Source organism: Anopheles arabiensis, chromosome 3, assembly GCF_016920715.1.
Source record: "Anopheles arabiensis isolate DONGOLA chromosome 3, AaraD3, whole genome shotgun sequence".
NCBI classification, from domain to species: Eukaryota; Metazoa; Arthropoda; class Insecta; order Diptera; family Culicidae; genus Anopheles; species Anopheles arabiensis.
In genome coordinates, this window is record NC_053518.1 from 29,177,499 (window position 1) to 29,249,587 (window position 72,089).

At 39.6% G+C, this 72,089-nt stretch overlaps 1 protein-coding gene across 6 annotated transcripts; it reads right to left on the minus strand.

Annotated features, from left to right (window-relative positions):
• Positions 1-507: 507 nt before the first annotated feature.
• LOC120901290 (zwei Ig domain protein zig-8-like) lies at positions 508-39,531 on the minus strand. Of its 6 annotated transcripts, none has more exons than XM_040309080.1 (9): positions 39,344-39,531; positions 37,597-37,937; positions 12,091-12,159; positions 3,959-4,296; positions 3,588-3,704; positions 3,094-3,187; positions 2,771-2,898; positions 857-1,136; positions 508-769 (listed from the first exon to the last, which is right to left on the minus strand). In XM_040309080.1, the coding sequence occupies exons 3-9, from the start codon at positions 12,155-12,157 to the stop codon at positions 639-641; spliced, it is 1,155 nt and encodes a 384-aa protein (XP_040165014.1). In that variant the 5' UTR covers positions 12,158-12,159; positions 37,597-37,937; positions 39,344-39,531; the 3' UTR covers positions 508-638. The 6 variants fall into 6 exon arrangements, with proteins under 6 accessions (XP_040165014.1, XP_040165011.1, XP_040165012.1 ...); XM_040309077.1 differs by having other exon boundaries at positions 39,255-39,531; XM_040309078.1 differs by having other exon boundaries at positions 39,247-39,531.
• Positions 39,532-72,089: the final 32,558 nt, after the last annotated feature.

Consider the following 72,089-nt stretch of genomic DNA (forward strand, 5'->3'; position numbering starts at 1 on the left):
AGTTGGTTAATGTTTTAATAGTTTTCTGATTTATCGCCCATTTGCCACACTTCTCATTCGCTCATTTCTTTTACACTCTGCTTGATAATCCGATTAAGTAGAATGGTGTGAAAGCGTTAAACAGTAGTAAAAAAACTACAATGCACTCATTCCGTCTAATAGCAATGAAGGGTTTCATCGAGCAGGATAGGAAGTAAAAAGAGATGTTAAAATAATGTCCATACAGTTGATTAAGCATCTTTTCATTTGCCAAGCAGAAGAAAAAGCTGCTTACGATTTAGTATTAAAATGAATGAATGGGCACGGGAAAATCTCACTAAAAAGAAAACCATTTGAAGGGGAAATGGACACAGTTTTGTAATGAAACTTTTATCTAAAGATCATTGAGGGGGGGGGGAACATTCGAATACGTTTGATTTTTTCCAGCTTATACTCAAGTCATTTACCTACCTTACGCTCGTATTCGTTCCTTTCTTGTGATAGGTAAATTATTAAAATACAATTGACTTTACTTCGAAATTATTTTATTTCAACGTCTTCGATGCACAAGAATTTTAACGTTCTTTTCTCCGCTCATTTCTTTTCTGTCTTATCTTATTGGTCAGGGATGAGTTCTACGATGAATTTCTTCACCGTCATCACCGACAGTAGTTGGTCCACGCGTAGATTTTCAGGAAAAATGCTGTCGATGCAATACTGGGCACCATTAAACTCAGCGGCAAACTCCACTGGCTGGGCGGCAATGCTAACCGCTTGAGCGGGGAGCCCACTGTGAAAAGGAAAGTTAAAATATCCATGAAACTTTTTACATATTTAACACATTACACAAACATCATTTAAGTACAAAAACACTCACACAACGGTAGCCCTGACAAATACTGTCTGAAATGTTTCCAGTATCGGGCGAACACTGTCGTATTTGTCATTGCCCTTGACGCGGTTAGCGAGTAGGGCGGTCGAACAGTTCCATTCAGGATGTGCACGTTGATCGTGGAAGGATCGGCATTCGATGGGGAGCAGACGTACTTCCCGCTGTCGGTGGTACGGGCGCGCTGTATTAGCAGGTACGATGTCGTCGTTTCACCCTTCTCCGTTATGACCGACACACCGCCCCGGGGTGAATCGTAGTTGATCTCCTGCATACAAACAAAAAATGTGAAGTGAGAAGTGGAGAAGAATCAAATGGAATAAATAGAATATGCTCTCGAACCAAGAAAAAAGCTCCCAATCAATTGACATTGACACTTTTCATTCGTTTTATTCATTTTTATCGATTTTGAAGAACGAAGCAGCGAAAACGCAGTTTTGACGCGAACGTGACTGACCGGCAATTTTCATTTTGAATGCAGTTAGGGGAACACATCGTCAAAGCAAGCAAGATCATATTCCATGATAATTTATTTGTACCGAAGTATGATCCCACGTTTTTTCATTTGGCTTCGGTACGTTATTGAAGACTTCTTTTTCTTTTCTTTTAATTCTTATTCTTTTCCATTTATTTGTCAGTTCGTTTTTTAAATTATGCTATTAATACTAAATTTATAAGGAGAACGAGGAAAGCTGAAGGATGGTTTCAAAAGATTCAGTTAAAACTTTTTGCAGATACACTCGAAACGTCCTTTAACAGTGATTGGAGGTTTTTTTTATTAGTGTCAGTAATTAGCATTTAGATATGAGTTAATATTTTGGTTTGTTTCAGTTATAAACAAGTGTAAAATCGAACCCTCGGACACAGGCGAATGACGGCTCATTGCACTTTCTTATATAAGCTCATTAGTGGATGCATTGACGCGCCGTCCATTCTCGAAAAAAAAATCATTTCTAGACCCCTAACAGGAGTTTAAGGCCACGAGCTCTATTTAAAACTGATTTCAGGACGACGATTTCGCTCCAAAGACTCTTTACTTCTAATGCATATATCTCTTTATACAATACTTTTTCTCGAAACGTTAGTATAAATAATCTTTAAATGATTCTGCGAGGCACATATTGACGATCAGAAGCATTTAGTTATTTATTTATATATTTATTTACCGTTTTCACGTTCATCATAGCTACCTGATTCTAATTCGTGATCATTAGGTCTCGTATGATGTTAATTTCAATTGAGTCCATTATAAGCCAGTATATCGAAACTTTGAGAATAGGTATGTAGGCCAGTCTAAGCTGATGACGTTATTAAATAAATAAATAAATTAATAAATATACTAATTTCAACGAGTCAAACCAAGTGAATGTTTTATAACTTAGTAATTAAAAATGATTCAAAAACATGTTATGTTTTAAAAGTGTATTAAATGTTATCATCGTTCCCTCAATTTGTTTCAATTGTTTGCTTTTGACGAATAATAAAAGGCATAATAATAACTCAATTTTATAGACAATAACATTAAACCCACAGCAAATTGGAATATTTATCGATTTGAGCATAATGTTTTATAATTCAGGATGTACATTATTGAATATAACCAAAACACTGAATGTTATTTTGACTATCATCGAATCCTCTATTATTTAACAAAAAGAGCTCAACCGTTGTTAGATTTATTCTTTACCTTGCCTATAAAATGTTTCAGTTAGGGCATAAAACACATCACCTCTTAACCTATTTCCAAATACATCCCTCTTTCTAACGTGACATCAAAATGGATAACGTTTGAGCCCCAAGCTTTTTATCATGATCCCACATTCATCCAAGCTATAATCCAACGCACCATAAAGAAGGAAAACCTCACCCTCAGAAACACTAACACACCCGTTCTCCGCTTACCTGATTGTTGTGGGTCCAAAAAATGGTTGAAGGAGGCTCGGGCGAGTTCCGCACTATGCAGGTTAAATTTACAGTTGAGCCCGTGTTGATGTACAGATCCGGCACACCAACGATCGTGGTGATTGGCTCTGCAGATGGAGATGGAGTTATAGGGAAACGTGGAAAGAAGAAAACAAGTGTCTGTTAAAATGGAAATGAACCAATACCCCAGAAAAACGAAACACTCAAAAATCTTTCAGAGAGAGAGTGAACGAGCAATACGTATCCTAAACGGGTATTAAACCAGTATCAGCCCCGTGCATTTAGTGCGGCTGAACACTTACCTACGACGGCGAGGAACATTGAGTGCCCGACCGGTGGCGTAGTGGAGATCTGGCACTCGTACACGCCCGTGTCCCGCTTCTGGGGGTATCTAATCTGAAAGAACAACGAACCAACGGGTATCAGCTGCCAGTGGGAGACAGACAGACGCAAAAGAGGCGAAAAAATAAAGTGGACAAAAATAGAGTTCAACACTCCACGGACGGAATCTCCTGAGAGCTTGCGTGTTCGTGCGTGTGCACAAGGATCTACTGCCAACGCCCACCGGCACATGATCGATGGCCTGAAAAGGCCATATAGAGTGTCAATAGAGGCAGAGTAGGTTCATTTTTTCTAATTTCATTTAGTTTGCTGACTCATCGTTTGTGCTTTTCCCCAAGCTCTCAAAAGGCTCATCGAGAAGGAGGGGAAGAGTGATAGAGGTTGCACTAAATAACAAAAAAAAACACACACATCGTGTGACGCAATCGAGCAACAGAGGAAAAAAGGGGCTTACTTGTAGCGACCAGTCGTCTGTCTGGGGATTATGTACAGCCTGGAAACGTTGGTCAGACGTATAAGTGAATCTACCTACGGTTAACAGATGAATGTCACGATGCCGCACCCAGGACACCTGCCGAGGACGAACGAACCACACAGGGGGACGTTGCACGTTGTGTTGTGATATATGAACAGGTGAAGCACACATACAAACACACACACAGGAAAAAGAGAAACAAATAAAAACACATGGTTAGAATTTATCGGTACGGAAGCAACTCGATCCCGAAAGCAAAAAAGGACACAAAATCGGGCAAAACGCGTTCTTGTGGGTAGGAAAAAACAAGTACAGAAGCAATACACAGCACCATTGAAATTGAAATTTACCGTTTTGTTGCCGATGTTCTTCACCCGGCAGTTGAGATAGGCCGTCTTCCCGACCAGCGCTGTAATGTTCTTCGAGGCGGACAAATCAAAGTGTGGCCCACGGTCTAGCGGCGTCCGCCGTAGATTACTCTCGTCCGAGTCGTAAATTTCGTTCTCGCTCGTCTCTGAGTGCTGATGGTGGTGCTGCTGGTGCTGGTGAAAGCCAAGGTGCAGATTGTCAAGGTACGGCGGTGTCCGGTTGCGTATCGGAGGACGCGTTACCGGTGAACTGCTGCGATCATCACTCAGCTCCAGCAGGAACTGTTCCTCCGAAAAGGTCTGCAGTGACTTTGTAATGCCTTCCGAGTCGGTGTTGTGGGATGGGAGTTTTCAATAGATGACCACAGATCCGGTGGCAATGGGAGAAAGTAGAGAAAAGATACAAATTAGAGGTGGCAGTTGGAAGCTGTCGAACACAGGAAATCGAAACGTCAGAAGGTCGGGATGATAAATGAAAAACACTGTTTCCTGCACGATTTTGGGATGAATATAATTGAAATTTGTATACTTTGTTGCTTTCATTAATAAAGTTTTTAAACACTTTCTTATGAAAGAAGACATATTACAGATTTGCAGAGCGCATAAAATGTAAAAAGCTCACAAGAAATTGAAGTAAGTTCAAGTATTGAAGGAAAATTATAATTTTTTACAAACCAACTACCGTTCAATGTCAATATTGTAGTGAAAAAAACATTAACTTATGAAAAAAAAGAAAAATATTATAGCAAGCTTCATTTATCAACAGATTTTATAATTTTCATCTTTGCAGGAGTTCAGTTAATATGTTTTCCAAGTAATAACAAAACGGTTTAAATCATTTGGATTTGATGTAATTTATTATTGGGATTTCAAGTTCAAAGCCAGTTGTCACAACAATATCAATATTTGCTAGAATGACCATTATATCAAACAATCACAACCATCAACATGCATCATTTTCGGTGAGACTCATAAAGTCATCGTACTCATACGTACTACATGAACTTACTGCATGTTGTATTTACCTCAAGTAAACATGCTTAGGTATACATAATTTACGCTAAAGTATCTCTCTCTTCACAAGATGGACTATGATTGTCCTTCCCTTGAGGGATAACATTAAAGTTCTAAGATCTCCACACACAAGAAACTAACTTCAATTGACCATGACAGTCATAGGAAAAGCCTTTCCGCTCCCTTGGATTGAGCTGCATCCAACCACTGTGAAGCTTTGGGTTCATCGCCCTGGAGCGTAAATTAATTTATTTATTTATTTATATTTATTATTATCAATATTGCTCTCACACTCGTAGCCGTTGCGGTTGAATGCGGGTCTATTGCTTCTAGCTCGAAAAGCTTCCTTAGGCACACAAGTACAGCAAAAAAGCAAACACCAGCAAAGCCAATCAAAAGTGACAGCTCTGCTAGGCAGGTGTGAGATGTTAACACATGGATAAAGATACATAAATCAACTGTCGCCACATAATTTTTCGTTGAGGTTGGCGATTGTGATGTGATTGCGTTGAAGTGCAACTGGATGCCGTTGGTAGAGGAGAGTGGGTTTGTGTGAATGTTTAAATGTTTAACGAAACGCTACTAGCAGTCGTGTGATTGTGCTTTTGTGGACTTTTGATGTACAATTATGACTCCTGGGCAAGCTATGGCATTGGTTCGAACGTCACACGGAATTATAGTTAGAGTTACTGCAAAGCAGATTCCGATGATTAAGGGAAGCTGTTTACGAGCAAAGAAAAAGAAAGAAAAAGAGACTTCAAAGTCATAACTCATGACAATCAATGTGATATGCCACACCGTTCAAGCCCTCGGGAGAATCGAGCTAATATTATGCTTGAAAGAAAACATCTCCATTATCAAGTAAAACATTAAAATTCACCTCATTCTCATTCTGATTAGCAAAGGTTTATGGGCATTTTGTTTTTACCTTGTAACAAACTCGTTCCGTCCATTTCATAATCCCAGCCCATTACGTTAATTCCGATGGACTGCCACAATTATCGGAATTCGGTTGTTAATTGTGTGGACGCTAAATGAACTCCAAATTGCATCATTCCTGCAGGGCACCTGCAATGCTCCTAACGGTATAATCCCCACCTGAGCTAGTGAGGAAGGGCTCGGTCGGAACGCCATCGGAATGCCAAACTTTCCAAATTGTTTGGTAACGATTATAAGCGTATAATTAAGCCCTTTTTGCCTGTGATTTGGCTGTGTGATTGTGTCCTGTGGCTGGGTACAAACACTCATACAGGCACACAGACATATTTTCCTATCGATTATCAATTCCGGAAATAGCCGATTCCCACCCGGTTTTGTGAAATCGGTCCGAAACGAAAAACAGTAAATTCGGCTATCGCCACTCCATGCTGCTGAGAGGTGCAAAGGGTATGGTAGTGGGGATTGTTGATCTTAAATCTGGCACACCTCCCCAGTGGATACGCAGCTGGTACACACAGAGACTGGAAGCTTCACAGAATAGCAACTGAGCAACGTGATTGGAATCTGTCAAGGGAACGCACACAGTTAATTAACGGAAAACACTCTCACCGCAAGGCACGTCAGGAGAACGGGAGTGACGGAGTATCATACAGCTGTGACACATAGCAATCGACCGCTGGGTGGATTTATTGATGCGGTTTGAGTGCTGATTATGGTTAAAGAGGAAACAGAACAAGTCGTGGATTGAAGTAGATCGATGTTTTCGAAATGCGACGTGCGGCAGTGGGCTATTTTCAGTAAGTAACAGTCATTTAAACGGGAATCAGACTCAGCTGCAGGATTGATGTATTTTTGGGTTTTTTGATTGAAACTAATGAAAGGTTATACGATTAAACAAGAGGTGCGGCTGAAGGTTCCTGTCATTTTATGCCATTAACTTGCAGACATAAATAGTTGAAAATGCTTAGAATTCGATGAGATTGCTATAAGTAATGAAATTCTAAAAAGAGATTGCTTACATACAGGCTCTTCCCGAATTACTGATAAGGGTTAGCAAAATAAAACACATCATTTTAGTTTGTCCATAGGCTTTGAAAGCTTCTTTATCTTCTTGGGTAGCATTTTGCCGTGTTTACAGATTGCAAATGTGAACCAGATGTTGTTCTGTTATGCCATTGTGCTGGCATGCATACCAAACCATTGTTCAACCAAACCGACCCCACCATGAGGTACAAAACCCAAGATTAATATTCATACATTTTCAGTTCCACAAAAAAGGGTTCGCCCATACTGACACTATTGGAGAGAATAGGCATTTTTTGGGCACTTTTACGCGAAACATCTTGTACTGCCGTGCATGCTTACGAGCCATTAAAAGCCGCCCTCTACCTCTACTGGAACTGTTGAGCTTTATCATAACCATACCCTCCTTGTCGCACTAAAAAACGAACAAAGCAGATAACAGATAAAAGGATTACAATTGGGACCCCATAAAGTACTGTCTCGACCTTAAATAACCTCCTCAGAACCCGCGAAGGCCGTTTATTCTGACTTTCCAGCCAAAGGGACTCCGGTTCCGGCTAACGTGTCGGTATTCCATCTCCGGTGATCCTTTCTGCTTGGAGGTTTCTTTCTTTTTTTCGTTGCTTTGACTTCCTACACTCGCCTAATCTTACCGCAATATTTCGAGCCTGGGACCATCAAACCAGAAACCCACGATGCACCCCGCATTCGACTCCGGAAAGGTCACTGCGAGGCGAAATATGTACGCACCAACCTTCCTAGAGCGGCTCTACGGCAGGATTCTGCTCGGTGTATAAAAAGGGTCACAATTTCTTAGATGTTCTGACTGCTGCCGAGTTCATGAATATTCCTTGTGCCATTGTTGTCCTGGTTAGGGTATTTGTCTGTTCTCAAATACACCGAATCGGATATCTCTGCACAATGTTCGTTAAAAACAAGACAAATGGTTTCACGATGGTATACTGCACCGAAAAAAGGAATACAATAAGTAAGCTTCCTTTTTTTTTTGCTATTCGTTATTACCATCGGCATTCTCGCTTATACAGCATCTCATTCGCATGCATTAAATGTGCGTGTAATGTGTTTTATCTCATTCATTCACAATTTATAAGCTCTACAACAATGGGATTTATCCGCTAGCATGAAGCCAAAACCCCCAGTTACATTTTCTAATTTGATTGGAAAGGATGGGATACAGCCATTTACAAAAATCTGTCGATTAATTCAACACTTTCCAATGCTATTGCTGGAACTGCAAGAATACAAGCACGCTCTCTTTCCGTTACCATTATTACTTTCAATCGGGAAACAATATAACACATTTAACACAACCGTAAACACTTTACAAAAACGGGCCGAAAATCGGAACGATGCAGAGAACAAAACAGAACCGCTCGGCTCTTCACAGAATCCATACCAAGCTCTTGTTCTCCCAAACGTGCTTCTATGAAGTATGTTAATGTTCGTGTGTCTGAGCTTTGCTTCCTGCTGCAGGCATCAACTCTAGGCTTAAGCGTAATGAACCATATTTATTTAAATTACATCATTTCGGATTGCTGCGTGTGTTCGACGATTGATATGATGGGCGTTCGCGAATGTGATGTGTGTCGCTGGAAAGCGAAACGAGTCAATCGACTGGTGCGAATTACTGTATCCTCCTGTCCTTAACTCCCTCTGTATTCAAACTGCTGTTGCCAAAAAATGCAAATCAATTCCGGCACCAACGAAACCAGCTCGGGCTGTCGTTAAGCGTAAATGGCTATTAATAAATCATTCCGAGGCGTTTCGCACGGAATGATAACGTCTTTTTTTGTTTTTGCTTGCATGTGTGAGAATTTTCGCCTGATCGCTTCATGTAGTCGTTTGGGTAATTTTAAGTTTTCGCTTTATGTGTTTTTTTGTTTCCTTTTGCTTTTGCCGCCTGCTCTAGTGGATGTGGAACCAACAGAAATAAAGTAATCCCCGAGCTCAGCGTAAAACCACCGTTCTGCTCGAGAGCTTTAAGACATTTGATGATATTTTGACGTGTTTTCAATTTGTTTTTATGCTGCTTTTTTGCGTTCATTTCACTTCCTTCAAAACTTGGACACATTTAGTTAAATGAAAAAATGATTTCAGTTTGTGCGAAACGCAGATTACAGTGAGCGTTGAACAATCTTGTCCCGCTTTCTTGTGCATGAGCAGAGTAGACAGAAAAACGGAGCTTCAACACACACAAAAAATCACTCAACACTCGTCCACGCTAACGGTTGGCAGTAAAAGCCTTACCATGGTGCTGCTGTTATGTGTGTATGTTTGCGATCAAATTCAATTTCGACGCCAGGCAGGACGGATGGAAAACGCAAGCCTGTTCTGGTGGCCACCGGCACCGGCATGATGGGATTTCGCTGGCCGTTGCGGTATTCTGACAGCGGCAAACGCATGACAAGTGAGCGATCGATGATAGTGAAGGAAGAACAAGGGAGTTTTTTTGCGTTTTTTTTGTACAAATACCTTTTTGCTTTCTGATATCAGAACGAGAATAAAAGGAAAACATGCTATGGAATTTGTAAAAGGTACATTGAAGCCATATGCTTGGAGGGAAAACTCTGAATGTAGTATTTGTGATTTTTCATGAAAGGGTATGTTTCTTCATTCCTGATAAATGATTACATTGCTCTAACAAGTTGTAAACTTTGATAAACAACCAAACCAGTTTTTTATGATTCGTCGATGGAACAAGATTAATGGAAATACATTTATAAATCTATTATCTCCAAAGAAATTTCATCTTGCTTGCCACACTAAGCTTTCAACAAATAATCGATACCGTACCGAGAAACCCTGCACTGCTGAAACAAACGACACTGTTCTATAACTTTTCTCCCGGCCAAATTTCAACGAGAATCAAGGAAACAGGCATGACGAAAAGCCAACCGAGCCGTTCTTGTGCTAGATGCTGCTCCTAGAACATCAAAATCTGATTCCAAATATCGGGCGTTATCACTTCCTGTCAGTTCTGTGCATGCCAGTAGAAATAGCACAAAAAGCTCGGCCCTTCAATATGATAGCCATTTACCATTCTAGCTCTCGGCATGGAGCTTCTGCTTGTGTGTTTAAGAGATTCATTTCCCAAACCCTTTCGATGGCAAGTTGATGTATAAAGCTTGTGCTTGTGTATTTAAGAGATTCAGTTCCCAAACCCTTTCGATGGCAAGTTGATGTATGAGGAAGGGGTTCCGTGGAATTTTGTTAATTTGTTCATCCATTGTTTGAAATGATCGATGCGAAGAGGTATATCTGGACGAAGATTCAGTTTTAGTTTACTTGTTGCGTTAAAAATTTCCGTTGAGTTCCATTTTTTTAGCATTCTTTTGTAAATAAAGTCTATAGTAAAAGTCTATTGAAATCCTTCGGGTTTTAAAGATCGGAATATGAATGCATAAAAAGCCAACAGCAAATGCTACAGTGGCGATGGCACAGCATGATAACCAACAATATATCATTAAACACATTCGAAAGTTCCTTACATTGACTGACTCTGATGCAAAGCAAACAAGGGTCCTGCGAGACAGAAACCAATCTCAATTTATATAATTATACTTCTTGTTATCTGCACATTACTTTCTAACGATCTATGCATTCTGAGATCTTTCTCTCGGTCACTTTGGGTAATTTTACTTGCAGACTTGGGAAATGAATAATCGACAACATAAATAAAATGTATTCCATTCTCCCTAGACAACGGCTCCCACCGGCACGCTAAGCAATGACCGTGGAAATGATGAAAAATCAACGCTTCTTGCAGCACTTCAACTAATGAATAAATATCCCTAAAGGCGAACCACTAAGCCAAATACAAAACATTGCAAACGTACTCACATACAAACGCTCACAATAGCACAGCTAACCTTAATGAAATGAAAGAGAAAAAAGGCAAAAAAAGGCTCAATTTTTTCAGCAGTAGACAGGAGAGGTCGGGTTTTTGGTTCGTTTCCCCACTCGGTTGACCTGGCCTAATGGTAGCGAGCAGATTACAGTATTGCTTCATGCCTCGTTTCAATGTTTTGCTTATGCAATGGATCATATCCTCCGCGTTTGTTTGCCATTTTCCTTCGCCTTGATGATGCTTTCCGCGTATATTGTTTCGATTTAAATTGTACAAAGATATGCCAAAGATACGCTCCAAACGAGTCCTTGGGCGGGCGTGTGTATGTGTGTTTGCCTTGTATATTTTTTATTCGCGGTTGCTTTATATTAATAGCTCGAGGGAAAACGAATGCAGCATCAGCCCTGTGTGGTCCCGAAACAGTGCCGGGAGCCGGCCGGAGTACTGAAGGGCAATCAGAGCTAATAAATCAAAATGTGGTACACTCGAGTTGGGAAAGATCGACTGTGCCGTTCACGTGCTCCCTGAGGATGGTAATGTGAAACAAAACGGCTGAAGAGAACAAAACACTAAGCAGACTCTACTGAACAGTTTTTTTTGTTTCTTTGTTATGTTTTATGTGTTGACAAATGTGTATTGAGCTCTTAGAAATACTTGTGTAAGTCTCATTGTGCGCGTATGAATGTGTGGCGAAGAAAGCCAATATAATGATGACTCGTTATTGTACTTTATGAAACCTTTTCGTATATAATTCATCATACCCTATTGAAGGTTTTGTTAAACGAATATTTAACTTAAACAAAAATTAAAAAGAAACTGAACATTATGCATCGCATAGAGCAAACATGTAAGCTGCATTGAATAACTTCTCCTATCACAGAGGAGTAAAAAGGCTAAATTATAATATTTTCTGCACAAAATCGCTACAGTTGCCACCTAAACAGCATACCACAAGTATTAGTAAATTTACAATAATTCATAAACAAAGTTTAGAAAAGAATGGATTGCACCACACACAATTATCTGAATAGCTCAGAGTGCTAGAGCCAATGACAGAAACACAGAAGTTGACGAACAAATTCTTCATATGCCACATTATTTGTTCCATGTTTTTAATGCATCGAATTATTTTGTTGCTTGTTTATTATATATTTACCTACGAATTTATGAACTGAAATCTAACGTTTAATATCCCTTTCACACAAACACTTTATATTTTTAATTGAATAAAGTATAAGGTTCATATATTGTTACTGTTTGTTTCACTTACCGTGGTTTAAATGAACGATGAAAAGAAAAATTAAATTTATTCCATTCTGAGAGCGCAGTGCGGCCATCACTGAAAAAAGAGAGAATAAAGAATTTTCTTTGTAAATCATTTTTGGAGCTTGAAACGGTTTTAGTTTTAAACAGCTTTTATGCTTATGAATGAATAATACCAAAACAATCCAGTACAACCAATGCTCAATACCAGCAAGCAACAATTCTTCGAATTGGATACGTTTAATAATAAAACAGAACAAACGACTAAGGCCAGCGCTTTTGTGAGTGTTCGTTCCACCTCTTTTCCCCTTAACCATACCTTTCCCATAAGCAAACTAAGAAAAAATAGGAAAATGAAAAAAATAAAAAAGAAAATAGGTTGAAAACGACACTAAATGTCAGCACATGTGTCCATCACCTCTGCAAAAACCTTTCCATCGAGGCCCGAGGCGCAACATTTGAATGATTTATTGCATCAGCATGTCCTACGGCTGGCACGGTGAATACAACACCGAACGTCCTCTATTCCTTGCAGTATACACATTTCGCTGATTGTGCAACTGGCTAATGTCACACGCACCTCGTGCAGCAGTGTGCAGCAGTCGCCCTCAGCAACTGTCAAGAGTGAAACAGCCACCAGGCGTCTCCATGTTTCGCGCGGGGAAATAGAATATCATGCATCATGCACACACGGAGTCGTACCGGTTGAACACCGTACCGTGGTGGGATCTGGCAAAAAATCAAACCTAACTAGGTGATCATTTATGGTGAGCGTACCTTGTGAACTCAACATAACAGCTGCCAGCCCTTGCACCGTTTCCGTAAGCGATACCGTGATAGGCAATATTCAAATTTTCACATTTACCCGATGCGTCCGCTATCGCGATGCTAGGTACACTGTGTCAGTGCGAAAGTAAGCTTCCACGGTGGATTTTTTTATCTACTGCCAGTGTTCGACATGCAGGTCATCCGGTGCATGGCAGGGGTCGTTCGGAAGAAATGCACTAACTTTGGAGGCTTTGGCGGTTTGCGATCTGATGCAACCTGTCGTTTTTCATCGAATTTTACATTCACTGCCGAAACTCATTAGTGGTTAAAGGTTGACCTACATCCTTCACTCACACTCTCATGCAAATACAGACACGCTTTAGCTCACACTAAGGGCCACCATTTGGAACCACAAATTTTCCCATCGTAGCAGCACTCGCTTGGTTGAGGTTCTTTGGCTCATTTTACCAGGCCATGGTAGGTGCATGTCTCTACAGCAAATGGGAAAGATTTTTTCGTCGAACATACTTTCAACCACCAATTTAAGTCATGCAGCCATAAAAGCATGATAGCAATTAGGTTATCGTTCTCTATTTCAGAAAGACCCTTGATGCAATGCGGGCGCTATTTAGAGAGGTGATTAATCTTCTTGGTTTACCTCGCATGGTTTATAGAGTTTGTGATTTGAATGGAATTGAAACATTACTAATTAAGTTTTTGTTTTGTTCTGTTGATTTAAAAATATTATTTCACCCTTTAAACGTCAAAAGACATCCAGCATGAAAGCCAAAACAAAAATGTAACTAGTTATGTATAATAAAAAGCACCAGAATCCTATCTATGCAATTCGAAATTCTTTCATTTTCAGTGTTCGACTTATTTCACTAGTAAATAAAATGCTCCAAAATACTTGTTCAATCTTACGATTTCGGATAATGTTCTTTCGCGTTTCGGTGTAACTTTTTCTAGCGTTTTATAATTACCGGGTGTTGTTCCTTGTATTGCACAATTAGAAGAGAGTTTATTTCACGCAATTCACTTATACTTATAAACTAATCGATCGTGCCCGAACGCTCCGAACTCAACGAATGATCTTCGTGTTTCGTTAAACACGAATCAACTGGCAGGGCTTCCGTGCCTAAGCCTGAACATACTCAATTCAGTCTCATGCCAAATACATGCATTTTGAAAAATTCTACAAAAAATGCTTTTACTCAGCCGCATTAGCTTGAATAATAGATTTGAGGATAAGGACACGTTGACAAAGTTGCTGCAAATTGAATTGGGCCTTCTGTATAAGTTTAGCACTTTCATTTACTCGTTATTTCTTTTTGTTGCGGGTCTTAGCAAGTATTCTGCCAAACATAATAAGTCTCGTGTATAGCCTAAGAGAGTTTGCTGACCTTGGTTTTGTTAGTTTTTTGCTAAATTTTATTTGGGAGAATAACTATTAGCATGATCTTCTTAGAATATCGTTTTTGCTGCCCCATCTGCTATTGTTTGACGTTATTATAGCGTTTGGCTGGATTTCTAGAAGCTGATAGATGAAAAAATCCTTTGATCTGCTCTTAAATATTGAAGCGAAGAGAAAAGGTGTGATACCACCGGTTCACTTGTGATTCTTCTACGTTCATCGGTTAGCTGCTCGTTCGTTCGTATTCATTGTTTGTTGCTATCCCATAAGCAACGGTGTGCTTGAACGAGAAGAGAAGAGAAACTCAAAAAAGCTTGTTCTTCATTGTGTTCGTCCGCCTGTGTGCTGCTGATGCAGGATCAAATTGAAGGATGATTATCGTAGTCAGATGCACAGCCCAATATGCTCTCGTCAAGAATCTCTGCCGCACCGGTATGGACTGCCTCAGGGCCAAAAGTCATCGCTTCTGCACAGCACGCACCGATCAAAGGGGAGCAGAAGCACTTTATTGTTTTGTGAAATGTGTTTGAGGCTACGTTGTTAATTGAATTAAAGCAAGTGCAAGCATAACTGGTATACACTATTCGGGCAGCATTGTTGATCGTATGCTTATAGCAGCCATGCATGTACAAAGGGACGCGTGCCATCATCTGTATTTAAATATTTACTTCCACAGAGAACCAAATACTGCTTTCAAGCAATTTCATTCCAGCAAGGTTGTCACGCAAGTATGCAGCTGAAGTTGAGAAAAACTGCAGAGGAAGGCGCTGGGGATGATTCGTAAACTACCAGGGCAGAATCAGGAATGGAATGCGACGGTGGAATGTTATTTAGTTCTGCCGTATCACTAACATTAACAAAGTTCACGCTGTTTCGTTGCGTTTGATTCGCTTGTCACGAATATTTTAAGCATGTTGATAAGGAATGGGACTATATGTCTGCCATCTACCAACCCAAAAGAGTCATCTGGTTGAAGCCTTATCTTCCAACTTGTTGGGTATAGTATGATACGAAAATGTACCAAGAAGTGAACAAATTGATGTTTGCCAACACCTGCTAAACATTCGTCCGGTGAAATTGATAATGAAACAAGCAACAGGAACACATACGAATAGTTTGCCTTTACAATGTGTTCCTTTTGAGACAGTTTTTCGTTGGTATACTTCATTACACCTTGACATTTCTTGATTTCCAAGAAAAAAAATTTGTCACAATTGAAATACTATGATAAAAGCAATTCCTTGTTCATCTTGCCACTTAATTCACAGTAGAAACGAGTCTCTTCCCTTACTGGTTTCATGTAAATGATAGAATCTTTCCTTTTCGTTTTAGATCAGGACTTCAGCTTTGGATAGCCAAATATAGTACCGAATCATGGCTGAATCATTGTAATACGCTTGACCTGCCAATTTGGTGTTCATGCAGTTTGAATCGCAACGTACCTTCCAGGAAGCGTTGGTCTTGCGAATAATACTTAAGGATTTCACATGGCTGTTAATAATTTGTATTTTTTTTTGCTGTAACGAAAGATATTATTCCTTTTCATTGCAGGCTACAGGGAATTTGGCTGGAATGAATTACTTCAGTAGTTATAGTAGAATTTTGCAGAATACATTAATGTATCACGCTCAGCTTTAGAGCATCACCTAGCATTCCAAAACCTTTGTTGTCGCTTCCAGAGTAGATGTATGGCTTCATAATCTGCGCACCATTGTACCTACGATTTCTGCGATGCTTGCGTGTATTGTTAAATAAAAGCTAATACATCAATGGGATTGAAAATCTTATTGTTAGCTCTGATCTGATGAATAGTTTTTGGAATGTATCCACAAAGTCCAATATCCAACAAAATAACTGCCATTATACCATTGCTCGATCCTGTCAACGCCATGTATACAGCAGCATGATAAGGCATCCTAGAATATCTTTCTTGAAATAATCATATTCGCTTACATATTATTCGTATTATTTTTTTATCAGTGCTATTATTCAAACAAAACTAATGACATCTGCTCCTGTTCAGAGAATCTGAGTATGTAGCCATAATGCAACTGAAAAAGCTAAAAAGGAATGATTTTTCGTACAATGCTCAAAGGTAAACATTATTCATGCGTTTTGCTACTTGTAGAGGTTATATGAACTACAGATAGCCTGATCACAAGGTAACAAAATTGGAATTTTATTCGAAATGAAAAAAAAGTTCCAACAAACCGAAAAGAACAACGTGTCATCCCCAAAATCCAATTTCCACAAAACGTTTCAACTGTAACCCGATGATGGCACACCTTTCAAGATACAGATTATCTCGTCTCGCATATTGATTTAACTGTTTCCAAATCTTCCTCCATCGGTGATGGTGACATGAAAATCCCCCAGATGACACAGTTCAATCGAAACGGAACATATCAAACAAAACGTACACCGGTACAATATTGACACTTGAAATGTAGCTTATATAAATCGAATCCTTTACTTTGTGTTTGAGATCGACGGAATTTAGTACACTCCTCCTACAGCGATTGCCTTCGCTGCGTATGGGAATGATTGAAGGTGGTTTTCTGAATGTTGCAAATACAAGAGTTATGTAGTCAATTTTCCCCATGAATAAAAGGCAATCTTAGGTATCTTGAAGGTAAGTTTTTAAATCGCAGTGCAAAAAGGTGTCAAACGAGTTTTGCAAACGTGGCTCTGTCCTCACGGTGTTCACTTTCTTCAAAGCAAAGTACGTTTAGCGTGTTATTTCCCTTGAACATATCACCTCAAAGACCCAATCATGACGCTCAACGCTCACAATCTCTTTGCATCAACCTACAGACATGGTCGATAAGCCGCAGGAATGGATCGCGAACAGCTGAGAACAGACGATGTTCAATCATGCAAAATCACATTTTACCCACCAGCTCGGCAGCACAAAACCCTTTTCACTCGGTGTGGTACTAACCAGTGCGTGATCATAAATTTCACCCCCATTGCGAGCGCACTTAGATAAATGACCTCCGACAGCAGCGAAGGATGGCACCATAAACCACCCGCCGATAGGCTCCAATCTTTACGGGGTGATAGTGTATCGCGTACGGGTGAAGGTCACTGTCAAATCGCTTTACTCGCTTCACACAGCCTCCAACGATCGAATGACCGCCCGCGGGATATGCTGCCGTTGTAAGTACTCGTTGACCTTTTCTGCCGATACTCTCGAACATGATTTATGTACCGTTGGAAATGACAAAGTTTTGTGCCGGCCGACGCTACTTTATCACCAACAATATTGATCAACGTAATGGCGCACGACAGGAAACGCCGTCACCATGAAAGCCATGAGCTTGAAGTGAGTGACTACGAATGAAAAGAACGAACGATCGAAGAAAACAGAGGGTAAAAAAACGTTCCAGCCGTGAGTGCAAATAATACTTGGTAGTTTGTTTGCTATGTTTCAGTGATGGTGAAAATCTATCGCAAAGAATAATACACTCAAAGCCGTACTAACCCGCTACCATTGCAATGGTGGCATTTCTCGTCTCTAGAAATCTCGCAACGTTGGCTTTTTGAAAGAGAAACACACATAAAAACAAACCACTAAGGACAAAACACACTGTCTGATAAGTTTTTCAACCGTTAAAAGGGTTGCTGTTTGAGTATTGGGTTTGTTTGACCAATATAATAACTTCAATTCAAGTACAGGTTTGCTTAAAGATGATTTTTTACTCTTTTCTCAAGAGTTTTAAAGTTATAATAATAAAAAAAATGATTTTTTAAGATAGTTATTTTTTCAACTGTTCATTACGCTCAGAAAAATGTTCTGAATTTATATTTGTTAAAAAAATTAAGTGAACATTTCCTTATGAAACCTGTACAAGATGATAAAATGATAATATTAAAAAGTGAACCGTTGTAAAATTATTAAAAAAACACAGTTGTCTGATGGAAATCTTTCTTTCACTAATTTAATTACATGCTAAACCTTTTTGCGTTCCATGTCTGAACTTCTTTCATTCCCGAATATGATACCTTTGATACAAGCCAGCAATATATCAGCTTCTGCATACTTTATTTATCCACATGAATATCAAACTTCCCATTAACTTGCTCCTGTAACGAGTAGGTTGTCCATTTTACGGTAGTCCATAAATTCAAAGCTTATTGCAACAGACTTCATGTTTCATGGTTCGCCTATTCACTAGCCTAACATTCGGTTTTTGGACCCTCGAACACTGTCGAACGTCTGGCTCGGACTTTCACCAACCAAGGGCGTCCAGGGCGATATGAGAAAAAGAGGCTCAGAAATGAATTATCTCTTTCCAGCGAACAATTAATGTACTTTATGTGGTCATAAAACTGCATACAGTGCCACACACTTAACCGACCAATAAGTCCTTCAACCCGGTAACGTATTGCTATCTGTGTGAGCTATCTATCAGAAGGGAAATCATGAGTTTGTGCATGTGTATGGTTGGAGAACAGATTTTGGTGGGCACAAGAGAGAGCCAGCCGAACATTATTCTTATAGGTTCATGATATCATTGAGCAGTACCTTCACATAAACAAGGTACGTTGTTTCTAGGAAGTAGCAACTTTAAGCCCCTTTTCCAAGAATATTGTTCACCTGCTTTGACCCTTTTCCCAACCAAATTCGATTCTTTACTCAACCAGTTGGTCTATATCATGTTAAAAGCATGTTAGATGTTAGTATGAAAAAAAAAATCCCGATTACACACACACATACAAGAGCTCCTCATGCAAGATTCACGCACAAAACGCGTTCAGCATCTACGAGAGCAAGAGCACAAAACTACACACACTTTAGTCCTGTGGTTGAGTCAGTTTGGAACTAGAAGATGGGAAGAAGCGATTCGATTACAAATCAGCTTAAATGAGTTTTTCCCAGCACACGTTGCATAAATTTCCATTGACACAGCACATGCTCGTGAACATGCAGACTACAAATAAAAGCAGCAGGAAACTATAGAAACGAGAGACACCAACGGTCCTAAGTGTGCTCCAACACGGCAAGAAAATTAAGTGCAATGCTTTCGAGTATATAGGAGTGTGTATTTTAGGATTTCGTCTTACCCATATGAAATATTCATATGATGTCGGAATTGCTTGAAATAATGCTCAATTTAGAAGTACGTTTGTCAGGCGTAGTTTTGCAGATGAAGATAGCAAATTAATGAAGCAAAAGCATTTCAAAGGAATGTCAGTAGACATTCAGGATTTATAATATAACTGCAAAGCTTTATGCTATCTATGATCAGGAATAGTATTTGGGCGGTCGCGTGGTACAGTCGTCAACTCGAACGACTCAATAACATGCCCGTCATGGGTTCAAGCCTACAATGAACCGTACCCCCGTAGCAAGGATTGACTATCCGGCTTGGTAATGAATTAAGTCTCGTAAGCCTGTACAGGCAGGCATGTACGCATCGCGGGTTACGCCAAATAGAAAAAGAAGATCAGTGATACTACGAAATTCATTCCGAAATAGAAAATATCCAATCGTAAATCATTTAACTGATTTAGGATTCGAGGATTATTATTATTGTAATAATGTTTACAGATTGAAAAAAAAATCTATCTTTTTGAATTCCATAAGCTATTGTTGCAATATTTTCTGAAAGGTCCTTTTACACCCTGCGAGGGCAATTATTTGTGTAATCTTCGATGCAATGAATAAATTGAATCGAAACAGTCAAATTGCATTCATTTCGCATTTTACTTGAACATCTATAATCCTCAATTTAATATAGACACTTTAAAACATCCTTTCTGATCATCTCCACACTATAGTTTTGTTGTTTGCTTGAAGCACTTTGCTCATTTTTGAATACAATATTCCAAGACATCCTCACATCTGTGTTGCTGACATTTGGTTTGCGATAAGCCATTCCACATCTGCGACTTCAGTTCAAATGCAATTCAAATTGATAGCTCACAGCAACATTGAAACCATTTTCGACTTCCGGGATCTTCTAATACTGATTGGATTCAATGTAAGCGATACACCACAAGCTATCAAATGCTCCTATGACCATCATTTCCAGCCGTGGCAATATTGTTTAACGATAGCAAAAGTAGTACAGGCTGTTTTTTGAAATTATGTCCATTCGGCGCAAACCCCATCTAGACAGAAAACGACCGAAGGTTTTCATGCGAAATCTGAATCCTACTCTCTGTGCTTCTCGATGCATTGGTTGCGCTTTGGTCGGATTCCAATTCGATAAACCCTTTTTACAAGATAGTCGAGCTGACATCAACAACATGAGCACAGTTGATTGCAGCTGACATTGATTGTTAGAGCTATATCATTGGCATTAGTTCAATCCTTAAAAGCATTGCTGTCGTTGGGCGCAGCTATACACTATTGATAAAAAGGTAAAAGACATTTTACTACAAGTAAACAAACAATACTCTTGCAGTGTAGGAAACTTTTTATCAGCTGTTAAACAAGGACATTTAGTGAATGTTGTTTAAATCAATCACAAAAGCAATTAAGTGAAAGGATTATACAAATCAATAATCTACAATAATGCAGACCATCTATTCCTTCCACCAAACTGTCCAACATTATTTCACTCATATCACACCACACCGAAGCACAGATGTTCTTTATCCCAGGCTTTTCTTGCTGCGTGTGAAAGCTGGGCAACGAAATCAAAAACTTCTCAGATAGAAAATAAATCTAGGTCATTTCAAAAGTTCAACACGTCGCCAGGAAACATTTCCACTTTGCTCCCAGTGTTGTCTCTATTAAACAACAAATCCGAAATCTCCAAATCTCATTTGCTTTTCCTTTGGTTGCATGTTCAAATTTTTGCTTTCTATTTCTGTGCGTCCTTATTCCAAGAATATTTTCTTTGTCAAATTCCTTTTCCCATTCGTGCCGCCCCAAACCGTGCTTGAATTGGCTGACATTGTACGGCATGCCGCTGTTATCCGACCAGCTCCTTCACCAATCTGTGGTCATTCATTATTCTCAAGCAGCTTGGGGTGTAGGACGATGAAGACGACGACGATGGATCGAGAGGCTGTTTCTATGTCTGTGTCTGTGTGTCATGATTAGCGTCATTTATGGCTGGTACAAGCTTCAAGATTCCGTGCAAGACGAGACGTCTACTGCCTGTGTCTCCGAAGGAAACTCCGTCTCAAGTTCCCATAGGGCCATTTGTGGATCACAACATGCCAACTGAATATCCAAACATGAGTTGAATAACTTTGTTCGGATCATCATACAGCTCTATATCAATTTCATTCGAATGTTCCTTCTCGATAGAGACATTTGAGACCTTCTTTATTCACAGAAACCAGACACGTCAGTATCGAATATATTTCTAGATTTGGTTGTAATAAGGCAAAGTCAGCAAACAGCTTCAACAAAGCTTGGAAAATCATTATCTCGCACGCAACACTCTATACTTCAGAAAAGTTTCTCCGAATAAGCTGGCACAACATCTCAAAGAAATAAGGCATGACATCAGCCCAGCAGAACAGTCATAGTCGGTTACTTCGAGTGGATCGATTTTCTCTCGACTAAATGCAATCCAATCGCATTGCGTTCTCCACTTCCAGAGTCAACTAGTTCCACTCCGCATTATTTGACCTCTCCCTGCAACGAACCAGAGTCGTTTTTGAAGTGTTGAAAGTCGCAAGCACGGTGAGATTTACGAGATGCACCAGAAAACAGGCAAACGGGAAAAGGAAACGGTTGCGGTCCTCTTTCCAAGTCCAATCGCTTCTCAGCACAGCTTAACGAACCAACGCAGTCATGAGATCGGTGAACACGGTGAAATATTATCAATGCCGATAATATTTCTACCTTCCGAAGACGTTTAATATCCACAAGCAGCATGTTGTCTGCTTCTGTTCTGTTGGTGCGATGTTTAGGAATGTGTGCCACGGTTACCCAAGGTCCGTGTAATTGAAATATTTCAACTGCGTTTCACGTAATTGCGTTTTTATCGGACTGTGCGTATATTTGACAGTTTCTGTTTTGTATGTATTGGTGCGATTAGGATAGCGGGAAAAGATCGATCAAATTTATACAAGAACCGACACACCAAGAGCAACGGCTTTGCGTAGCACACAAAAGTTTCGCGTTATATTTCAATAAAGCAGTTTTAAGTAAAAAACATAAAAATTAACACAACTTAGGGGTTTGCGCGATCAATTATCAATGCCGATAATATTTCTACCTTCCGAAGACGTTAAATATCTACAAGCAGCATGTTGTCTGCTGCCGCTCTTGATACTTTCAACCACTACCGGTCCATTTCAGTGGGCCTTGTAAATCTATACCCTGCGCAATCTGGAACAGTTGGAGGAACGAAGAAGCGCAGTAAAACATCCCGGAGGTGCACAAATTGCTTTTCACTGAAATATGGCCTCCAGTGAATGGGGTTGCGCCATTTTGTGAGCAGCAATTTCCTATTTTTGGAATACGGTTTGCTATTTTAATATCAATGATGCTTTTCATGAAATCGCCTTTATAAGGTGCAAACCATAAACGGCTGTCAGCAATTTTATAACTGAACGTTGAAGGCCTATAGGGGTTACTATCAAGTGTTGTATTTAAGTAAAGTCTGGTGAAATATTTTAAAGCCATAGGCAAAGACATCAACATGACATATGGCACATATTTATCATTGAGGTACGAAAAATACAAACAAAAACAAGTAATTGAATATCTATAGACTGGATCTGATTCATCCATTTCATCTAAACTACAATCATTCGAAAATTATATTGCGTTAGCTCTACTACACACCAATATTCATAATGGCCGGATGTTAAAAAGCATGTTTGCAATAACAAATCCAATTACGCGAAGATTATTCGTTGTAATTTTGAGATTTTGTGGTTTGTTGTGTAAATTTTGCCACCAATTGCAATTCCTCGTTGTTTAAATTCCGGTTCTTGCTATCAAATCGATCACTTTGGAGTTGCTATTGATAGATATTGAACGCCGCGTGTTGCAGGGCCTCTATTTTATCAATATGATGCAACGAGTTTACAACATTATCCATCCCTGGACCTTACATCCTGGTTCATATTGTCGGAAACCATTCTCATGATTCAGCAACCGGAAATGGACCGACAAACGCATCAGCTTACGCCCCTATTACAGCATGATGTTGATGTACCTCCTGCCAGGACAGTCCGACTGTACGATGCGACAGAATTGTAGTATCCACCAGTGCTTCTGTCAAGGAGGTTGTTTTCGCCTGTATGAGCACTGGCAATAGACATATAGATAGGAAGGGTGGCGTAAACAGTGTGCTGTGCATATTGTTCCCCGGATGCACCCATATTGTACACGGATATGCAAATGCACCGAGAGTACCCGAGCGCCGAATCCGGTATGAATACGGTTGAAGTGGGTTCAGCAGGGTTGCGTCGAGCGTCAGTCGAGTCATAGAAGGTCTCGCTCTATGCTGTTATCCGGAAGTGGGAAACGTTACCGCACCCGGGTGCATCTGCTGCTCGACGGTCATTAATAATCTCCTTGTACGCGGCACTCCCTTCTTTGTTCCTCCTTGTTTTCCACCATTACATCCGGACCGTTTTGCGTTATGGATCGGTATGAGTGTGTTTGTTCCCCTTAAACCTCGTGCTATTGTTGATGTGCCTCTTCTAGTCACAACTTTTTGTGGGAAGAATTGAAAAGCTTGTCCCTGAGTGCTGCTCCTTATGCTCCAAACACAATCAGTTTAGATCATATTTTTTCAATTTAATTTTATGGTACTCCTTATGTAAAATTGTGTGTATGTGTTTATGTGCTTCGGGCACTCCTTACGCAAGCGATCGTGCTTTTACATCACGCAACCGGGACAAAAAGAGCGAGCCAGTCGAGCCAGTAACGGTCAGCAACTGGCATAAATTTCAATTTTGAATTCTTATATTACATTTTCCCTTTTTTCTTTGCGACTTGCAGATAAGCATTACAGAGGGTGATCATAGAAATGGGTGGGAAAGAATGGAACAAGTTGGTCGTTTGAATAATAGGCACGGTTTAGCATTTTTGAAAGCCGAGCAAAGTTCGGCATAGTAACCACTCAGAAATCGGATACTCTTCCACTTAAACATTCCCAAAAAGCAAGAAAAGGTTATCTTATTGTTATCACAAATGTGTAAAATATTCTAACAAAAGCATGAATGCAAAATAAAAACCGACTTGTCCTTTAGGATACATCCTACGCAACGGTAGGCACGCGAAATGGTAATCGTTTGAGGTGCAATAAACGGAATACTTATAATTGTTACCAGCATCGTTAGATATCCTGTCTATCCTGTGGAAATGTTCACATTAATGGTGCGTGCGGAACAATAAGCGTAAGATGCCTTAACAGTGCCGCTAATGGTCGCCGACGGGCACATTTGGGTCATAATTAATTGTTTTATTCCCTTTTACCGTCTATTTTCGACCGCAGTCGTGTGAAGGTAAACGTTTATAACCTAGGTGAGTGCTTATTATTACATTTTCATTAATTTCTATTTTAAAATTTTTACCTGAAGATCGAGTAATTTGTCCATTAATAATCATAGAAAAGTATCCAGCAATAATTTTTAATATATAACCCTTTTAAACATAAGAAACACATCCAAAGGTAAAACAAAAGCAATCGTCGAATGCACACTGGAGCAAAGTACACATTAGCTCATCTCTAATGGCTCCGGTCCCTGGTGAGACAGTCTCTCTGGCGTGTTCTGGGATCAAGGTGAATGTCAAACGACTGGAGCCGGCTTGTCTAAGCTGTCTTGTTTAATTTTCATTTCAGGTCGTTTAGTTGTCTTTTGTTTTTATATTTTTGCTTTTATATGTTTGAGTGTGTAGAGTTTTGCTGCTTTCATCTACCGAGAGATACGATTACGCGAGCTTTGCCTTGCTACTGGAATGTTTATGCTGGCTCCTCTCCATGTGGAGCACACTAGAGATACTTTAAGTGACAGAGAGAAAGAGATCAAAGGGAAAAGGAAGAGAGAGATGGAGTGATATGATGAGGTAGTGGCATTCGTTGACGTCATTCGGTAAGCAAAACATGCTCATTATATTTCTTCAACACAGGGGAAAATATTTGGCGCATATCGCATCGCATTCAAGCACCACTATGCATAAAGGAAAATGATGGCTTAGTATTACGTTTTAGTTGCCTGTTCAACCATCAGTACCGTACATCAAATGCAAGCGTGCTAGAGGCATGTTTATCTTCTACTCGAAGTGAACCTGCGGGGAATTGCATCCGTAACTGATCATACGAAAAAAAAAATTCAATATTCGAAACTTGCAAAAATGCTGGTTGAAAATTGGTACATCTTGGTAATGTGTAGCTATGAGTGACTGATAACTGGAACAAAGATTCACATTTCTACTATCGCAATACGTCTGAATGATGAATCTTGTTCCGTGCTCTCTCGCATACTCCAACGCATCCTCACACCACATAAAACAAAGAGTAATCGAGCACTTTTTTAGCTCCAACTGCACCGAGCGAACGCACAAGCAATATATGAATACAACAGCGAGATGCAATTGGATCAACAATATTCTCTTACACAGCGGCAACAAAAAGTAATCGGATGCCAACGATCTGAGCAACCATGACAGGGGAAATTAATGTGGGAGCGTCGAGGATCCTCCTATTCGCGCCATACATCAGACTACGTTTTGAAAGCCAGAAGTATCGAGTTCTCAACACCTTCCTTTGGCGTTTTTTTCCCTCCTCATGAAAAGTGAATGACAGCTGCAGAAAAAAACGTATTCACAAAGCCGGAACATGCTACACGTGGTAAACTGGAGTCGAAACTGGACCACTGAATCTTGCACCCACCGTCGTCCCGAAGCGTCTTCTTTCCACGTGATATCGTATAAATAATGTACGGCTATTTATCAGCCTCGGGGGGGAGCAACAGCATACGAAGCACACACAGGGAGAATTATTGCAGCTCAGGTCAACCATTACCACCTCGTACGTTTTACCAGTCGAACGTTGCAATGAAGTGCAATAAAAACACTACGACAATGAAACAAAAACCAGCCAGCAACAACTAAACTGCATCCGGATAAGAATGAAGGCAATGAAAGAAACAGTTGCTGGAAGTTGGTATAGTTGGCGGCGTGTTTCGACTTCGGAAGCCTTTCCTTTATAGTGAGACGTGATTTAATGGCGTCCTAGTTCTTCTACACTGGGGCGAGCTCGTGTTTGCATTCATTACGCTAGTGGCCAGTGGTCAAGTAATCGCTCTTCTTGACCGTCGTGATCGTGTTTGAAGCTCATTGTGTTCTGTTGCACCGGAACAAATCCTTGAGGCATAAAAATTGTGTCCCGAGATCGATATGGGTTGCCACGTTTTTGCAGATACCATCGTGTGAGCTGATTTATGTCGATACTGGTGACCCGAATGGCTGTCCAGAAAAATAATGTCGGGTAATGCGTACCCAATACAAACCGAATCCGACCTGTTACTTGGTAATACAAATATACAGTTCTTCTTCTTCTTCTTTGGCTCAACAATCGATGTCGGTCAAGGCCTGCCTGTACCCACTTGTGGGCTTGGCTTTCAGTGACTAATTGATTCCCCCCCATAGCAGGATAGTCAGTCCTACGTATGTCGGCGCGGTCTATTTAGGGATTGAACCCATGACGGGCATGTTGTTAAGTCTTACGAGTTGACGACTGTACTACGAGACCGGCTATAAACAAATATACAGTTACTCTTAAATATTCTGACCGGTAACTTGGTAATACAATACCGAGATGACCTGTACACGTCTTGGACATATATTCAGACATTAAAACTGTTGTTTGAACCTGTTGGTACATGAATTATGCACGTGGTTCAGTGTGTAGTACAGGATATAAGCTACTTACACAAGAAAAGGACAGTATACATTGCAATTTATTGATACAAACATTGAACCTTCTGGTGTTTTTTCCGGAAAGCGATGGATATCCTTTAGCGCAGAGGAGGTAACTATCAACCTTTGTCCAAGTGAACACCCTTACCAACTCTACAAATCGTACCGATCTGATGCAATACGTATGACAAAGTCTAGATCACTGGAATCAAACACTCTGGACAGTAAATAGTGCTATGGAAACCTCTTTTGCCCTTCCACACGGTAAAAGGGTCCTTCTGAGAACGTTACTCTTATTTGAGGCTAACAGGATTTTGCAGAAATTTTGTGCTACATCGATTGGCTTTTTATTTGTTTTCCATTGAAATGCATTCAAGGCTTTTTCATTCCGTCCAACTAATTTTGTTCTTGCAATCGAGATAGTTAAAATTCTGTGTGAATGTTTAAAAAAATGGAAGAAGTAGCAAATCCTACAGCATTTCTTAATAAATAGAATTTGTTTCTAAAGTCATTGATGTGTCGATAAAGTCATTAATGTGGCTTAAACGTTGGCCTAACACTCTAATGCTCAGTGTTGATTTAGGATCATTATTTTTGCCTTTCAAATGATGAAAGAAAGTATTTGTGTCTAAACTTCATTATTCAAAGTTTTTTTTTAACATGGATTCAAATGTTCTTCATGCATGGCACATCTTTTGAAACGATACTAATATCATAGTCATAACAAGGGCTCGATATTCGAGAACGTCAAACTCTTTTCGCTTAAAAAAATGTCATTCTATTCCCTTTCCGTTGCTAATAAAACCGTTTCCGTACAAGCAATAAGCCACATTCAAGGAAAACTTCGTATGGCTGTTTTCTATTGCACATCTTCCATTGAACAAAAGCCATCACAAAGCCCCAAGGAGCGGTCGGTAAACTGCAAAACCACCTTGGGAAAGATGAGTCTCACCTGGAGAAAAGTAGGAAACGAAAGCAACGACGCGTTTCATAACAGCATTTTATGAGACATTCCACACGCCAGCTGGTTTTTGGTTACCGTCTCAATGGCTTTTGCGTGTCCTTGCCATAATCCTTGCTTGTCGGCACAAAACGAAAACCAAGTGCTCACGACCGACTCACACCGGCCCGTGGTTCATTATTCGGGCTCGTGCGTAGAATTTTGTTACTACCTTCTGGCTAATCCTGTCCTCGAGCTAAATGCGAAATGTGCGCACTGTGTGAAAGATGCTGGATGCTGTATGGTCCCAGCCCTTTGCTCGTGCCAAGCGTTTGCCAAAACGAAACTGTAAGGAATAACAGAAAAAGACCACAGCTTTACCCCAGGGCCATGAGACGCACGTGAGGACTTGTTGGGGCAGATCGGTATCGTAAATTTGACACCTTCTTTTCTCGCGAGAGACACAACAAGCGCCAGTGACCCCCGCACCGAAACCGCTTGTGCTCATGGTTTATGTACACCGAAGTGTGTGGCATGCAAATTTTTCTCTTACCCATACACACTCACATGCCTCCACCAACATTCAAACATTATGTTTCCTGCGGGTGTCGTTGGATGAGGTTTTTGGTGAGATTGTTTTGTTTTGCTTTCCCTTTTTTGCGTTCGTGCGTGTGTGTTTGTTTGCTGAACAGCTTTTTGCCATTGCTGTCAGCACTCTATTGATGTAACCGATGCAATGGCTGGTTGTGGTCGAAAGCATCACAGAACGAGCCTAACAAAAAGAGCCACAATATATTGAAACTTTCCATCCCACACATGCTGGCTTTAGTTATATGGCTACGTCGTGCTTTTACATCTAACAGGGCCATCTTTTTCGGATTTAAATTCACCAGAAGATGGGTAGAAGACACAAAAAGCAACACTTACTCATCACAGTCTGGCACAGAGACTGATGTAGGGTTGAAGTGAAAAAGTTACTCAAATAGATGGGAAACTTTCACTCAGAAAAAAAGAAATAAAAGCATTCTAGAAAGCTTTGAGCCTGACAACGAGAATGCATATGAAAAGGGGAAATACTCAGTAAACTGAGCAGACAGGCATACATTAGCTTTAATTTATCTCAGATAAAACATTCCATTCCACAGCACCACCCAACGTCAATTGAAAACTTCTCAGGAACGAGGTGCTTTTGTTTTTCTATTTCCATTGGGTGGAACCTCCTTCCTGAAGATCCAGAGCGGCGAGAGAAGAGACGAAAGAATCCGGCTCTGGAACAAAGAATGAAACTGAGTCAAGCGTGCAGGGTTGGAATAATTTCTTGGGAAAACTTTTAATCGTTTCCTTGTCTTTGAACCGGCAACGGTAGAGACACGTCCCCCGAGACAATGCGCTTGCCAGTATTTAACAGTACCTCTTTTTTGTTGTTGTTACCCCAATGGAAGGTTACCACACCGCACGGAAATCCTTTCTTCCTTTGTGGAAGTTCATTAAGAGAGACTTTAAAGTTGAACTCATTTTTTGTGCGGTTTTTGTGGTGGAACCAGCAAACCAGTGGTGTATTCTTCCGCCACACTAAGGATGTTACATATGCGTTCTAAGAAAAAGGAAGCTTTGGTAATTTGTTGATTAATTATGTTTTGTTTAGGCTTTAAATTCATAATTTTACGACCAACAATTTCAAAATACTGTGCCTTACTCTTGACTTTCCCCAAATAATCCGATCGTAAACAACAGAGACTTGTGTTCGCCGCAACAAACGCAGAACAAGAGCGAAGCAGGAAAGCAACATGACATGATAGTTTATCGTTTGGCAAATTGTACATCAACCCGCGGGTTTTATGTGGTGGTAAACTGTTTCAAGTTTCAAACCACATTTCAAGTATTCAGCGAGTTCTAGCAGCAACAGTAACGAAAGCCTGCAAAGTTTCTACCAAAAGTTTTTGTACAACAGCTCTGGAAACTTCGTACCCACACGCACCGGCGCATTATATTATAAACCTTTGCATTTTACGAACCACTGGGAGCATGGGAGTATGGGTTGTAGCAACACATTTCATGAGAACGAGTTCACCCAAACCCGAAAGAAGATGGTTCAAAACGATGGCATGCAAGCGTGTTTGGTGTTTGAATTTTCTTAGGGCAAAAGTAGATCCTCGTTCCTCTGATTGCCTTGAGCTTGGTAAGCTGACTTTACGGGTTGCGGTAGTAGGGAAGGGATTAAGGAACGAATCGTGCAACAGAGTGACCTCTGTAGGATTAAATTGGGTCAATAGGTGGGTAGTGGATTGTACGCGTTTTTTGATTGTTAACAGATAAGAATAACAAACGGCTACAGATTCCTGTTGAAATAATATTGTTTTTATTCAGAGGAGTGAACATGGCTTTCAGTTTAAACACATAAATATATTTTACCATTATTGGTATTAAACACTAATCAATAATTTGCCTAACCACAAAGTAGCTTAGATTACCATTTTCGATGATATTCATTTCCTGTTACTGTTCATAATCAATTATTCATTATTTTGCGCTGACAGTCAGTCTTGACAACGAACAACTACCGGAAAAACTTTTCCATTCATTACTGTGTGCTTTGTTTCCGCAATCACTGCTCCTGGAATGCCTTGGTTGTGTCTCAAATCCATTATTATAGACGCCCACAATGAGTAAATTAACTTTCTCGATACTTTTTCCCACCACGACAGCTGACTCCCAGTGTCCATCCTGTCTGGTCCGTTTTCTGCTCAGCATCTCATCATATAGCAGAGCATTATTTACAAACTTACAAAACTATTCGTCAAGTGTTTCATATTTCATTCTTTTGCTCTCAAAGTTCGGCTTTCATTTCTATTGTAGCAGCCTTTTTCGTACACCAATCTTCAATCTAAAGCCGTATTCTGAAGTTGCATGTCTACTTCTTGTTGTTCTCAGACGTTGTGTAGAGAATGGTTTTCTCATCAGCAGACAAAACTGAAATTGAAATGCTAATGGTTGCAAGAGTGGGCGATGAAAGGCAAGCAACAGTATGCTAGACAACAAAAACAATACTTTTTTTATTTCTCGCCATTCTTCTTATCTTATCCATCTCTCTCGGTGTTGTTTCGCTTTCACCGGGCGAGAAGAAATTTCATCAGAAAGCAAACTCATCTGTACGCCGCAGACAATGGAGGATGAGCAATGATGAAATTCTTTTCGTTCAAGTGCATTGCGCGTGACTTTTCTCTTGTTTTTTTTTTTATTGAATCGATTAAAAATGGGATTTAAAAAAGTTCTTATATTTGGAGACCATTGCACTCATTTTAAAGATAGAGTTTAGAGAAGATTTTATCTTAAAGGAGTAAATGGATAGGTTTTCCACAGGTCAAGTGATTTATGCTCCTGCTACTACCAAGTCGAGAGACTCATTCACGAGAATAAAAAATGCTTTAACCCCAAAAAAGGACGAAAATTACTCCAGAGCATGCACATTTCTCAAGCAATTTCATAATTTTTAAAACTAGTATCTTGTAAAATAAAGATTTCATTGTTTTTTTCCAAAAAAATTGACCATGAATTACACAGTATATAGGCCAGTTTTGCGATTAATAATGTTAATGATTTTATAATCGTTCCAAAAATTCCATTTACAACGTTCTGCGCTACAAATCAATCTAAATTACACAACCATGTTTTATTCTCAGCATTCAATATAACATGAGCGCTATTCGAATGCAATTTTCCCCGTTTCGGTCTTTTGTTTTACAACTACATAAAGCATTTTCAGTGCCAACAAAACTTGCTGCCTCAACGCAGAAAGTGCTTCCAATTGTTTCTACACTCCACTCTCCTGCTTTGCGTTGAGCTGCATGTTGTTCCAGTTCACAAAGCATAATGCCACCACCACTACCAAAACCCCATTCATAGTCGTTTTGTCTGGGCCGTACCAAACTAATTTTTCTCGTCATGTGTTTGTGAGCCAGCATAGTCCTAAAATAACAAGCGTACAATAGCGATCACTTTAAAACGATTGCTGTAGTTGCAGCCTCACTAGTTTTAAAGCACTGAAACTGCTCTATGAAAAGGCTGCAGTTCACGGCATGTATTTTGTTCTATAGCGCCAACATTGGACAAATCTGCGGAAGTTTGTGGTTGGTCAATTTGCCATCGCTTGCAACGAAACTAAATTGCTGATGTCCAGTGGCGCAAAGTGGGAGCAATTCTAGATATGAGCTTCAACAATGCTTAGATAGTGAAAAAGTTATGATGCAACGCAGCTGGTACGATTAAGAACAATGGTCATGATTTACAAAGTTTTGTGCTTTTTTATGATGTAGATAATACTAAAGAATTGCAATATTATGGGGAAGTTTTTCTAGCCTTACATTCACTATGCAAGGTTTGTTATTTCAGTTTAATTAGTACAGTGGAGCGCCGATTATCCGGGCTCTTCGGGACTCGACCTCGCACGGATAGTCGAATAACACGGATAATGAGTCAAAGTATTTATTTTATCACAAAATCCTGGTTTGTTTTTGAAATCAATAGTATGTTTCAGTAAAACCTAGCCAGTTTTTTAAGCTTCATGTTTTTCAATGAGAATATCTGAAATGTGCCATGAATTATAGCTTATTTTGTTATGAGAAAATGCTTTGGTAACCGTTATTTCAAATATTCTCCAATGTCATATATGTATTGAATTGTCATTTATCAGCAGCACGGATAAACGGACAACCGGATAAAAGGTACCCGGATAAACGGCGCTCCACTGTAGTTCCACAATCAGCTCCATGCTGAAATTTATCATACCATAATATGAATAATTTATGGCGTTGTAAAACACACGAAGCACACAAAGCTTCCTCCATTGCGCATACACTTCCCATAGGAGCAATTAATTTGTTCTTGTTTGTACTTGCCTAATTAATTCCACTGCAATTTGCTTTACTAAACATCGTTTTAAAAACAAACAAACATAAACTCCCGACACTAAAAGTTGATCGCTCAAGTTAAACTTCAGGCACTACTAAAAATGCGCAGTTTTGACTGTTAAGGTACAAACCAAGAGAATGGCATAATAACCACAAAAAAACGAACACTACTACCGAAAAACTGCCCAACGCTCAATTGCCATCGGAACGAAAAATAAAAACGCAGAATTCATTTGCGTTTTTGACTGTGCTTTTATATGCCAAACTTTTCCCGTGCGATGAATTTGTTGCATGGTACGCTTTTCGTTGAGCTCTGAAATTTTGTTTTTGCAATTATGCCCACTTAGGCAAACTAAACAAACAAACAAGCTGAAAGGGTTTTTTGGCCGACGAATCAACTTTTTGTTCACTTGCTTTTAAATCGCTTTGTAAATAGGCGGTAGTTTACTACAGTTTAACAAGATTATGGTTTTATTAAATGAGAAAACGTTGGTAGTGGAAAATATGATTCTGTTGGTCTAAGTTGTAAAGGGTTTTTTAATCTGAACATTTAATTATTAAACAAGGAAAATTGAGTAAATCAGTCATCAAAGAAGAAGCTTAAATCAGAGTTAAACAGCACAGGTTGAAAGTAAATAAATTAAACGTCCCTTTTATCTCGTTAATTACCGTTGCTTCTTTGAATAATTATCATCGGATCATGAAATCAATCCCAGCTGCGGTAGCAGGTGCTAATTCTTCTTACTTATCCTAATCTCTTATCGCCTCAAATTAATGAACACTTTGCACCGATCGGATAAAGCGTTGGCTTGAGCCATAACAACCCAATTCTTCTCAGTTTCTTTCGATTTGTCACAGACACCTGCATTATGGCTCGCTTTAACGCTTTGAAGAAGCCATAAATCTGTATAGAAATCAGTGGAGCAATCTGATTAATGTACAGCTCTAATAAATAATTAACTGGCCAATAGAGGCGAACCAACTGCTTACCGATAATGGGGTGATGGTCGTTCTTTGATGGTTGAGACTGATAACAATGAACAGTGTTCCTTTCCCTTATTTTCAATTTCCTTCTTGCTATGATTTTGAGACTCAAGAGCTTACTTAATGTTTAAAAGGGATGTTGATTACCATAAAACGTTTTGAAGAAACTTAACACTCAAAATGATTCAAACCACTTGTCTGTTTGGAATTGAGCAAAGTCTTTACCAGCATTGCTTGAAACACGAATACGAGTTAAGGCATTTAAGAAACAAAACAGCAAACAACAAACAGTCAAAACATAAAAACAGTAAAAATCATGATTCCCCATTGGTGGGAAATGTGCATATTCAGGAACACAGACTCCTCAAAATCAGTTTCTCTGCCTTGAGCAGAAACAACGACAAAACCTCCTCACAGATCTTAACATTCTCATGCAGGATGTGATTGTACACTCTCTAGCTACAAACAGATCTCGTTACACGCGGCAAACCCTTGTCAACACGTTTGCGAAACATGCTCCCAACAAGTGGACCAAAAACGAGGAAATCTTTTTTATCGATTTTCACATAGCGGCTGTTAGATGTATTTTTTTCAACCGCTTATCCTCTGTGAACCGTTAGCCTACATGCACACTGATACAAACGTTTGTGGTTGGATCTCGAGTTTTCACTCAACACTAGCCCTCAACGTTTTGGATGAACAGCCTCTCATTCACAGAGGTCCAACGACTCGTTTAACGTGAACCTTAAGCTGGTGTCGGTTTTCGTCCATTCCTCATATCTGCATACCCAGCTAGCTCGTAACTGCTGCCGATCCGCTCGCCGTTCGTCAGTGACACATTTTTGCAAAAGAGGCACAAAATTTGATCAACACCAGTCGAAACCGTTAAGCCAACCGCTAATCTCATTCGCACAACGTGTTGCCCGGTATCGTTTTGAGCATGTTTAGAATGTCATTCATCAACAGAGAGGTCTAAAATATGTCGCCAGCTATGTGCACCGTTGGTGCGACGAATAGACTCGTCAAAACGTAACGACCACAGTTTATGCGTCCGGTCTCGGAAACGTATTGGAAAGGCACGAACACTCGCTTCATCAATCAGTAGCCTTACAGCATTTCTCTGAAGCCTTTTTGTTTCCGTTGTGGCCTTTCATTCTCTTTGCAATCTTTTGCAATTTGGTCAAGGCACGAAATTTGACGCTTTTCCGCATAACTCAATTTTTGGACGTGCTATTAATTTTAACACGACCTCGAGAGCGTGCCGAAAAAGGTGTGCCCTGGTGTCCGATAACAGGATACGGCTGCTGTAGTACGTTTAACCACCGATTGCTATTCGAGCTACCGACACATTATTCATGGTTTGTTGAGTTTTGCTGCTTCTTTATTCTGACAAAAATGAAACCCAGTGGAGGAAGCCATGACCGGGAAGCATAACGCTAAAAGTTGTCCAGCATCAGTGCAAATGAACGAAAGGAGAGAGAAAGAGCGAGGTAACAAAAACACATCCTAAAAGCTTTCAGTGCTTGGTGCTTGGTACACGACGCAAATTCCATTTTGTTATTTCATGGTATTATCGTTTTCCTTTTCGACTTTTGGTCTGGTTCGGGGCGAGAGAATTGAGAGTCCGAATGGTTTCGGACTCTAGTTTTAAATAACATCTATTCGGGGAAATAATAATATGGCTTCGAGTGAGCAAACCGTACTATGGTAGCCCATATCGAGAAGTGTTTGCTTGTAAGTATTTTCTACGAATACGGGCAAAACCGGGTTTCAATAGGAACAGTGTTTGTGAAGGTGGACATTTTTTCTTTTCAGACCAACATGGAGTCATTTTATAAAGTGTAGAATGTGTAGAATAGTATTGTAAATGCAATTTGAAAATTATACAAAACCCTTCTAATTATTCCTACTTTTTTATATCCCAAACCGGTACACGAAAGTAAATTTTACTCTGCTAATGGAGCCGCCCAGTCGTTTATGTAAAAAGCACATTTAATGGGGGCGCCTGGTTGCTTTTAAAATCAAAGTCGCAAACAATATCCCCGACATGTTACTAACATTCACTCCCCGAGTGAACCATCTCAATGCATTAGAAAGGATTTTTTCTCGTTTAATGCGAATACAATCACACGCATGTATAACACAAACAGACGCACATCAGACCCGGTTCATCTCACCATCAAGACGAAAATTTAATCTGACACATCTGCTTAATCCACATTTGTTCCCGGGTGTTGAACCTGTTCATTTCCAGCAAATTTAGCAGCAAGCAACGCACCACCTCTCTACTGATAACCACAATCAACGAAACATTTGTTTAGCTTGAATCAATTTGCAAAGAATCGTCAAAACACACTTAAACACATCATGTTAGAAAAACTGGATAAACAAGAATTCTAATAGATTTTGTTGTAGTCAAACATTCAAATTAGAAATTCAAATAAAAATTCATTTTTGATCGTGTAAAAAATGTTATTGAAGAAGTCACTCTTAATCAAACTTTGTTTCAAATAAAATAAATATCGAGCACTGGTTGTTGTTAGAAATCGACTTCTGAACGCATTTGGTTTAGTAAAGCAGCAAATTATCCGATTCTCTCGGAAAAAAAACTAAACTTCCCAGGCACTACCAAACTTCCGTTTCAATTTATTCCGTATTTTTTTATTGTTCATTATATGCATCTCTGATTATTTCAGGAAATCCATTGAGTGCCTCTAAAACTCATCAACTAATCCCTACACGTACGCTGGTGTTCAAACTTTGCCACTTTCTCACCCAAAACAATAACCAAAACTTAAGCTGCTCATAACTTTACCGTTCCAAGCTGCTGTCCCACGAAATGCTTGACGATTTCATCATTTTTATGCTGTTTTATGGTTTCACACTGCACCGTGCACCACAGCAGTACCGCAGAAAGGTATGAGCATTTCGATAAATATGTATGAAACCGTGCGCAACTTGGCCAAGGTTAACCTGCAAAGCCGTGAGCCGGAAAAGCAGACTCCCAAAAGATCACCGGAAAACCGGAGGTGAAAATGCGGTTTTAACGTTTCGTCTGTAGCGATGGCAGGGAAAAAATAATTTCGTGCATAAACTGTCGCTAGGGCAGGTCCCGCAGCTTGTACGGGTTGTTATGGAAAGCAGGAAACATGATTGAAAATGTTAAGCTCTTTGGTTGAAGCAACAATACCTCCTGTGTGGTGTGAGGCTTTTTTACGTGTGATGGTTTTCACTCATGAGCATTATAATTATAAATAGGACGAAACGCATGCTCTGAAAAATGGCCACACTCATTCGTATTCTGTATTGTTGATACTATCAATTTAAAAAAACACAGCATACAAAGAAGTACAAAAGCTCTGTTTTCTTTTCAATCTGTTCAACCTATTGACACAATTATTCACTTGGAAAGGTTGCATCAACTCGCACTGATAGCGTAACAAAAGCTGTATTGGATTATTTTATTATGAAGAACAGCATAGTTTAATTTTTTAAATTAAATTACAGCTCAAATTTTATAAAAAAAGCAAAACAACTTTTAATAATGTGTCGAGAACATAGTAAGTTTAATTGTTTTAATAATAAACGTTTAAAAGAATAACACATGCAACCCGTGGTGAAACCAACAAACAGACTAGCATCCATCTACGTACCTGTAGTAAAAACTTCCTATTTGCTTTTTATCCAAATTTGGCAGTGTTTGTGTCGGCCGTTTTTTTAAAAATGCATTTTCAAAAAATGTATCAAATGTAACAACGCAATTGTTATTATTTTATCAAAACCGCATGCTGTTCACGCTTGTTCCTTTGTGTGGTTTTGCGATCGCAATTCGCAGGCTCTGCTTCTGCCGACCGCAACAAAAATTGTCAATTACCGTAACAGACACTGTCGGTGAGACGCCATCACACACTGATACATCAAAAGCTCCGAGGTTTACCACCAACAAGAAACACAAAACCACAATCTCCCCTAAACCCCCAAGTAGCGAAAAACACTGTAAAACGAAAGAGAAGGAAATGGATTAAGCATACAATCGAGGCATGGGGAAGAGAGTGTTGGTACAATTTTACACTTCCCTGGCCACGCTCTTGCATGACGGCGGCTCATACAAACATTGTCCGGTGTACACATACTGTCACACATACATACACTTAGTATTCTGCATTATCTATCGATAAGCTGAAAACCGATATTTAACACACCGATGGTCTCCACCCGAGTTGGAAAAGATTTCCGAGAAACACTTGTTTATTTATTTATCGCTTCGTTTTATTTAAATCACATATCTTTTTTTCATTTCTGGACCGCATTTCAGTTGCCAGACTGCATAAATAATACAATCAGAAACAGGATTTCTTTCACTTCTCTTTTCTGAAATAAAACGACACATACTTCTACACTCTATACTTCACAGACACATTTGGTTCCCTCCACGCACGGGTCATGTTATACTTCCCTTCAGCATACAGCACTCGGGAAAAAGAAATCACACCATACCGGACTTGACCCCATTCACAAGGCACCTCAGCAATGTATGCGTCACGCAACCACTACAACCCCGTATGCCAAACACTGCAGTAAAACGGAACTGCTCAGAGAATTGCTTTCTAATCCCATTAAACCGGTCTCACACATTCCACATTCCAATGGCATCTCTCAACAAACACACTAACACACATACTCGGGTCGACGTAAGTACAGATCTGCATGCGTTTTATTCCACTGCGTTGCGTACATCATCATCATCATCATCATCATCATCATCATCATGGGTGGGTCGTGAAGAATTTCAAATCGCTTTACCAAACATTCCAAGCGCAACAACTTTTTGCGCCAAACACAGACAGAGCCAAATGCACTGCACTTCATTCCGAGCAATTAACGATTAATGCCAACCCGACGGCGGAAAGGTGCCACTTGTGTGTAAGTAATTTATGTTTCACCAACTAAGGCTTAACCGAGCAACCATTTGGCATGCCATTGTACAGGTGTGAACGAACACTTCTGCCGTCCAACAGCATCTCTGATGTATGATTCTGTTAAGGACACTTTATTCTTTTTTCAAGACTTTTTCTTTTAATTTCATCCTGCGTCTTGCCTTTCTTCATGTATCAAACATCCTTCTTCATGCAATGGTTGAGAGCAACCTCAAAATAAAAAGCAAGACGACTGTCTAATATTGCATTACGGTCGCTTCACTCCGTCCGCTTCACCGGCAACCAAGGAAGAACCCGTACAACATTATGACACTCTGCAAGCAAAACGTGAGTATTGGAGAATCTCTTTTCTCAACACACTCGTACATTCCTACGTTCGAGCCGTTAAAACACGTCTGCCTACGAAGGTCACCAGCGCATCGGCAAAAGAATAATAATCCAATATTCAAGCGACGAAGACTACACCATCCACCAGCAACGATTGAAATGATCTTTCCGCCGACTGATGAAGAAGAAAGTACTGATAGTGTATCTTTCTTCGACGCGGTTTTCGACGGAACGAGAAAAGTCGTTTTCTTATCACATCCACCACCGCTACTACACAACGCAACACGCACGCACGGACAGCCGTTTCCTGTCAACTATCGTCAACGCTAGTCACCGAGCTACTGAGTTGCTGTTTCGTTTCATTCGTCCATGGGGTTGACTTCGTTGGTTCAAGCTGAGCTGAGTGACTTCCCCTAACCGAACGAAGAAGCTTTCGGGGCACTCACTGAGTCGTCTGGGGAAGAGAGTTTTTATTGTCACACCAACACAACCATACGGTTCATTCAAAAACATGCAAAACGGACAACACACGTTTATTTTTCGAGGTTAGGGTGTTTGGTTTGATTTTTTTGTTCTATGTTTGTACGTAGAACTTGTTCCTGTTCTTGTCTCTTGTCTTGTTCCAATCCATTATCAGCTGATGAGTTTTGATTAGTTTGTATGAGTATTACGTAGGTAGTGGAAAAGGTTGAACGACAGAAAACTAAAAGAAGAGTCTATTTAAATGAACGACTTTTTAACAATCGTTCTAGATCATTTATGAAACAAATGTTATCAAATTGAATTTTTAGAAATAATTTTTACTATTAAGACGGAAACGGTTAGGCAATGTGGCTTTAAAATAATATCACCAAATTATGAATTGAATATAAGTATAGACATTTTTTTAATGATTTGATTTTATCCCTGAAAATTACATATCATTAGAACGATTTAAAAGCGCAAAGCATAACTTCAAGGATTTTCATTTTCAAGAAATTGAACAAGTCAGTCAAAAAAAAGATAGTTAAAAAAGGAATAACAAACGTCCATGCTTAAAAGAATAAGCATAACAAATTCCAATAATGTTTAAACTTCAACGTATCAGTCGACCTTTTAGCATTCCTGTTCAATGATGAACTTCAACATAATCTTCTAACATGTCATGTGTCGAGTTGATAATGGTTTAGACAGAAGCAAGGCTTACGGGTAAGCTTTCCCAATCCAGTTCAATGTAGCTTACTACTGATGCGATTTATCAAACTGTCATCCAATCTCCCCTCACTTCGTAATGCTCTCCCTGCAAGAGGTCGTGTAATATTCGGATCAGGTTGCAATTGTTAGAGCAGCGGTGCAGAAGGATTAAACATCACTCGCGAGGTCAATTCGTCAAAAACAAAGCATTAGTTTCGGATGATCACTGGGAGCCATCAGGGCTCCAGGTAACGAGTGGACACAATGAATTAATTTAACATATTTGTGTTGTTTGTGCGAATTACGATAAGACTTAAACGGCTCCACTGAACCGTGTCACTGTGCGTACTGTGTGTAACTGAGCAGTACTCGGTCTCATCTTACATCTTTATTTATACGATTCATTTCCTTTTAGTAAGATTTAGTCTTACTTTACTTTCTATTTTGTGTCAATTATGCTGAATGTCAAGTTTTGAGTTTACATATGATTGTGCTTATTATGTAAGGTCAGTTCTGGGTTCTGACGCTTACGCAGTGTTTTGTTTCCTACGCTTACGGTTCTGTTTGTACACACGAGGTACGGTGTCTCCTATTTCATTATTTATTAACTGTTGGTTGCTATTATGCAATGCTGTGTTTTTACGCTTTACCCACTTGAAGCGTTTTGTGCTGGGTAAGGTTTTTTCGCACCTCCGGGGTTGTGTGTCGCTTGTGTGTTTTAAGTGTTTTTGGATAAGGGTTTTTCTGCTGACTTACAATTCCTGACGTAAGGTTATTTATGTGGTTTGGGTTGTGTTGATATCTTGAGTGGTTGGAATTTGGTCTTTTTGTGTGTTGTGTTGTGTTGACAATTTTGTGTTTATTAAGTGTAATAAGAAATGTGTGTGAACTGATTGAAAACAGTATAGCATGTGCACGTGCATGCTACAGTCGTATTAAATTAGCAATAGTGTCATGGAAAAGTACCAACAGCATTATAAACTCGTATGCACATTGGCCCAAAGCCACTGGCTAAAGATACCATCAATGCCCAACAAAGCCGTCACCAGCACGGCACATTATATCCCACCAAACACACAGATTATGTTGTGCCACCGAGTACGATGAGCATGAACTATTCACCTCCTCCATGCTGACGCATAATGCCTATCCAATAACTTTACCAACCAGTTCATCCCGAACCGAATGCGGCAACGCAACGAAAGCTCCACATGCACCCCGTGGAGTGAGTGGATATCAGTGGCATTCACTGGTTTAAACTCTAAAGATGAGCGTTTGATGTTTGCTTTATGATCTTAAATTATAGAACAAAAAAATAAACATATATATGCGTCAAACTCTCATACTCTGAGCTTTCTTGTGACAAAGGTTGAAAAACTCATGAACAACACTCTGAAGCATAGAAAAGTCTTTATCAGTAATTTTGGATGATTTTCGTTATCAAGAAAAGCTTTTATGTGCTCCCAACACACTTCGCGATGGTGTTTAAAAACACTCACAAGCACAAGAAAAACATAAATATTAGAACATCGATTAATTACCTTTCAGAACTGCTGTTTTTCAACGAATTGTAACGGACAAATTATTTCCTGGTGGAAATTTCTGATTATGTCATCGGCATTGCATTGTACAGACCACACGCAGAAGCAAACATTCCATAAGGAGATACACATCGTGGACCAAACGACGTCGGCAATCATCGTCTCAGCGCTGTACAGGTCGTTTTCCTTTGCTCTGTCTTTCTTCAACACCTACCTCAACGATTTGAACCGTACCTTTGAGTCGTAAAACCACAACGACATGCAGTGAAATTCACCTTGATTCCGTTCTCGTCAATGGGAAAGATGTAAGGACACCCAACATCCCACCTCATTCGATGGTTATCGGTTTCGTAGTGGGTAGCACGAGAAGGCACAAACATCATGGGTTTGAATGTCAATTGACGGTTTCAGAGGAAAATTGAAAGCTTCTCGCTATAACTACTATCAACCACTCAACAATGTTCAATGGATGTCTCGCCCCGTGCCCGAGAATTGATTTTCATTCAAAACCGGAAGAAATGTTCAAGAAGTTTACAAGCGCTTCATCGTAAACCGCGACAAGGGCGAGGACTGGCGATGCATAAATGATGTGCCGTCGAATAATTAAACCAACTACGCAGGTTCTTCGTGCTCCAGAACGGTGACTGCATCAAGCGTAGAGAGTTGCGTGGCCACCAGGTGGCTTTCAATTAATTATTCAAATAACATCCCAACGTGAGCTCTGAGCGTAGTGGTAGATTAAAAGGACAGTTTGCAGAATATCGGCACACTTATCGGTGATCATTAATGCATGATGAGTTACGCTAAAAACGGAAAGTTTTGAGAAGTTTTGACGGAAGTTTTTGAATATAAAATTAAGTTCAAATAAATAGGGTGATGTTTAAGGTTTTTTCTTAGATTCCGATACAAAATCATCCACAACAGTGGATCTTCTGCGTTATAAAATTCACTCTGGCGATAACCAATGCAAAAAACTACCATTATGACCTGATGAACGCACATTGTGACAATTTCACGGTCTTACACGCACATTCACGTGATCCCATTGTCATGGGCTTCACAGATTTTCCACATGAATCTCCCTTGCCTTGGAAAAACACACATGTGTCACGCACACATGTCCGGCCCACCTAGCAGCATCTTCCGGTTTGGATGGATGGAAGCGGTCACCACCAGTAACGTTATACAGTCGGTTGGTCGCCAGGAGTGTCTAGATTATTCAATCTGTTTTATGTTTTTACCACGTGCATTCTATTTACGCTGAGAAGTAGAAATGTATCAATTTCACTGCAAATATTGGAGGCGTGTGCAAAAAATAAATCAGAGAAGGCGATTTTTGTATGGTTCGATTTATGTCTATTGGACATTGGTTGGATTTATACAATGGATGCCGTCGAGCGTTTCCGTGTGGTAATCAAATTTGGTGTCTATCGGTATGATCTTTGTACTCTTTAATATTCTTAATTCTAAACGTACTATCAATAATTTCAATAATTGCCTAATCAAAATTAGTTTATCTTTTCCTTGGTCATAATGGTATCGAGTTTCTTTGGTAGAATTAAACCTTAAGTAAATATTATGTTTATTTAAATCTTGAATTCTTTATTTTCTGTGGACTGTTATGCACAATGAGTGAATTCCAGAAAAGGAAACTATTTATGAACACAATCAAATCTTGAGATACTTGCTCAAGAGAGCCAAACTTTTTTTTCTATCAAATCACGAAGCATCTCATATTTCACTTTTGTGCTTGTGGAACGTTACCCATACCAAAAGTAAGGAACAAAAAAACGATCTATTCCTCCCAAAATGCAAGGTCTCCTTGTTGATGAAGCAATCACACTCACATCAAAGACAATCGAGACGCTGCCGCGTTAATGTAGCTGTGCATCGTTTGGCAAATGGTAAATTTCGCTTAATCGTTCAGAAAATGCGCTTGCCTAGACGATTACAAACGGCGCTTAGCCTCCCTCCTTGGATCCTTGGAAAGTAACAACGACGAACGAGAAAACAGTACGTTGTTTCAGTTCGGTTTGAGCAATCAGCATAAAACATTGAATTGTCATTGCGAATGTTTCGATTAGCTCAAGTGGCAATTGGAAACGTTCCGACCAAATTGAAGAATCCTCGATGCTGTGCGCATTAAGTACTGGGAATATCTACAGAAATGTAGATAGAGCAACTGTTTTTTCCATAAAACTATTCAACTGCATACTAAACTTCAATTGCTTCCTGTCGCTTGCTCACAGGCCTCTTGATGTAAATGTTCTGAAAAAAAAAGCTCCTGTTCTATGCCTTCAAAAACGACGCCATGCTCACTTTAGTGGCTTAATCCAAGAACCACATCACACACACCAAACAGCCGGTAGGAGATTGTAAGTTTATCTAATTTAGTTAGGCAACACTTTCAGCTCCCAAACAGTGCTCGGGGGTGTTGCGGCTTCCGCTTTACACGCGCAATTTTGTCGCCGTTCAACAGACGTCATCCAACGGTGACGCAAAACATTCCGTTTGCTGCTGCTGCTGCGGCTCTGCGGCTACCTGTTTCCGAATTGTTGGTCGCTTCCTGCGCACCATTACAAAACGAGGCAGCAAAACTTCCGTCATCTGTCGAGAGAAAGCAGCAGCAGCAACAGCAGCAATACCATTACACACATTTGCCAGCATTAATTTCCGCGCGTACCATGTTGCGTATACATTGGTTGCGGGTTGGTTCTTTGGTCGCGTTTTTCCTAGCGGTTCGGGCATTTTGCCACAAAATGATTACCGAGCTATGAAAGGATGTGAGCAAATAAAAAGCAACAGAAAAAGAAGAAAAGCTGTGTTAGTTTCATCGTTCTGCTGGAGTAGGCCACAGCGATGCAAATTAAGAAAAGAAAAGGAAATTAGATACAAAAACAAAGCGAAAAGAGCAAGTTCATTTGTTTGCTGTTATAAAACAAATAGTACGATACTGTTATATTATCACAAAACATAAATTACGGTAAACGTTATTTACGGGTGTTGTAGTTATTATTTTATCTGAGAAATAAAAATATTCTAAAACACGCTTCATTCTCTACTCTATCAAACTACGTCCCTGCTCCCCAACATTAAAAACTAACACACAATAGAACCACGAAGAAATGACATAAAAATAAAAATAGCAAATAATCAGATTTACCGATATCAATTAACATTCGCCTGGAATTGGCCATAACTCCCGGAAGTGTGCATGGTTCGGTGGGGTCATACAAAAGAGAAAGTAAGAAAAAGAAACTATTGTACGCTTCTCTGATAGGGACACATTACCTCACTCTTGTTTAACAGAAACATAGTGGCGTGCGTTTCCGTCTTAATCGTACAACAGATTGCGGAAAGTTTCGCCTTCAACATATGCCAGCTATTGTGATTTGGTTTTCACTGGAACCAAAGAAAGCCCACGTCAAACCCCCGAAGCACATGCGTGACCATTGTGTTGGGCAAGCCGGAAAAGCTGAAACCCATTTTGATTGTACTGTGTTGAAAATGAAAAGCAGAACATCGTAAGCGTGATCATGTTTTCTTGTTTGTGGTGGCAAAGGAAAGGGATGAGTTATTTTAGTAGTATATTGTGTGGTCTTTGCGTATAGTTTTGTTGAAAAAGAGACAGTATTGAACCATTATGCTCTTTTCTAAGAAATCAAGAGCCTGATAACGATTAAGGAAGGCAATCTAAAAACATCTGCACCATCATTATACCATACATTTTTAATAAACATTTTATTTACTTTAAATCTCTATTAAAAGAAACTCTCTATTGCTCAAAACACTTAGCACAGTAAAAGCTTACACCGTAAAATGACTCACTCGCCTCACACCTTCCCTCCATCGTAGAAACCTCGTTACACACTAATGGGCGTCAAAAGGGTCTCGGATACTTCCTCACGGATGCGCAGTTCAAAGTTCTGTGGATCGTAAATGTGGGCCAAGCCAGTCGCATCCAGGAAACACTATTGTCAAGTGGTGCTCTGTACCAATTACAATTAAACATTGAAAAGAGCCCCACTCAATGCCTTCCGAATACCGGTATACTAAGCTGGCAAATTAATTCCTCCGATTCTTGTGACATTGCCCATTCCTTTTGGGTTGTGTGTTTACTCATTGCGGTATTTTCTTTCCTATTGCGAAATGTAAAAGAGTCATCATTGCCCTTTTGAGTTTCTCAGTTCCATATCATACCGAGAGTCGTTTGCTTAAGCTATCTATTCAATAAAGTTTCCACTGGCCATGGGTCCTACACTGGCCATACTGAAGACGGTTGATAATTGTGTCATATCTTACTGCGGGAGAACATTAAAATAGCAAAACATGAATAGTTAATAAGGGTTACTGGAGAGCTTTTGATATTTAAGTTTTGTAAAGAAATCCACTCTTTTCGATTGCAGGTGGTGTTTTTAATTTAAATGGATACAATTTTAAATGGATAATTTTGCCCAGCGTTTATTAATCAATCATCAGACCTATAATCATTAAAAGTTAAGAAATTTTACTATTATCTCATGTATTTTAGATACATAATTTAAACAGTTTCTCCACAGCAGTTTGAGTATTACATCTCTGGCATAACATCACCGATGACTATTTTCCGGTTGGGCGAATTTCACGTCATTAGTAACGTCACGTCAAAATGTATAACCACTCATCTTACCTGGTCGTCCATGCTTCAACTGAAAACCAGACAGTTCACTGCATGAGCTAATCCCCTTTCCCCGTCTCGAAAGGTTCCCTCACAGGCAGTTATGAAGAGAGAGAGAGAGGACAAGAGCATTGTACATTGTCGTTGAATATTTACCAGCTCGAGTGAAGCAAATCGTGTGCCTACCGGTGTTGACACGACCGTCCATTTCAGGAGAGATAATTCAGTTTAACGACTGCGGCTGTAAATTCCTCCACAGTCAATGCCGAACTTAGTATAATTAAGTGATGATGAAAATAGTACCATTTCCTGTGTATGCCGACATTCTCCAGAAACTTCTATACATGTGGGAAATTTGATAACTATCAAAACATTCGTGCCTATTCGTTTGAATGAATACCTCACGAAGTAGATAGCAGGTATACAAACCATAGATAACAGCTAGTGTAGTCTCTTACTAGAACAGCGCTACATGCTTGATTTACAAATGCTTTCAATATTCTTATTTTCATAAATCTTCTTCCTGCAAATTCCCAGCTCAAATCAACAGTTACAGTCAGTTTGGTTGAAGGTTTGGATTATTGGGTTATATTTCTTTCTATAGCAATGAGGCAGTTACTCTTCCGATAATGACGCCTTCAGAAGAAGACACAATTACACGATCAATTTTTGGAAGCATCAATCGTATCACTTAGTATTTGATTAGCACATCCCTTTCGTCAGCACGCACGGCCCACACCGTCCCCACAATCCCATGGCAATTCCCTAAACTCACTTCAGCTCACAGATGGACTAGAAACACTGTTTGATAGTTCCCCTAGATCGTTGGAAGTATGTTGTTTTTGCGTGCTCAAATCCAACACAACTTTTCCCTTGAATCCCATGAAACTTCTTTGCCTTCCTTGGTTTCAGAAGTAACAGAGTGTTGGTGAAGCAACTAACAAATGGCTCACAATCGACCCACCCATCAACATAACGCGTTTGAGGCCATCCCATCCCTTTCTCTCTTACTCCCACTGACTGTCACAAGGTGCTATTTTTCTTGTGTTTCTCGTATGTCTCTGCTGGAAAAGAAAGGGGATAACTTGTGAGCCCTTTTACTATAATTGCTGTTTCATCGAAGATTATCTGGTTTTAGGAAGGGTTTCGTCGGTGCATCGTGTTGCTCTTTTTAAGTTTCTATATTTTGGAAGATTCTGACCGTCAGGAGGATTAACAAGCATACTGAGAAAAAAGATAAAACACGCTGAAGTCTAAGCCCTACCGTAAACCTAAAAAAATTTGCAAATGACCTCTGAATTGATTCCTTAACACACGATCCTCAACTGTGTATTGAGCTTTTCTATCAAATGAAACATTTCGTCCACGCACAACTCTAGTCACTTTTCAGGCAAGAAACTTCAGCCGTACCGAACAAATGACAAGCGCTCTTATCCGCATTAACACTTGTCCCAATCATATGTTTTCAAAATCCACCATCAAACGTGTACGGTACACTAATGAAAGTGCAAATACAAATTAATTTCAATCATTGTTTCCAAAACCAAGCAAACATCCGTACCTGACGGGCGCGTTTCATGAATAATGTTGCAAATTGAGCAATTAATTTACACAAATGAAGTCAGTTTCGAGCTTGAAGAACGGTCGTTACACCGTGTGCGTTGTAGCAGTTGGTGCCAATTTGTATCTAACTTCATACGAACCAAAGGCAAAATCCACCTTTACACGATTTAAATCGGTTTTACACCGCTTCGCTTTCCCACAAGCACCCCGATGCTGGCACCCCGATGCAAACTTCCGCCTATCTAACAAAGGAATTTACCAAAGAGGTCTTACCACTCTTAATGAGAATCGAATTTCCCAAAAGAACAATGCTCACAAAAAATTAGGAGGAAGAGCTAGTTAATTACACTGGAATTCTAACTCAATTTATTGGTGATTTCTGGGGTGTTCTTATCAGGACCCTACGTGCTCCGTTAGCGATACATACATTTTCTTCTTTAATTCGTGTTACGTTGGCTATATCCCCACTGGATTCTGTTTGAGTTGGTTTAAATGGGATTTCTGTCTAAAGGGAAAGTACATGTAATACGTGTTACCTATGCTGGGGCGTTATTACTTCATTGCCTAACTTACGGGTGTGTTCTGCCTATCTCAAAATCCAACACTCATATCAAGCTTTAAATATAAAATTCAGCCTAATTCTCAAACACTGTGAACCCTTTGCCTTTGTACTGTAAAAATAGCACACAAACGGCCTTATTATTAGTTCACATCTCACTTGATAGTATGCTTCCAATTTGCATTAAATCTTCACCACCACAAACCAAAATGACAGCAAAAGTAACAACATACTCTCTCTAGTCACAACATGAACAATTGGTAAGGTATGAAATAATAATTAGAAACACGCTCCTCTCATCAAACCTCTACCATTCCTCTACTATTCTTCATACTTCGATCACACTCTATCCCTTTCATTCTTTATTTCTCTCTCTCTCTATTCGAGCTTGTATCTAAAGACCGCACACAAAACAGACACTCATTACCATGGTGGTGAAAATTGAATATTCCCCATCCGAACACACATGCGCTCGGTGCGTCGTCCTGCTGCCCTTGTACGCTACCGGCGCTACGAGCTGTCGAGAGCATATACATGTATGCAAAAATAAACTTGTCTCCACTCACCTGTGCAACCCTGTGCCTTACCACCAACAGTCATAAAATGAACCAAACTTTCCAAATTTAATAAACAAAACAATTAACATCGACAATCATCGCAGCTGCTGATGGTTGCTGCGGTTGGGATCACAGTCCGTCCTCGGGCCTTTTAATCCTTCTTCTACACGAGAGTCTATACGGATATGTGCAGCGTATGAATGGCGTATTGTCACCTCTCTAGAAACTTTCCTCTTTTTTGTTGTGCCTTTTTTGCGGTTGGTCTCAAACCGACGCTTCCCAATTGGTATCCTTATTGCTTGAATCTAATTTTATTCTTTCGTGGTAGAAACTTGACACATTGTACCGCAGACTATGGTCTTGACTTGTGCACACAGACTTAGAATAGACATTTCCCAGAAGTTGGAAATGGTCAGGACATTCGGTGTGCAAAAATAGAACTCATAAACTCATTTCCTTTCGTAGTCAGACACTGTTTCTGAGTACATCTTGATTGCTCAGCTAGAATGAAAAACGTTACTTGCATGGGGTGTTGTTGGCGGAATATTTACTCAAAGAGTGACACGAAATCATCTTTTCCGAAAATGATACATCAATTAAAGAGATACAAATAGAAGCACTGTGACGAATGCCAACACTCTGCAGCAACGAATGGCATGAAACGTAATGAAATTAATAATTCGGCTCAATGTTTTGAAATCCTGAATCGTTGATTTACACCTTCCAGTGTAAATACTCATCGCAGCAATCAACAGATGGCATCAATATGCAAACACACCACGCAAACAACATTTAATTTAATTATCAATTCAAACACCAAATACAAACCATCAGTAAACAGCACTTGTCTGAAGAGTTTACCATTGCTGTGTTAAACACTTGCTGTGAAGCATTATTACTGTGTTGTCCTTTCGCATGATTTGTTTTCCGTTGAAACGGCTCCTTTGTTATTGAGCTTACAGTCTTGTTGACAGAACAGAGCAAATAACATTGAACAAAAATTAAACAAAAATTGAAGATTGTTGTTCTAAACATTCTTGCAAACAAACAGAACTATTGAAAATGACTTGTTTTGATGCAGAAATATATGGCAAAAGAAGCGTCCGGAAGCTTTTGAATCTTTGGCAAATATTATTTTTCTTTAGGGAAAATGCTGCCAAACAGTAGTTTTGCGGTTGAGCATGTTCGAAAAGTTTCCAGCTACGCTTGCAGTAACGACAACACTCTTTGAGATAAAGAGTGACCATGCAGTTCCAAGTTAAACCTAAATTTTCTGCTGAAGCGTTCAAGTTGAACATAGTTTATAATCCAATTAGGACAAATTTTTCAAATTCGGCCCAGATCGAAGACTTCCTGGTAGAAAAATAGCCTCTTCGTTGTTGACTAACGTTGTTGGTATGTATGATGATGGCAAAACTGCATATGATCGAAGTAGATTTGGTTTACATTATTTTCACTTGGCAAAAGCTGGACTAATCAAGATGATGATTTATATACTTTCTGCAAAGGCTTTTACTAACACTAAGCACAGCATAAATCGAATAAATATGCTTTACGTAGCATCGTTACCAGCATACAAATCCCAAAACCTGGAAATCTTTTTACAGTCTATTATCATATTCGAACATGTTCCTCGATACCGTCCGATCAATTTCAAATCACAAAGCCTCGAAAAACGCGTGCTTTCAAACAACCTCACACCCACTGCCTTTTCTTTATCACCAGGATCAAAATCGGAAACCAATGGCATAACTTGGGCATCCAACGCATACTTTGCCTTTGACAGAATGTACCACAGAATGCCTCAACAATGACACCAGAAAGCTCCGCCGTTCCGTCTGCAATTTCTACAGATTGCCGTGCTCAGTTCCTCATATCCAGACGAATTCTTGTCATACCAGTGTCCATGTTCTCCGTCTGACATAACCACAAAGTGCTTCCCAACAAACGCTTTTCGTCTTAACGCGTCAATAACATGGTACGCCAAAATTAAGCTGAAACTGGGTACAACAAACTTCTGGTCGAATAGTTCTCCACTTCCATCAAACTGAGACTGTCATCATTCAGCAAACTTTGAAACCAAGTTGATTGCTCGAAATACGCACACGTTCTAAGCGACCTCAGCATCCTGGAACACGTTTGGTGCTCATCGAATGTTCCGGTTTACACAAGCCATGACGACTCGAAAAGCCCCAGGAAACAAGTGGGCCCAACAGAGTCACATACGATTGATTTATTTCAGATCAACAAATTTCGGTAATACTCGGTCCCAGATGAACTTTTATATAAATTTGCTCGATTCTGGGGAAAGAGGATGTTGCAACCCAAAGGTGTGTCGTTTTTTGACACTTTGATGCCATGTTGAAAACCATACTTCATCGATAGTGTATCATCATGAGGAAGGATGGAAGCATAGCGAATGTTTCGATGTTTTGGAAATCAACACAATCAAGTGAACATTCCGTTCCGATGTCTTGTGGGAATAGATCACTTGATCACTTGGGCATAGGTTATACCGTGTAGCTTATTAAATTCGGAGTGTCAAAATGGTGTCAACTAACATTAGTTTACAGTAACTTCAAAAAAACATTAAAATCTCGTCATATTTCAGAATCGTCATAAATCATGAAATACCTCTCACTTAAACGTATTAAACAGTTATTTAGAAAATAACTAATGTACATACCATAGAGCATATGCGAGAGATTTAGCAGTAACGTTTATTAAGCAACTATAACTTGCCGAAATCCTGGATCGTCTTCGCAAACTGCGTTGTAATACTACCCACGAAATCAAGCGGAGAGTTTCCCATTTTGCTCTCCAAATTAAAACAAATTGCCCCTTAAGATGCACCAACACATTGTCGGAGCCATCGATTTATCGCTTGGTGACGCTTTTGCAGAAGACAAAAAACTCTTTCCGATGAATTCGGTGGGCAATCAACCCTTTTCCACCGAGACATACATTATTTCAACAGGCAGACGGCGTGCTCGCCTCTTTGCTCAGCTGATGGTTGCAATTTTTCATTTCCGTTCCCAAGCTTTACTTCAGGCATGTGTGTGTGTCAGCGTGTGCATGTGTGTAAAAGAGAATAAGAATCGACGCTACCGTACCTGCAAGCTTGAAAAAATAAGTGGCTTCCTTAAGTCCTCGATAGCAGAAGAAATGCACAATCGATCGAAACCATCTACCCGTTCTGCTCCCTAACGAAAGGGTAGAGAAAAGTCCGGAAACATGCACCACTTGCTCGGCATCGAAGCCGCTTCCGGATCACATTTACCGCCCAACGACGACGCTCGGTAACGCTTTTGGTAAAAAATAAATCATTACGTTTGCGATGCATTTTCTCAGGTAAGCTTCTAAGCGAGATAAAGTAAAACGGAAGTAGAAACACACTCATGTATGCACGGCTGCACCAGCACTCGATGGTGATAGTGTGCAATGAATGTGGCTTCCATCCGCTACACTTTAGCGGAAAGCATTCTTTCCAATTCATTTGCTTTTATTACGACCGTGCAGCAAGCAGGAGAACATTGTAGCTTGTTCACTTTTATTCCGATGGAGGAATTTGTGGGATAATGCAATTCTCGCGACACGTTCCACTGCAGTCGCGTGTCCACAATAGCAACAAGTTCGGTGGAAAAGTGTCATCGTTGCAACATTGTGTTATGGTTAGTGTAGTGTTTAAAGTGTTGATGAATATCCATTACATGCTTTTGACTCAACACCTGAATATGTGTGGAAAAGTTATTATTTTACTTAGAAAGATTTGCATCAACTACTGGAAACGATTAATATCGTTTATTTTAATTTAAAATTGAAATTTTAAAGGATTAAAATCAGTAATTTGTTCATTCTCGTTTCCAAGAAAAGCAAATATAATTTTACTACTATGATGAAGGCTGTTGTTCATAGTTGCATACAAACAAAAAACTTCACTGTATAGTTTACATTTGACTGCTTAAAAACCCGCACACTCAATCATTCGTTTTTCTTTTGCCGTTGTTGTATGCTTGGGAGAGGGATCTATTTTTGGATTGTTTCGCTGTATAATTCTATTCAAAAGAAGCTCCAAAGAACAAGAGCCACCGAATAGTTTGGTTAAGCTAGCTAAAGCTCACAAAATGTTAACATTAAGCTCCCCGTGCCAGGGAAAGGACTTAGTGAAAGAAGTTTTCGAGGCCATCAAAACGTTCCTTTTCTGTGTGGCTATATTTTGTCGTACTATTGTGTTCGTTGCTTCGTGCCTTGGTGCGAGACAAATGGTAACACAAACAAAATCCGGATAAGCTAATTGCACTGCACAGTGAAACATTAGGGTGATGGTGGATTGTGGAAGGTTTTAGTCGCATTTGAAATTTTTTAAAAATTGCTTAATCGTTTCATTTAGGAAGAGGCTCTTATGTTTGGAACAAATTTTTAGTGTTATGTTGAGAATGTGAAAGCGTAATTAATAAGAACAACATTTTTATCGAACTATTCCCTAGTTGAAGCAGATTTATAATATTTTCTCACTTCAACTCTTGAGGGAGCTGAATGACATTTAAAAATGAGCGTTAAGCTTGTAAATGTTTGCTGTAAATTGTAAACATTCAATTCAAAAAATTGTCTTTGATGACTGACACGTAATAAGGCGCAGATTCATGTTGATAACAGCGCTTCATCCTTCAGGCCATCAGCCGTATACATGTACGGCACCCTTTCGGAAGGGTTGTTGGAAAATTACTTGAAGCCAATGAGTTTTTTTCAAACTTTTCCAAGAATAAATCGTGCCTTAATAATACTTATGATGATAATTCGAACTCAAACTGGATTGCCACCAAAACAAACAATTAGCTCAGTATTTTCTGAGTTTGTGTTAAAATGTTTTGGGGGTTAATTGATACAGAACAATGAAATCAACTAGAAGTGAGAGTAAAAGCGTTATCATGCTGCGTATCTCAAACAGCTATAACATGTAGGAAGTAAAAACGAAAAACTCATTTCGATTTTAAATTGCGCGTTACACACAAAACACTATTAACGCAGGAAAGCTGTAAACTGCGATCATCAACTATTCATTTTTTTATGAATCGACAATACAAACAAAAAACCGTCATTGCCTTAATTCAATTGATGCTTTATCGACGCCATGTTAAGCGTAAACAATCCACTCTCGCCACCCAGGGCATACACTGATAAATCATGTCACCCTTGAATGTACAACCACTCAAATTAATCCTATTGAAGATTGCTCCTCAAACTACCTCGACATAACCCCGTAAAAGCACATTTCACCTTATTCACGCACGTATTTGACCAATGCACTAGACTCTTTACTGAGATTAAAACAAAATGAACGAACATGACTGTATCGATCTTTGCCCTGCAAAATTGATACGATGCAACGAGGTCAAAAGCTTATGCCTTCCTTCTGTGGACATAACAAGAACCTGTGTCTGTTACGGGAGAAAAATGGTATTGAAAACAAGTCGATATTGAACATTTTTAACTCTCGTTTTCCACTTTGCCTTCGTGCGATGGAAATCGTTAACTCTTACCGTGCAGCGTCAATCCTCCATGACGTTTTTATGCGATTACTTTGTATCTATTTCCACTCAATTCGTGAGATGTCTACTGAAGTAAAAAGGTTTTTTTTAATATATAACTTTTCATTTTGTTTCTCTTTTTAAAAGTTACATTTTAACATTTCTGCAAACGTTTTCCGTTTGACATCAATAATTTGATACAAGATATATTATTATATATTACATTATCATATTATTATAATATATTATTTCATATTATTAACAGACCGAATGTGTGAGAAAGTAAAAAGAAAATATAGGTGATATGTACAACCATTTGAATTATTTCCATTATCACTAATCCTTCCTTTCGTTTGGGCGGGAATGCGTTCTGGAAAAAGTAATTGAATCATCCCGATGGATTCAAGCTTTGTAGATGGAGCGAACCATGTGACGCAATCGAGTTTATTTGCACTACACGGCGTACAATAATGTATCCATCTATGTGGAATCTGAAGCATGAGAGAATCCATTGATTTGTATCAAATAATTTGCAAACTGCATACAGGTGAAGCGTGCCAGTGGGTGTTGAGAAGACATTGCATGAAATTGACTTCTCTTACGAAAACGAGAAGAAAGTAAACAAGAAAAAAATGTGACAAAATGAACACAAATTGCACAGTCCGGCCAAAACAAACCATTAATTAACACACTAGTTAGATAAAATCCAAATGAATGAAGCAACAAGGTTCAATGAATGAAAGCGAAACTGAATATAAGAAATGTTTCAACAGCATAAGGGTTGATTGTTCTGGGCCTTGGGTAACGGTAGGCGTAGATCTAATTTGGATGTCATCGGATCTTCTTTTGATTTCGTTTTCGAAAAACTGAACGCAATGGACGAGGAACAGGACACAACTACAATTGCTGGAACTTACAACAGGTATGGGGAGGGGGGTCCTGTGGAAATACAAGATTGTAGACCAACGATGCCATCTTTTCAACAAATGGAAATGACTTCGGAAACAAGAAACAAGAATTTATCGAAAGAACAGATAACTTCCCAAGTAACAAAATCTACATGCAGTTTCGCTCCCTCAGGGTTGATAGTCCGTTGGGTAGAATGACAAAACATGTTGATTTAGTTTGTTGGTAAGCTTTTTCTGTGTTTGTAGATCGGAAAGGCTTGATTCAAACTCAGCAAACGCAACAATATAGTGAATGCGCCACACGTTGTAAAGCTTGACAGAGAGTGCACCACCATCATAATTGAAATTTACTGTTTTGGTACCGATGTTCTTGACCTTTCGCAGTTTGTAAAAGGCATACCTTCCCATTTCTTACGCAGTAACATCGTGTCATGCGGAAAATTCAAAGAATCAAGCCAACGGTTGATCGAGCATCGTGGAACAGATTACATTCGTCCGTGTCGTAAATTTTATTTTCACTCGCTTCCGGTTGCTTGGTGTGGACCCGGAATGCTATCACCATCACTCAGGCCCACCAAAGTAATGTACACTTCTAAGAAGGACCACTCTTACTATGTTATGGGTGGGTGTAGTGGAAGGACTGGGACTTTCAATTGATGACGTTACGACACGAGAAAGCAAAAAGATACAAATTACAATTGGAATCTGTCGATTGCAGGAACTTGGAATTCCAGAATTTTCGTTTTTATTGTTTTTTTGATGAAGGTTATAAAAAAGGTGTCATTTCCTGCGCTTCAAATACAAACTTCACTTTTGCTAAGTTTCATCAACGTGCTTGCTGTTTTATCTGATGCGTTGCTGAACTCATTCTCACTGAAGATCTAAAGAATGCACGTAATCTTGTGCTCTCTACTACAATTTGTCAATCATTTTGTTTAATATTCCGGTTTTAATTCTCAGGACTAACAGAGGAGCACATTGCCTATGCACGCTACACACAATAGGTACCATACAGTAGATAAACCTTTTCGGCATTAATTACTATCTTCAAACTCTCAATCAAAAATGCGACAACAACAACCTAATGTTTCCTTAAGGGAAACATTCTCCAACATCCAGCCAGTGCAAGTGACCTAATCTTCTGGCGACGTTAAAGTTCTGAGTTTAATGATACGGCCAACCAGGCCGTCCTTACGAGAAATAAAAAAAAAGTTCTGAAGGCGAACCCGAATTAAAGCAGACATTTCATTTACTTTCATCCATTCTGCCGGCCTGTGTCCCGGTGCTTTGGTCTCGGGATGTATTAGCAATGAGTGAGTGAGCAATAATTTATTGTTGATATCAATCTTCCTTCCAGTGACTGCCTTCATGCTGTGGTCGTTCGGTGTTCGGTTTTATTACCCCATTCTGTCCTCTGTTAATGAAAGCAAACAGAAAAAAGTTTATTGAAAGCGACACCTCAGAGGCGGAAAGGTATGAGGTGAGCTTATCGCAGCTGTGAAGCATAAATCAATACTGTCGGCGGACTAATTGGAGAGGTGTCACGATTGGCGTGAAGTGTTGCGGAGAACTTGTGAATAAGTTTCAATACTTACGCACACAGTTCTGTATTGCATCGGGATGCATGTTTGTGGTTTGTTTGTTTAAGTTTAATATCATTTGAAAATCTGATAGCTTGTATACTTTATTTTGCATAAAATGACGAGGCATTTCACCAAGCAATTGTGTACAAAGGGGAATATATGTGTCCCCATTTATATGCTGCTTGTAGGTGTGGCTTGGCGCAATGATCCTGATTGACAAAACGATGCACTAAAGGAATCACTTTCTGTCGTACAGCGTATTAAGCTCGCCAGGCTCCGGTGGGCTGGACATGTTGTACGCATGGAAACGGACGACCCAGCCCGTAAAGTCTCTTTAGGCCGTCCACAAGGACAGAGGAGGCGTGGTAGGCCCAAATTGAGGTGACAAAATGGCGTGGAGGTGTCCGCCATTAAGGCCGGGATAACGGACTGGCAGACGAAGGCGCAAGACCGTGAGCGGTTTCGGACACTCCTGAGGCAGGCCAAGACCGCAAAGCGGTTATAGCGCCAGATTAGTAAGTAAGTAACGGAAAATCTGGAAGACATGCCCAGTAAATAACCAGTTATGTGTTTTTTTACTGATTTTGATTACGGTTGAAGAAAAAAGAACCAAACTTAGAAATTGTGAAAAAATCTATAAAATAATTCACAAAAAGCCCTTTAAACATTGAGTTCTCGTGATTATGTCAACAAATTTCTCAAAATAAAAATTAAACTTGTCAACATGCAATACAATTGCAATCCAATTTAATACAAACATATTATATTCCACCAAATTCTATCCAAAATTAAAATGACTTTTTAATTTTTCGTTACCTTGAATTGACGTTTGTGCGTGCGAACGAAAACACGAGAATCGTGCAAAAGGGGAAAAAATACATTCTCAAAATAATCGCACATAACTGTGAACTGTGAAAAAGCCGTTCAGAATAATGACAGACCTAATCGCACATTGCCTGGCTCATTTCCAATCCAATTGATTCGATTTGAAATTGATATTTTATGTTTTCTGCCACGGCAGGGCTTTTCCTGGAAGAACGAGCGAGTAGAACCAGCAGGAAGGTAGGGAATATGGAGATTCGTGGATGAAAGCGCACCGCATCCCATCACAACCACAAAAATGTCCAATTTGTGATCAAAAGAGCCTGATGCTGTCGGGTGGGCTTGAATGTTGGTATAAATAGTAGCATTGGTCTTTATATTGTTCCGTCTATTGTGTTCTTTTGTATGTATTCCTTTATGGAAATGGGTTGTGCCAAGGAACAATGTCAATGTATATTAAATTAAGATTCATATCGTTTCGATTAAACACAATTGCTTTGGTGCAAATTGCAAACAGTATTTATGGCATTGTGTGATTTTGTTTTTTCAACCACAAATGAAAAGAATTGTTCCAAATGTTGTTTCATTCAACTGAATCGATATCAATTAAATTAAATTAAATAAGATTAAATCAGCATATATCTGTGCTTTCCATCTCTCATTTGAGGCTGTCAGTCATTGTCTCGACAAGAGTTTTTATTAAATATTTTCTGATTGATACTATCATAACATTTAAAAGATTATCAGCGTCAATCAGATTTCAACCAACTACTATTGACCATGTAAACACGCGTAGCTTATCATATGCTTCGTTCTTGTTTATTGGTAAGTTTGACCCCTTCCTTCCTTCCTTCCTTCCCTTTCCTTCCTTTCCTTCCTTCCTTCTTTCCTTTTCCTTCCTTCCTTTCCTTCCTTCCTTCCTTCCTTCCTTCCTTCCTTCCTTCCTTCCTTCTTTCCTTCCTTCTTCTTCCTTCCTTCCTTCTTCCTTCTTCTTCTTCCTTCCTTCCTTCCTTCCTTTCCTTCCTTCCTTCCTTCTTCCTTCCTTCCTTCCTTCTTCCTTCCTTCCTTCTTCCTTCCTTCCCTTCCCTTCCCTTCCCTTCCCTTCCCTTCCCTTCCTTCCCTTCCCTTCCCTTCCTTCCCTTCCTTCCCTTCCCTTCCTTCCTTCCTTCCCTTCCTTCCCTTCCCTTCCCTTCCCTTCCCTTCTCTTTCATGTGTTGATTCGCATAAATGTCTTTAAAACCTCACTTTGCTATACTCGCATATAAGGGTCGTTTCTGCACAATTAAACCCAGCACGATCACGCTCCAGGCATGTTAACACATAACATTAAATTTCCCTGACCAAAAGCAAATAAAAACAAGCACCTCAATCAAGCACCATGCAGCGAAACATTGATTTAAAAATTAATTACATTTTTTAACGCACAACATCCATCCCCACTTTACCTTTGGCCGCAATGTAATTGTGTTGCAAAACCAAATAAACATAACCCATGCTGCAGATCGTTTTATAAGTTCCTCTCTCAGCCTCAACCAAGCCTTTTTCCAAGGTTCCCGCTCACACGAGCACCAACATGTTTCATTTGCGTACGGGCTGACCCTGAAGGCTGTAAACATAAATGAAGCGGTCGCTTTTTTATTTATTGAAATTACACCTTTTTTGCCAGTTTATACATGGACCAAAGTTAATTTGATACATGATGCAGCTGTGAAAGGTTTGCAAATGATAACCGTTACAATCGAACGGTGCGAACCATTTAACCTTCTGCTAGCAGGAATGTCGCGTATGTGAAAGAGTAAGAGCCAAAGTGCGGAAAAATGGTGTAAGTAAACCGTTGTTACACGGCACAATGTTGTCAGGTTAATGGTGTAGATACGCGTTAACCTTCAATGTCGGTGAATAAATCGCAAGTTTTCGCGACAGAGATAAGCGTTTATGGACGAGCTTTTGCTAGCATCGATTAAATGCAGTACTACAATAGGCTCTTCAATAACAGGAATGAAGCGACAAGGTGCAGCAATATTACCTCTTTTATATTTTTCGAGCTCAATAGAGCACATAAACCAAGCGTTCTTCTTCTACTCATATGTTTCAGGTCGAAAGCATACAACACACAATCTTAAAATCATCGTCTTTGCATCCAAATATCGTTTAGGTACTTGATGTCACATTGGGGAATGATAAAAATTTCCACAAAAAACGCACACCGATTCAGACGCTTCATTTTATTCCGAAAACATCAGGCCCATTAAATTGACACACAATCGACCGGAGGCTTGTTTGTTTGTGCGTGATGTGGTTCGTTTTTCCTTTCACTGTTCAACTCGTATGGGAAGTTGTCTTCATGTGAGGCTTATACTGTGCCTAGACTGTGTACATATTTTCCATTTTTTGTTGAGTAGGATTTTACATTGCTTGCTGATGTTTGTAACCTAAAATAAAGTCCACATTCTGGTTGTTTCTCGATCCTTTTTTCGTTGCAAAATCATAACAACCTTAACACATTCCTACGAGGATTTGTTTATAATAAAAAAAACCTCTAGTAAATTGCTCCCGTTCACGCAACTCACGCAAAAACTATCCCCAACTTGGGGAACTTTCCCTGATTAGCATCATTTCCACAAACTGAGCTTTCCCGCAAACTTTCCACACCAATTAAAACGCCTTCAACTCGGTCCAAATAGACGAAAGCACGAATACACTATTCAAGTGTAAGTGTTTTTTGCTGTTTTTAAATTGGACCCTTCAGCCCCCAGAGAAGTCTTTGCTCGGGCACCCACAAAATTAATCACATCAATTTTCCAACAAATTTTGCATTCCAATGAATGATGAATTCAAAATTATTCAAATGTAAGTAATGGTTTCCGTTTCGGCATTTCGCTTCGTACCCACAGCCACCATGTAAAGTAGGATGGCCGTTCTTTACCCTCGGCTCGTCAAGTGTACCGTGCGCTACGTTCAAAAGCGCCTATCGATAGCGCACACCATCATCCTCCCGTTTCGGTGTTCCTGAGCTCTGCTAATGACCGACCGCTTTGATGCGAGCGCGAGCTTATATTGCTTCGGACGTTCTTTCCGGCTCCGTGCGGTCATTCGTGACGCAAACGTGACGCATACTGGCAAACGCTTAGCAAAATATAACCCGCCTAATTTTGCTTACGGTTGATGGAGAATAATAGGGCGAACGTTGATTGACATTGACGAATCGTTGAAATGATTTACTAGCTGACCTTCCGACCTTCGCACTGATGTGGGCCAGAAACCGGAATCGTATTTAGAATAATTACGCACCTTCTGCCAGTCACTGCCTCACCAACTTTTCGACTGCTATCCTTTCAAATAAATTTTTGTTATTAAGCAAATATTGTGAGCCTGATTTCCTCAAAAACATGTTATTTTTGTAATGCTAACATAGGCAGATCATTATTTTAGGGTTTAAACTTACAATTTTGATCGATATAACTCTCTTATTGAGCCTGCACCTCATTTCATTGAGTACACGTTCGTATGTTTTTCCTATCATTTTAGTACATTTCATAATTAACACTTAATTTTCACGCAATGAGATGATCAACATGACATACATTCTTAAATCAAATTTCCATGCAATCAACATATTTCTCTTTCGCAATAAAAATAAAACACTAAGGAAAATTCAACACGTTAAATAATAAAGTACCTTTCCTCTGTCAATCACTGCTTAAAACGTGCAAACATTCATTTCCATAGCACACGCTCAACAAAATCAATTCTCTCACGAATAATCACAAGCATCCGCGATTAAACGAAATCAACACCTATCAAAACCTTGCAACGGCATGCCCAATGGCAGCATGGCAGTACAATCACGCCCCGGAGAAACACATGGTGCTGATGGTGCAACTAGCTAATATCACACGCAACATGCAGCAGGGATCCCAAACACGAAAACACATTGACAGCATTTGTTCGACGGTGTGCAGGATATAGAATATCATGCATCATGCACAGTGAAAGTGAAGTGAAAAAGATTGAACAGCCCAACAACTAGCCCAATTTGAGGTGAACGTTTTTGCAGTGTACAAACGAGCGAACTAACCTTACCTCACAGTTTTCTCCAACTCCAAAAATCTCCGAAGCAGCCCTGTGATGGATAATATTCTATTTTTAATGTTTCATCAACGCAATCGATGGCAATCACGGCCGTAAAAAATGTCTCGTTTCACTCAGTGCCAGTGTCAGAACAGAAGTTACCCGTTGAATTTCAATCTCATTCGCTCTACCTCCGTTGCACACTTAAGCAAAATCTCCACACACCCACGCCCTTTTTACTTGTGCGTGACCCGTGGTCATTGAATTTTACATTCACACCGGAAACTCATTAGTGGGTAACAGTCAATTTCTATGCTCCAGGCACACAAACATATGCATCGACACTTCCAAAAAGTTAACTGAGAGCCAGAAATTTACGCTCGAAATCGATTGAATGTACATAGAATGCCTTGGGATGAAGCTGCCACCTACTGACATTCCCCCATAGCTGGAGTTCATTTTCGTTGAATTTCACGTCGACACGACCATGATGGTCAAACCCGATTGAAACTGTGAAGGGTTGGCTAACAATTTTCCAATCGCGAATTTAAATGGAAAGTAGTGAAGAGGTATGCACAAACTTTGCGGATTCCATGATTAAATAGCGTGGAATTGTGTGGAAAAAACACTCATCGAATGCCAAAGTCACACCAGCACGTGGATGCCTAATGTACTGAAAACTTCATTGATTATTGTGGTTTATAGCATAATAGGGGTATGTTAAAATTTGTTGATTAGTTTAGAAAATACATCAAATGTACGTTTATGTCATATACTCCGATAAATTTCAAACGCCAAGTCAACAATACAATATTGTAACCCATCATCTCTCATAACCTTACACCAAACAAACTTTCGAGCCGATTTTCCGACCCACCTTCGAAACCAACAGAGGACTGTTTTCCACACAATTCGCTCACTGGTAGACTCATGCAGTTCGATAGTATGCGCCTAGGCCATCGGCGTTCCCGGCCATCCTATGCAGAGCACGAACCGTCAAAGCAACGATACGCCACCAACTCTGAGAACGACTTTGACTCCAGTGTAGCTAATTAAATTTGGTTTTATCACGTCATCATCATCCCTTTGAAATGCCTCGAAATTGTGCGCTAAGCTCCAACTGATGATGGACCGGTATTGGTTAGGGCGAGTTCAATCACCAAGAAATACAATGAGAATGACTAACATACACATGATACGATCTTCAAGCAATTTACTCACCGGCACTATCGCGGCAAGCATGAATAATGGAGTTGTAGACGATGTTAAAATTAAACTTTCGAAGGGTCGTGGTAGTTCAATCGATGAGCAAAATTGTCACGGTGGATCCACAGTGATTGGTAGTCAGGCAGAGTGCTACAAGATGGTGTACTGAGAATAACTATAAACCTCTGCGTTAGTAAACTGCTTAACAATATCATGTTATCGCAAGAATGCATGAAGGGTAAACCATCCAGAAGTTATGAAAAACATTACGGTTACAGGGTTTCCCACGATTTATTGGTTGGTTCCCATCAATTTTTGGTGGGTTCCCATATTTTTTTGGTGCGTTCCCACGATTTTTTGGTCGTTTCCCAGAATTTGTTGGTCCAATTGTATTGATATCCAATTGGAAAATACCAATAAAATATGGGAACGAACCAAAAATTGATGGGAACCAACCAATAAATCGTGGGAACGCACCAATAAATCATGGGAACTGACCAATAAATCGTGGGAAACCCTGTATAACATTTGTTAGCATAATACTATACATGATACTATACATACAACAAATTCGTTATCAATGCCAGAAAAATAACATGTGTTTCAAAATAACGATGAAATATTCATTCGTTAAACACAAACAGTTTTGTTTTTCGTTCACCACTCTGCTGTAAATGAATGTTGTTCAAAACTTAATAACATATAATAATAAAATATAATTATTTGTTATCGTCTAATTTTATCTTTCATTGCTGTGACCACTTATATGTTTCATATATCTTAACATGCTAGGAAACAATGACTCCAAAAAGATACTATTTCTGTCCAATTAAAACCAGCATGTACAAGACGAGCCGGTCTTGTAATACAGTCGTCAACTCGTACGACTTAACAACATGCCCATCATGGGTTCAAGCCCCAAATAGACCGTGCCGCCATACGTAGGATTGACAATCCTGCTATGGGGGGAAATCAATTAGTCAATGAAAACCAAACCCAAAAGAGGTAACGGCAGGCCTTGACCGACAACGGTTGTTGAGCCAAAGAAGAAGAAGAGTACAAGACGAGCTCGTAAAGCCCCTAGTTAAACATGTGGTAGATGTGCGATGAAAAAATAAAATTCAAGTATTTGTAATCAAAATGTTCATAACGATTGAGCTCCAACCTTTCTGGTAACACACTTGGCTCGTAATCAATCAGAATTAAGCCTGACATTTATGGTTACATTCGTTTGTTAAATTCTCCCACTCTTCCATGCTGCTAAAGTCATAGAGTCATCTCATTTTCACAACCCCATACCCAACGCGCAGCAAGGTAGTAAGCTACAGGTGACTGGCGCCACAATAAACAGAACACAAAATTGGCACATTTCTGTAACTGAATAATCTGATTTTTAACACACACCTAGCTATCACCTACCCTGGGGAGTCGGACTGTTTAAAAGCATTTTCTCGTCCACTCTGCACGAAATCCCTTTGCAGAAAGAACACTGTCATGCTGTGAACGATGGGATATTCTACTTGTTTGTTGTTTTCCTCATCAACTCGATACCTCCCACTCGTTTCCATCTTCCTCAGATGTTCTACAAGATTACGCTACTAAAGGTAGATTTAGCAGCCATATCCATACACTTCAAGCTTTGACTCTTGTCTGAAGGTGTTGTTTAAAATATGATGCTAAAAAAAACGGACCACTACCAGCAAATCAAATCATACCTTCCGAGAAGTGCTCAATGGCCCCTCGATTGTAGGTGTTTGTAGCTGCAAATAACCAGTTCAGGAGCATTAAAATTATCATGCTCCGATGGCTTGGCAGCAGCAATTGTGCACACGTGTACCTGTTAAGCAATTCAGATCGATGCAAATTAAGCTGACCTTCTGACCGGTTGGATTGAACTGGAGATGGGTTTAGTTGCTGAATGTTACGCTCTAGCTGATAATGCCACGTATGAATGATTTTTCGCTAAACTTCAGTGAGCATCAAGCTCTTTATTGCTAAATTGTAGCTTGTTTAATTTGGTGAGTACTTGCCATACAATTTGTCATTCCAGGACTAGTTTTCCATAACTTTTGCTCTCAACAAGGCGTAATTACTCGCACAGTGACATTCGGTAAAAGACATCAGCCTCACAAGGTTTTCGCCCTTTAATAAAACTCTAACCGAATGCCAATTACTCCTCTGCTGAGTAATGCAGCTCATGCAAAGCTTTTTTGCAAATGTAACTTTTGCATGATTTGCTGACGCTTGAAAGTCCCACATAATTACCTTCGCTTCGATAGTACTGGACCAGTTCTTTATGGCGTTTCTATCCTGCTGTTTGACCTGCTAGCACAATGCGTTGCTATACATTTGTCTGACCATAACCATACCAAAGATCGGATTGGTTCGATAGTAACTTTGTGACTTTTTTACGATTCAGCTGATGCTGCACTAATTATGGTAGTTATTACTATTTGCAATGAAACGAGAAGAATCCGGCAAGGGGCCATTCGGTTGTTTTCGCTGATAGCTGGCGATGAGCTGATAGAAAAGCAGAAGGGAAAGCTCATGTTGCTAAGTCAGTAGATTACTCTGTTTACTCTACGGGAAGGCTAATTAATCGTCATAAAATTACAATAAAATAGAATAAATTAATGTATTTTACATTCAATTGCAACAATGCCAATAAATATGCTAATCAACAGAATAACTGTACACTTCATCAAGTTTGTTGCCCGTGTACATTATCCTCCCATCATGTGTTTAGAGCATTCAAACTATGCGAAGCAAATTTTGTACATAAACAAACCACGTTATGAAATGATTCAATGATGCATAATCAAGCCCTCTCATTTGCATGCGAATTATCGAGTGCTTTTTGTTTCCTCGCCACGAAACAAACGGTCATAAACTGTGAAACGAATATGCAAGAATATGCTCTAAACCGGAATGCAACAATCACATACTCGTTTGGTAGTGAACAAAAGTACCAACCGACCGGCCGTAAAGCAAACATTTTATTAAGCCGAACATATGACTGTGCTAAGGCGCTAGAAGATATAGAGACCACGCTTTTGCCTGGACAGATCCTATCTTGGTGTGAGGAGTGCTTAATGAAAGAGAAAATTGCAAATCCTTTACTCAGCCTCAGCCGCAATGCAAACACCGAATGCAAACAAGAGACGGCCCAACGGCACGGCGCAAGATAGAAAAAATTCCATTCGCCTCCTTCTCACTCACCGGATTACCAATCAGCCATTGACGAGCAAACACTGCAAGGGAAAATTCGTCTCGTGAAAGAAGAACAGGATTAAGAGACAATTGTGCAAAAGATGACTGAAATAGAGGGCTTTGACACACATATTTGCTTTGAGTATTGTTATACACTATATATTTTTTTTTGTATTTAAACATTTGACACAAATTTTGCGTGTGTTGTTGAAACGCATAATATTTTTATACAACTTTTCAACCTTTTCAAGAAATATCACAACCTTTTGGAAGTTATACAATATCTTTAACAATTGGTTAGAAATGTTTGTGTGTGTTTGGTTATTTGCAATACACTAACAAACTGAAACCACAGATACGTACACATGCAAACCTTCTTTCAGAAAATCGATTGAAGGTTCGTGCTTTCCATTCCGATTCTAAACTCGTTTCCGATCCTTTCAGTTTAGGCAGTGACAGGGAAGCAGGATGAAATGTTCTGTTAAAGAGTCTGCCTGAACTTTTCTTTTCCTTTTTCATTTCCTGCCATTTTGACTCTCTTTTTGAGTACCGGGTTACAGCTACAAATGACTCCGCAAATCGCAAACTGCACCCGAAGAAACGGAAAACGATCCTGACGCTATCTGATTGCATATGCTCCAGTTCCGGTTGCTCAGTCGGCTCATCGATTTTGGCTTCCCTACGTCGTCACTGCAAACATGCACTGGGATGGAGCAAGCACAAGTTTTGCTCACTTGCATATTGATTCACACACATACAGTGCCCTAGATGCCCTATAGTAAGTAGCATTAAACTGGGTTTGTGTTCACAGTTGTCTTTTGGCCCTGCGGCTAAGGTAAAATTGAAGATGCCGTTCTTGTTAAACTCACTCTGAAAAAAAAGACATTCAAAAAATACAATGAAAGTTTTATTTTGTATAAATTTCAAATATAAATAACATTAAATTGAAATTTCCGAGCTTTTATGACCCAATCAAGGCTCTCCGTGACACAACATTCACCAAAAACATCAAAGACCCGGTTTTCATTTTATTTCTCACTGAAGATGTCTGCTACGGGACAAAAGCTACGGTTTCAACAGCAACACGGTCGTTTAAAGCAGTTTCAAGCGTGTCAATATTGAGTACCCGTACGGCACACCATATCAACGGAAAATGATCGTGAAATTCGTTTGAGTTGCATTGTGTCATTTTAAAAGGATTTTCCCCTCAAGCACAAAAACCATTCACCTGTTTGTCAATTTTCCTCATGAATAAAGCTCAAATGTAACCAAATATGAAGGTAATAGAGGGTACGACAACAATGAGTCTATATTTCTTATTTTATGATAAGCTTTTGGTGTCGTTTGATGGCAAGTGATATAGGTTACTCCTGCTGAAAGTTGAGCAAGTAACTCGTCACAATCGGCACACAATTCCTTGTTAGGAATAAAGCCAAACCATTTCGTCTAAAGAAAATATCTTCTCAATCCCCACTCGAGTGCCTCTCGAACACGCAGCTTACGGATTCAGAACAAACCAACCCACTACTAGCCAACGATGATGATTTTCACAACACTACATTTCAAAGGCTTCGGTGTGAGCAAATGTGCTCGCTGGGATCATAAATCTAGCGGTGCAGCACTTAGATAAATGACCTTTGCCAGCCGTAGGCCGTTTAATGATAAATCTCTTCACAGAACGTTCGTCATTGCTCTCCGCACAGATAGAGTGTCGATGTCTTGAGGCGTGTTTACCGTCACGTTAAAGTCGATTGTGGCGGCTGTTAGCATTCAGCCACAAAGACTCCCCTTTTGAATGGTTTCGAAAATGATTTATGTCGTTCACTAGCTAACACTACACGGTTACACTCTTGCCACTCCAAACAATATGGATCAGCTTAGTGGCTGTTCAAGTGAATCGATCAGAGTATGTGTATGTTTCTTTTTTGTTGCCACAATGTTATCGATGGAATTGAAAAAAGAAGAAGCAGACTAACACGAGCGGATCCGGAAGAAAAGCATACACAACACTGCTGCTCTCTTCGCCTGAAGGGAAAGGGGAATTCTGGGGAAGCAGTTCTTCCTGACAACTCGCTGTTGTCGGGACTTATAAGCTTTGAGTAAACAGACCCATGCAGTAGACAGACCCATGGAAAGTTTCGATACTTTCGATACGATACTTTCGATACGATACTTTCGAGCCATTGCACCAGAATTAGCTTCTGATAGTTTGAGTGTTTGATAGCGGCATCTTTTGCAACCAACTGGCAGGCAGTCATCTGTCAAACTAATGTCCACTTCTTGAACGCTGGCGACCACATAGAAGCAGTACAGAGTGTGTTGGAAACTCGTGAGTGCCCAACAATCTACCAGGTCACAGCGCGAGAGAACAAATGGATAGATGAAGAAAGAGTGAAAGGGAAGTCAAGCGAGCGAGAGGAAAGATAGGGAAAACGATAAGTTTGGCGATAAAAGGGCAGGATGCGCCTGCCCTCGCCCTTTTAGTTGAAACGGAAACCAGGAACAGTGGACTAATTTTTTGATTACACCACAATAAAATCAGCACAATAAGTGTTATCTAAAAAAAATCCACACCGTTTTCAACAGAGTGGTTGAGAAATAGAGTATTTAATGAATCGCTTGTTGCCGTTGGTCAATTAATAATGCTTATATGTTTCTAAATTGCAATGAAGCCATTTCCGGCTGCAAGGGATTGTGATATTTATCATGGATTCTCCAGTCTTTTTGACAAAAGGAGGAATATTCTGAAACTAGTTTCTTCATTTAATGACCTTTTCATTGAGAAATAATGATCATGATTACACATATTATGAATGCTTATTTTTGCTCATGAACCATCTATTTCTTAGGCATGTTTTTCCTTCAATGTGCAATAATATCGAACAACAAATTTGTCGCCATTTGTCATTCAAGATATTGAAAGCTTGCATCTAAACACTGCAGCCTACTAAATTCAAACAAAAAAGGGTAATGAAACTTTTCTGCTTTTTTCTTATTTTTTTATAGTATAGATTCCACCTCCCACATATTTCCTGTTTTTTCTCCTGGCGTATGTAACAGTGCGTAGTAATTGCCCATCGATCCAAGCGGTAGGAAAGCGATTCGGCTACAAATCAGCTTAAATGAGCTTATTCCCCCACACACATGCACTGCATAATTTACCCTTCACACGGAGCATCGCCATCAACCATTCCAACCAGCCTGGGCACTTGGCAGGAAGTTTATCGAAAAATCACTGAATCATAGGTAAGCGGTAAAGTCTATCTTGATGTGGTCTCAGGAGGACGTGTCGGTCGGCTGAAGCACCTCACCAAATCATGTGTGATGTATTTGGGTAGATGAAATGTGTCTCCACCTCTCGTGGGTATGAATTATTTTGGGAACGTGAATTATTCACCAACAAGATCCGGTTCTGTCGATAGGCAAACACAAACTTGCGATATGCACCTGCTGGTTACCGGCAAGTAAAAGTTGAGCAGCATTCCAGTCTTGTTTGAATCATTTTTTTTTAAATATGTTGATGGAAATGCCGATCACCATAAATCAGGTTGAATGAACCCTGAGTTGAATTCCTTCTAAAACATTCAAATAAATGCTCTAACTCAGTTCAGCTTTAGTGAGCACTCACGTTTTGTTCCATTCATTTCTATCTCATGAATTCTGAGAAAAGCATTCAAAGCAAATCAAAATGGTTGAGCTTTTTGGCAAATGACAAATTAAAACCATCATCACGCCTAAAGTACTGTTATCGCCTATAATTTATCCATCAAAATAGATAACTTTAATTCAAATGAAAAATCAACACGATTCTTAATCAAAGAACTGGTTTCTAGGACAAACGGGAGCTCATCACTGCCTGTCCTTCTATCTCTTATAAGGAACCGACATTCCACTCCTTCAAACTATGAGTTTGGCTCATCTTCCGGCCCTGATTTCATTTCGTAGCCACCTCGTTCATTCCACCTGTCTTATGAAAGAGATTTCATCCGTTCGGCTTCTTGTTTGACCTCGACCACACGAACACAGCACAAACGCATTCGATATTCACAGCATGTACACAGCGATGTGTATAATTTTGCTGAAAAAGCAAAAGTCACTCATGATGCTGAGCTGGAATGGAATTCTTCGGCCAGTTCTACCAGTATGCACATGTCAAGCCTAAGCTCGCTTGAGTTCATCGAACGGACAGTCCATTTTTGCCTTTGGAAGACGAGCCCACCAATTAAGATCTGGCTGGTAATATTATTCTTCTCGTGTGGGCTTCCATGTGAGAGCATCATTTTGGGGTTTTCTTTGAATTGCTGGTCAATTTTGGTGCCGGTAAAGTTGGTCTGTCTTGGTGGACTATGGGAGCACCTTCCTGGTTGAGATGGAAACGTTCAATGTGGAAGTATTTTTTTCAATTGCAATTAAGACAGTTTTGATAGAAATTTATTCAGCTTGAGGTGTCAGGATAAAAAGATATCGTTGGAACCAAAATGAACTCTAAACTACATCAATCTTGTCCATTAAGTTTCAAGCATCGAAACCACCAGTGCAGGAAGCTCGACCATCGTAAACGAACTTTGATTTTAATGCACAACACGTTCTTTTACTCTTTCAACGAACTACGGAAGGCAATGTCTGGACTGCTCGATGTGCCTTTCGCCGGAAGCAAAATACACCAAATGATATTGGCCTAGTAGTGGTAAACCCAATCAGCATCAGTGTGGTGAAGTTAATACTACAACCATGTAAGATTTTTGATGCAGTTTTTCAACTAGCATGGGAAATAGGGCGAACTATTGTCGTATTCCATACAAGGTGAGCTGTATAAACCAATCTTGCATAACATTAGCTGAGAGAATTCCGAATAGTTTTGGTAATGTTTGATTCAAACTAAAACACTTAAACGTTAAAGTTCTTTCGCATTAAAAAAATCATCACTTGCACTTCATCATAAACTTGATGATAGATCACGTTCGTAAATGGATCAAGCAGTGCATTGAAATACAATTAAATGATTACATCTAAAACTCAACGTCTCAAGAGCATCAAAAAGTACTTTTCTTGTACACTAAAAGCATCGTTCATTCAGGGATAGCAGAGTGAAACAAAATAGTAAAATCACTTTGATGTGCACGATACTTGATTTTTGCGAAACGTCGATTTGATTTGATTTGATTTAGTTAATAGTATGGAATAATCATACAAAAACAAATCTTTTATACTCAGGAAAGCCCAAATTTGCAATTATTTCTGCAATTGTTAAGCAACGTAGTCTGACACCGTTTAACATGGATCGATATCAACCAACCATTATCGCCTGCAGTGTACGGCGTGTGTAGAACAAGCCAAATTCAAATTATGTATCACACGCGCAATTAACGATAATTCTGGATGGTGTCCAAATGTAGTGCAACCTTAAACTCCCTTTTGGTGCTTAAATAGAGATTAATGAGTTGCAGTGGTGGTATATTTCCGTGGTACATTAGAGCAACTAGCCTCCAGAATCCCTAACGGCA

What these genes read in the sequence shown, in the direction of transcription:
- LOC120901290 (XM_040309080.1), bottom strand. Translation starts at nt 12,157, where the DNA reads ATGGCCGCACTGCGCTCTCAGAATGGAATAAATTTAATTTTTCTTTTC. An exon ending in AATGTTCCTCGCCGTCGTAG is followed by an intron (nt 2,899 to 3,093) that starts GTAAGTGTTCAG and finishes CTCCATCTGCAG; the next exon opens with AGCCAATCACCACGATCGTT. An exon ending in TTTGGACCCACAACAATCAG is followed by an intron (nt 1,137 to 2,770) that starts GTAAGCGGAGAA and finishes GTTTGTATGCAG; the next exon opens with GAGATCAACTACGATTCACC.